The 71,855-nt window shown below is 32.8% G+C and overlaps 4 protein-coding genes across 5 annotated transcripts; 1 reads left to right on the plus strand and 3 right to left on the minus strand.

Moving 5' to 3' along the window:
• Nucleotides 1-795: 795 nt before the first annotated feature.
• Nucleotides 796-3,433, minus strand: LOC134245478 (uncharacterized). Its single transcript, XM_062727753.1, has 3 exons — nt 3,165-3,433; nt 2,609-2,689; nt 796-1,199 (listed from the first exon to the last, which is right to left on the minus strand). The coding sequence occupies exons 1-3, from the start codon at nt 3,403-3,405 to the stop codon at nt 1,192-1,194; spliced, it is 330 nt and encodes a 109-aa protein (XP_062583737.1). The 5' UTR covers nt 3,406-3,433; the 3' UTR covers nt 796-1,191.
• Nucleotides 3,434-8,583: 5,150 nt separating this feature from the next.
• LOC134245496 (neuroligin-4, X-linked-like) lies at nt 8,584-15,040 on the minus strand. The gene is made up of 11 exons (XM_062727772.1): nt 14,433-15,040; nt 13,224-13,391; nt 12,343-12,493; nt 12,064-12,249; nt 10,774-10,955; nt 10,462-10,612; nt 10,255-10,332; nt 9,997-10,052; nt 9,582-9,717; nt 9,105-9,240; nt 8,584-8,854 (listed from the first exon to the last, which is right to left on the minus strand). Exons 1-11 carry the CDS (start codon nt 14,637-14,639, stop codon nt 8,584-8,586), a joined length of 1,722 nt encoding a protein of 573 aa, XP_062583756.1. The 5' UTR covers nt 14,640-15,040.
• LOC134245495 (NACHT and WD repeat domain-containing protein 2-like) lies at nt 12,728-25,857 on the plus strand. Of its 2 annotated transcripts, none has more exons than XM_062727770.1 (8): nt 12,728-12,747; nt 17,724-17,994; nt 18,496-18,584; nt 18,848-18,967; nt 19,814-20,026; nt 20,150-20,294; nt 20,616-21,190; nt 21,394-25,857. In XM_062727770.1, exons 2-8 carry the CDS (start codon nt 17,889-17,891, stop codon nt 25,366-25,368), a joined length of 5,223 nt encoding a protein of 1,740 aa, XP_062583754.1. In that variant the 5' UTR covers nt 12,728-12,747; nt 17,724-17,888; the 3' UTR covers nt 25,369-25,857. The 2 variants fall into 2 exon arrangements, with proteins under 2 accessions (XP_062583754.1, XP_062583755.1); XM_062727771.1 differs by lacking the exon at nt 12,728-12,747 and adding an exon at nt 15,818-15,886.
• Nucleotides 25,858-29,054: 3,197 nt separating this feature from the next.
• Nucleotides 29,055-52,218, minus strand: LOC134245479 (uncharacterized). Its single transcript, XM_062727754.1, has 2 exons — nt 52,087-52,218; nt 29,055-30,753 (listed from the first exon to the last, which is right to left on the minus strand). The coding sequence occupies exon 2, from the start codon at nt 30,259-30,261 to the stop codon at nt 29,737-29,739; it is 525 nt and encodes a 174-aa protein (XP_062583738.1). The 5' UTR covers nt 30,262-30,753; nt 52,087-52,218; the 3' UTR covers nt 29,055-29,736.
• Between the last annotated feature and the right edge of the window lie 19,637 nt (nt 52,219-71,855).

Consider the following 71,855-nt stretch of genomic DNA (forward strand, 5'->3'; position numbering starts at 1 on the left):
TGTTCAAGTGTTTTTTTTCTACAGATTAAAACATAATTGACAAATCTACCTGCAATCACACAACGATTGATATACCTGTGGTCTATTTTATATCCTGGTATTCATAGTTGCTATGTGTTGTCAGTAACGACTGGCCAATATATAACTAGATCCAGTCTTACTTCAAAAATATATTTGACTGCAGAAAGTTATATCTTCTTGATCAATACACAGGACTTACGGCAGATGTGAGCGTCAACAGGGAATGCTTACTCCTCTAAGCCAACGTATCCTACCTTTGGAATTTCCAGAATTTCTTTAACATGCCCTGTTCACATATTTGTATTCATTTGTATGATTTTTATGAGATTTGTCAGTGTTTGTTATCTTTTTTTTTCAATAAATAATTTTACTTTCGACAAGACTCAGTGTATGTGATGAAAAGGTAAATTATTGTGTATGTGAATTAAAGGTGTATTTTACAATATACAGCATAAACAAAATATTTTACAATTGTTCTCTTCAAAGCATTATTTTTAATCACCAACGTGAAGAATTTTATTCAATATGCAGTATTTTACAATATTTATGCAGGATCCGTTGTAGATAAGAATAAAAAAGAGAAATGTTAACATTGGATTTTTTATTTCAATCATACTAAATAAACAGGTAAACGAGTAAAGTCATAGGAGAATAACAACTACAGCAATAACAATAACAAAATAAACAATAACAATAAAATAACATATAAACATTTTTGAATTTTTGTCTTGAAAACTTCAGTTCAAGACTAAATGCATGAAAGAATACAAAAGATAAATCACTTTTTATGAATTAATTGTAACAATTTGTTACTGAAAGAAAGGAAAATCATCTCATAGTAGTAAAAGTATGTCGTTATGATAAAACGATATAAAGATAACATTAAAATGATATTTGAATTCTTTCAGAAGGAAGCGAAAGAGATATGGTTTTCCAAGAGATTCTCTCGCGTTTTTAAAGACTCTTGTCTTCACGTAGGTTACTTATTGATTGATTGTTTAACGCCGAGTCGGCAATATGTCAGCCATGTTTCGGTAGCATTTGGATGCAAGAAGGATTTTTCTAGAAGTATGGATCATTCTCGAGGAAGTATTTCAAGAGTATTTTAAGATCACCACAATGTGCTCCAGTCTCATAGGTTACTATTATTATCGTCTGTTGGTTGTGCAATCACGGGCCTATATAAAGAAGCAAAACAATAATCAAAAGAAAAACAAGATAATCGAACGATTATTAAAACTAAGACCCTAGAACACTGCAGTACAAAGTGATACACCATGGTAGTTCAAATAAAGTGTTTATTTAAGATCTGTTTAATTGAACAATAGTGAAAGTTTAAATTGTTTAATCTAGCACATTGTTATCTGAGCTTAACATTTTGTGATAACCACATCTTGAACGACCTGGTACAGTATTTCAGATGACTGACAACCTTCACAACAAAAAATCAAAGTTTTACATAGGAATATATATGAAAAATCTTTAAAAATTTTCTTCTCAGGAACCTCTGGACCAGGACAGATAAAACTTATGTGGAAGCATCCTCAGATAGTGTAGAATCAAGTTTCTTCAAATCAGGACCCCTGGGGATAGGACGGGTCCACAACAAAAAAATTTAACTTTTACATAAGAATATATAGAAATGTTTTTAAAAATCTTTTTTTGGAGCACAGCAAAGCCATGACTGGAAGTTTCCTCAGTGAGTTTAGAATCAAGTTTGTTCAAATCATGCCGTAGGGGGGTGGACCACAATAAACGATCAAAGTTTTTTTTTATAGCAATCCATAGAAAAAAACCTCTTCTATAGAATGGATAGCCCATAGTTTAGTTTTGATATGGAAGCATTTTTAGATTATATAGATTCACATTTGTTCAAATCATGACTCCAAGGGTAGGGAGGTACCACAATGGGGATGAAATTTTTACAAAGGTGTACATTGGAAATAATCTATTCAAGAACAGTAAAGCCATTGTTATTGATATGGAAGTATTCATAGAAAGTTTAAAATTCAAGTCCCACTTTTCACTACTTAACTGATTTGTGCCTTTTTCTAGCCAATATGCTCTTGTGAGCGATGTGGCCCATGGGCCTCTTGTATTTACAAGTTAAAGCCAAAATTGCAAAATGTAAACCATTTTTGGTTAAATAAGCCAAATAAAGAAACCCCAATAACCAGAGATATCAATAACGAACATTCTGACTCAACAAGAGGTTCTCCATGTTTTGGGGAAATAAGATGTCAAGTCGTTCAAGATGTGGTTATATCAGTTTTAAGTTTAAAAACAAGTATTTTTTAAAGTATTATATTTTAAATTTAATCATGCTGCATCAATTCTAATCTCTTAGATTGCGTTTGTTTGTTAATTATCAGATTCCGGAAGCACGAGCATCAACTCACGTTGCGTTGTTTTTCTTTGAAAATCGCTGGTGGCATATATACAGAAGGCAAAGAATTGTCGTCGCGAAGAAGATCGACGCAACAATAATGGCCACTGAAATAAATAAAAACTTAACCTAGTGAATGTTCAGGCATATACACGTTTAATGTTTAAAGAAAAAAAGAGAAAATTTTATCGTTTTCCTTACCGTATAAGGACGTTTGATTTAAAGATACATGTTTGTGAGATTCCGTTTCCGCGTGTTTTCCATTTTCTTCTGTTTTGAAATCTACGAAAGAAATTGTTATATATACTAATTGTCCATTAAAAAGTTACCAAAAATAATTCTGGACTAAGTGAAAAGTCGTAGAAACATTAAAGAGTAGCAGAGACATTGTTTTTCAAAGGATGCTTAATAATAATGTAAGCATGTAGTACATTCTAATAAATTTCCCTTCTTTTTAATTACTCAAGGCTTAAATAATGTGCATTTTTTTGGAATACAGTCTAAAACAAGGAGTAACCTCCCTAGCGGCCCCTCTTATCTATACAAAGAATTTCAGAACACGGGTAAAATTTAAAATTAACCATTTTAATGGAAAAATCAGCAATATTCAATTCAGTATTTTTTTCTATTATATATTGTCACAAATAAAGGGTGGTGGTTAAAGGTGAGAAATTAATTTTTTTAGGAAAGCAACTGTGTTCACTATGTTTTTCCCTAATAGAGAAAACAAATTGTGCTGGAAACAGATTTTACCAACCGGAACAAAATATGTTGCAGCTCTGCTGGGATTCTTCTTTGCAGATGTCCTCGTTACATGCCAGACAAGATTCCAAGATGACGTCACAGTATTCAAACGGGATTCTGCACTTCTGCTCAGCACTCAATTTTCCACAAGGAAACGTAGCGTTCAGATATTCAATTTGTTGCACGGGACTACGTGCAGCAACTGACATACAGAAAAACATGCAACAAAATTTCAACAGCATCATCTTCGACATTGTGTCACTAAAATGTTGAAAGATGAATAATTCTCGGTTATATACCCAGCATGAGTAATCTAAGCCCACGTGTTACAATGAAAATACCCACCGGCTATTTTTAGATATTAGTACATGTAATAGATGCAAGTGCAACAATTTTAAATAAATGAGATTTGAAAAAGACGAGGAAACACTTGTTCAAAATCTAGTGATCCTGAGACTTCAGCATACGTACTTTTTTCCTATATAATAGTGATTTTAATGGATTCCAAACTACTTTTGTCTAGGTAACGACAAGAACAAAGTTTATCGGTTTAACACGTGTTCTTGTCGTGTGCTAATCAGTTGGCAAATGAAATGATCATCATTTTCATATTAGTCATTTTAATGACTATCATTGTATAGTATCCTCAGAATAAACAAAGGTCATTTTATGTATGTGTGTGTGTGTGTTTTTTTTTTTTATATATATCTTGTATTTTAAAATAGATCACAGGAACAAAATGTCAGCAAGTAATTGTCTGACGTTGCTGGGAAAGTTAAAACACACTATGCCTTTTCACCGACTTAAGATAATCTTGATGCGGTATAATATTTTTGTCCATAAATACCGAGAGTCCATTTAGTCAATACATTTAGCGGCGTAGGCAATACATAATGTATAATTTATTTTACTTGTATAAGATGAAACAAAGCTCCTGTGGTAGAAAAACTTGTTTTAAATCTTAAAAATAAAAAGGAAATGTAAACACAGCAGTTAAAAATAAAGCTATAGTAATTGATGGACTTTGAATAAACTAATCACACGTTTGTATCTCATTTCAAACATTAATCATACTTAAATAAAAAGAGATATGTGTATTTGTAAATCTTAAACAGAGATATCATTATCACAATAAGAAAACACTTTGTATCTTAAACTATAGAAATCGATTTATATTTAAACTTAAAATAAATCAAGTTAATTTTTTTTTTAGCTTGATTTATTTTAATAATTTTTTTTAAAAGAGGTGTTTATTTGGTCATCTATACACACCTGAACATATTTCGATAGAGAATATAAAAGAAGACCTACATGAAAAAGTACTTTTAAAATTTCTCTATCTTCTGTGGTTTCTATTTTAGATTACTCTACTTTGAACGAAGTTCAGTTGGATATAATAATTATTTTTTAGATTTTGTTTACTTGAGCTTTTTATGGATTGAACTGAAATTACAGAACGTATAAGCAAAATGATAACTTATACATGTACATGTTGCATTTAAAATTTTGAAATGATGACTGTTGTCAAGGAAACAAAAGAACATCTTTAATAAAATCAATTTTATTAAGTTTTCTCATTTACTGCTAATATTCTTTTCAGTTTTAAACAAAGTTTCTTTTTAAGTCAAACTGAATTCCGCAAATAAGTCAATATAGAAATATAAAATGTATTCTATACTACATGTATTGATTTGTAACTGTATAAAAGATCACTTTCAAAACTACATTAATGCAAGTTGATTTAAGTTTGGAAATTGTCCGAATGGTTTTTGCAAAGATTAAATGTAAATTACCAGTTGAATGAATACTGTTTATTGGATAAAATATATGGAGACAACGAACAGTATTCAAGCTCAAAAGTCAATTAAACAGTACACAATTTGAGCAGAGTAAACATGGACCTCCAAGACATCAGAGGTGGGTCAGGCGCCATAGAAGAGTTTGAATCCAGTGCCAAACTGTCACACTCGCCGTGTGCTCCTTGTTATGATCGGGAAATAAAGGAAAAATCTGTCGACAATTCAGTGTGTAAATAATGGACTAACAATTGGTATGAAGAAAGTCAGTCAGCATTTGACTCCATGTTAAATTTTATTTGCTGACATCGTCCATGCATCGACCATAGAACTTACGAAAGTTTGACTTTAAACGACACAGCTGATATTCTTGTTTCATCAACTTGTTTGTCAATAATTTACTCGTTTTAGAAATTGCACATACGCACAGCATGCTCTTGCGTATCGAATCAACTGAGAAATACAAACACCTTGTGCAGGTGATGAAGGTATATTGCTGCATAAATAAGGGAAATTGACGATAGAAAAGTTAAAGTCATCACGTGTATCATAAAGTGAAAGAATTTCACAGAGCCTTACACATCTATTTCATTATTGAAAACTATTTTGAAAAAGACATTACCGTAACCTAACAACAAAATTGAAATAAATTATGTAGTCACTTATCCTCATAACCTAAATATGGGGTTTATGTCTATATTATATATGCTTTAAGGATAAATAACACAAACTTTTTCTCAGAAATCAGCAATATTTCTCATAGATTTACATTTAAATTCGTAACCTGAATAATGTTCACCAAGTATAGTGGGATAGTTTTTTTTTTATAGATTTTGTCATAAGGTTAAATAATTGTGCAAAATTTTGTATGGAATTATATAGAAAGCAAAACAGTCTCATCTCTAAGCACCAAGGAAAACCTACGATTTCATTATATTTAAGGAATTTTTTATGTATGTCTTTTCAAATCAAACTCAAATAAAAAACATATATCAATCCATGCATCAAAGTTTTGTTTGTGTTAATGTAAGTAACCTTAATTTCTAATAATTTCTAAGATAAGACAAGGTATTACAATGGACTTTGGAAGTCAGCAAATACAGTTTTTTGTTAAGTCAAATGCTGACTGACGTTTTTCATACTAACTATTAGGCCATTATAGACATATTCTGTATTGTCAACGGATTTTCCGTTATTTCCAAAGCAAAAAGTACTTAAGTCTACAATAGCTAACTATAGTAAATAAAAGTTTTCACTTTAGTAAATAAAAGTTTTCTTTACTATGAATTTCAGATCGATATATTTTAATTTTTTTTTACAAGTTATTTCCTGATCTTAATAAACATTATTTTTTGTATGTTTACATATACCTTTTTTCACATAACATCATTGCTATGTGATCTAAGAAATGTAAAAGCTCTAAATCTTAAAAAAAGAATGAAGTTTCATTGTAAATCAAATTATTTAGTTTAGGTAAATATAGTAAACTTAAGTAAGATTTTGTTTAGGATTACAAGGAGCACACGGCGGGCTCTGATATTTTGGAAGTACGTGTTTGCTCTGTTCCAATTTTGCAGTATGTTATAGATTTTCGAGCTTGAACATTATTCGTTATCTCCATACACTTAAATACATACTGTTGCCCGATCATGACAAGAAGCACACGGCATGTATGACTGGACATCGAGGGATGTTTACTCCTTTATAGCACCTGATCCCACCTCTGTTATTTGACTTTTGAACTTGACTACCTTTTTTATCGTCATACTTCAAGAATTAGCAAGGGAACCTCATCTTGGCCGAACTTAATTGGTACATTAATAAAAGAAATTAAATAAACACATAAATCGGACAATCTTAGCCCAATTTCGAGATTTTTTAATCAGGAAGACATGAATTTTGTTTTTCATTACTTTTTGATAGAATTGCTAGCTGTTTCACTATGATCATGCAAACATACCCATTCTAAATAGTAAATACAGATTTTTACGAATGTACATGTAATTTATTTTAATTAGTACTAGCCCGCCCGGTTTGGTATAGTTTCCAGCTCTTCTACACCATGCATTCATAAAAATGATTTTCTAAATGTAAGATTTTCACTTTATGACCATCACTTCCTGACCTTAGTGACAGAAATGCTGTCAAAGTCATTATAAAGTTTAGTAGATTACTTTCTTACATAAAATCAGTTTTTCTGTAAAATGTGTGGGAGTCGAGGAAGATTTGAAAAAGTTAATTTTTAGTAGATTTTTTTCAGTTCCTCACTCCTCCATGGCACCTGATCCAACGGCATGTTTCAGAGGTCCGTGTTTGCTCTGCTCCTGTTCTGATTGTTTATTGAACTTATGAGCCTACTGCACGTTATCTCCATATATTTCATCATTCCTAGCGCCCCGAGAGTGCATTAATCAATATCAAACGCATTCATATAAGCCATGACATGCTTTATATTTCTTAATCAGTGGCCTTCCATCAATGAAACGTGTAAAGACGTTCGCATCATTTATACAATAATTAAACTTTTTAATCCTTCTTTAAATGATTATTTAAACAGATATAAATATAAACAATACATGTACCATTTCTCCGCAATCACGCACTTTCACAATTACATTTAATCTTCAATTTAATGCCAATTCCCTTTCATTTTATACGTGTTTAAATCTCATAAAATAAGAAAAGTTATAATGTTGTTAAAATGTTACGTAATATTATTTACGCTAAACTTTAGAGAAACTTGTACCGCGCTATAAAGTGCTAGCGGGGAAAAGGTAACGTCAAATTTCTAGAACGAGAACATTAAGTCTATGCGCAGGGGCGGATCCAGCAATTTTTGAAAGAGGGGGTTCCAGGTCGGTGCCCCAGCTCTCATGCATAGAATCACACCACGGCCACTTCAAGTCCATATAGCTACATTTATGTCAAAAACAGTGATTGTAACGCATATACACACTCTTCCTTTTCTTTTTAATTACTTACAAATGCTTGAATCTGCGTATTTTCCGGCAATGCAAAAATAAAATGTGAAGGGAGCTTCCATATCAAAATATTAATTAAAACTACCGCAAAAGATTATTCTCAGAAAAAGTGAGCCCCCCTTCATATGCATACTACGGGAACAAAAACTTTCTCTTCTTTGAATAAAAATATTTTATGCATACTTCGAAAAGTTAGTTACTTCTGAAGATGGTCCAAAAATGGTATAAATCTCATAAAATACATGTCACAGTTATAATGTTGTTAAAATGTTAAGGAAATTAAATACGCGAAAAACTTAGCAAGCAGAAAACAGAGATTTTTATTCTTTCAAATTATTAAAGTAAAAATATCGGGGAAAAGAAAAAATCTCTCCCTTTTTTTTTTCTCTCTCTCTCTCTCTGTACAAAAATAAAGGGGGGGTTCCAACCCCCGGAACCCCCCCTCTGGATCCGCCAATGATGCGGCATACATGTAACAGTTCAGTAACTTGTAAGGAGTTAATAACAGTTTGCCAAATAGTTTTCAAGAAGAAGTTTAAATATTCAGTTGTAATTGGAACAAAAATGATGTTCAATCCATGACTACGAACAATGACCAATCCTAGTAGGTCGCCTTAATGACTAGGAAGACATAATATATTTATCTTTTTCTTTTTTATTGAACAATATACTTCAGAAACAAAACGGTAATATACAATGAATATAAAAAATATATATCAAAATAATTTTTATTTGCTTTTGAAGCTTTATCACAGGAAGTTTGTTTCTTTTCCTCCACTTCGTTCCAAAATTCCATCTTTGATTTTCGAAAATTTTGGAAATGCCCAAAGGTAACATTATTACCATCAAAATACATTCTGCAGTAAGACCGATGCTGTTCGTTGTATAACCTGCCCAATCTTGTTAAACCATCCATTGAAAATAATCTAAAATTGATTTAAACTTAAGATATATTTTTAAAATAATATTTTTCATCAATATGCGCGTTTACATTTTACATTACCATAGAAACAAATATTTAAAATAAGACAAGATAACTAGTTTGAGTCATTTTTGCTACCTTTACTGCCTTATTTAATGTTCATACATTTTAAAATATCAACTATGCTTTATCCTCACCCAATAAATGGAACTATTCGATAGTAATTATAGTAAATTCCAGAAAAGTGTGCTTACTCTGTTTTGACGAAATTGCTATATAAGGTCATTTCCAATTCGCTTGCTTCGATGTCTTTCTCGGTAAAATTTTGAAGTGTGCTGCCTATCAGAGGTATTCCGAACAGATAAAATATGTCCTCTCCATGGTCCACAGCTGTTACACCATAGAACACAATCAGTTTTGTAAATTTAACAAAAATGGCTTCAATTACTTCAGTTCAACTTCGTTATCTGGAACTCTGATATCTCGAATATTATGGATATATCGAAATGATTTGAAAATCCAAACAACGTTTTCTTAATGTAATTTAATCTCAATATTTTGGACCTTTGGATTTCTTAGTCCCATTGGGTTCGAGATAACGAGGGTTGACTTATTAGCACAGTTTGGCACCCTAACATTTGTCCTTACTTTTCTCATGCAGCTTGTTTAGAGTCGTAATCGTATCTAACTATAATAAATTCCCTATATTGATGCTTCAAATTTGAACAAACCTTCCCAGTTAGCTTGATTGGGTTTTGGCATTTTGATATCGTACTCAAAAACATTGACTTCCGGTTTGACATCGGAGTCCGAGAGGAGATCGGACAGTTCTATGATACTGGCATAAAATAACATGTCTGCTTCAGCCTGCCAATACAGGTTATAATTTGAATAAATCTCCTAAACTTATGGTTTGATTTTAATTTAAATAAGTATGTTTTTTTTTCGAGCGAAAAGGCCTTTTCTCTACATGATTGTTTTAATTATGATTCAAGCAATAGCAGTAAAATTATTTTTATATGAGATATCATCAATAGAATGTTAGAATTATAGTCTCATATGTGGACCCCTTTAAATGATAAAGTTACAATTACATATTTTGAGCTCTGAAGAAATATATAAATCTGAGTATATTTCTAGAGGTACCTCAACCAACCTCCTCCCTGGATCTTCGATGTCACTGTACACAGATATGAGGGTGTCTACAGATAAAAATATGTTGATCACTGGTTTTTCCTTTATTTTTTCAAACAAAAAGCAGATACATGTATCATATACGGAATCCGGTAGGTCCACGCAGCCGCCCATACAATTGTTCTTTTACTCGACAACTACCAGATTCCGTAAAAAATGACCTCAAACAAAGAAAAATATAATGATCAAGACCTTTATCTGTTTTCTTACCTTTAAAATTACAAATTGTGGGATAAAATGGTTCATATCGAACTAGGTAACCCGGAAAATCTATTTTAAAGTCTGGACCTAAAAATATAATAGAGAACTGAAATCATATTAGCATGGGGGTATCCTTATTGTGTTAGCACAAAGGAAAATATTAGTATAATTCTCAATTTAAGATATTTTAAAATTACATCTGCTATGACGGCTCACCCAGAAGCGGTCCAAAACTTTCGTCTGCAGTAAAGGATACAAGAAATTTGTTTCCATGGAAATCGCCATTTTGAAAAGAGGATCTCGGGTATTTTGTTAGAAAATAATTGTCTACAACAGCAGGATATGGAACAACACTGAATGGTAATAACTGCAATAAAAAAGAGGTAATCGACTGCATATTACAATTTTACAACAGATTAGTGAAAACATGTTTACAAAAGTTGACTGAAATACAAAAAAATAAATGTTTGCGGATGGGTAGTTTGCAAGTTAAAATTAAACTAACAGAGCAATGTAACTACAAATTACCGTAGAAAATATGATCTCAATAGCTTTGATATCTTTGATATCTATTGTTCTGATGTCTGCTACATCTAGTGCATACTGCAGAATTGTGGCATTGATATTGGATCCGGGGAATTGGTCTGGTGACGCCATTGCCCAGTGTGCTAATGGTGATCCGCTCATTAAGATTGCATTTCTAAACAAACCTGAAGTAACCAATAAAAAAATAATTCATTCTTATCAACATCAGGGCTTCATATACTTTTTGAAGCTCATTACGTATTTATTACGTATTATAAATATATATATTTTTGTAGCAATATATGTAGCAAAACTTCCACAGTAATAGCGTCACCAACACATTAAAAAAGCATAACTAGAGAGACTTAAAAATGATTCTATGAACATGAAATGCATTTTTTTAAACATGTGAATATTATACATTTATTGCATGATAGTGAGGGAAATATGAAGACTTATTCAGCCAAGAAAAAAATCATGTATATGTATAAATCATGAATATGATATTTCTTGGCTGAATAAGTCTTCATGTTTCCCGAACATTCATGCAATTAATTGTTTATTATACCGAAAAAAGCAAAACCTTTGAAATAAACATAAACTTTCAAATTTGGCACCCCTCTCAAATTCACTTTCATTTTTTACGTAAAGTTACTATAAAACCCTATGGTCAACACATTTTTAAAAAATCATCAATGACAATTTTGTGACGTAAATTAGGCTATTGTGACGTTAATCTGGTACCGCAGCTGAATGTAAACAAACAGGCCAGTTTTCTCCTGCTTTACCTCGTATGTGTAGAGAAACGAACAAGATTATCAAAAAACTATATTGCTTATAAAGTTTGAAAATACTACTAATGGGATAAAACTTATTTTATTTTTGTTGCTTTATTTAGCGTTTGTATTATCTCAAAAAGAGGAACTATATTTTTGGAACTTTATGATAAAAAGCGTGCTCGACGGCCGTGCTAAAAAATCAAATTTGTGACGTAAATTAGGCTATTTTTTCGGCCCGATCACGTGATAACCTAGAACCAATCAGATAACACGTTGTGTAGAATATTTATAAAGAGGTATAATAATACATTTTCAGTTTTACCGTTTTCAGTGCTCAAGAATGACTTATCATAGATGTCTTTTAAAAAGAAAAAAGGAAAAAGGATTTATCACAATGCTTATACATTAATTATAAAGTATTGGCCAAATATAAATCCCTCAGAATGTGAAACAAATTTATAGAAATTTATTTTTTTCAAAGATATCGTAAATTTCCCTAGATTTTGAAACTAACCTTTGGTGAGTGGTGATACTAAGTGAAGACCAACGTCTCCTGCGCCTGCGCTGTGACCAGCAATAGTGATTCGATCCCGATCCCCATCAAAATAATGAATGTTAGAATGAACCCATCTCATGGCCGCAACTTGGTCTAAAAGTCCATTGTTTCCAGTAAAGTTGTGTTGGGGTGAAGACAGAAAACCTTCAAAATAAGCAAAACGTTGTTGTGTATAACTTTGACATCGGAAACTTATAAATTTTTAAATACTCGGATATTGACTGATATAAGCAATACCTAAAAGACCTAATCTGTAGTTGAAATTGATGACGATGATTTGTCCATGGGCAGCCAGTATGTCTCCCGGCAACATGGCACCCATCCCTGCTCTGTTGGATCCGCCATGAATGTAAAACATAACTGCATAGCTAACATTCTTTTCCAAAGACTGAAACAATTTTTAAGAAGGCTTCATCACGATTTCAAACTTAAGGTTATGGAGGAAAATCAGTTTTGAGGTATCTTTAAATGAAATATGAAAATATCACAATATTTGACAAAGATATAGATCTGTACGATTTTTTTCATGATTGACAGCTAGGCTCGATTCCAGAGTTGACGTCAATGACGATATATCAATTATGACGTCAGTTTTGTGACGTTATATTCTCAAAATATTACGGGAGGAATAAAATGGTGAAGGTAAGCAAATTTTAGATATTTAGATTTAATTTATCACTTAAAATTAATAACTGAAAACCTTGGAAAATATTTTTTAGCATGTTTATACTCTGATGTGAATTTAAACCGGCGTTCAAGGTTCTCCAAGTCTTGTTCTAGATTTAGCATTTCACCCTATGGAGAAGCCATATTTCTTCTCCAGAGCCACCCCCCCCCCCTCATTAAAAAAGTAAAGAGAAATTTAGTCTACCCAAAGGGGAAGCTTCACTTTAGAGCCTACATGCACTTGCAAAATTATACTAGACTCGAGTTTTGAACGACCCTGTCTCCATGCCCTCTTGCTGTCTATAAACTTTTTATTCGTTTTATAATTATAGACATATGAGTACAGTATACTTATCTTAATGAGATGAGGAAATAAAATCTTACTTTAAATACTTATAGAGATCGTGCAGGGTACATACTGATCAGACTGACAAAGACAATAATTACGATACCTTTGGTACATAAATATTTAGGAATAGGCAGTCCTCATTTTGATAGTTCATATCAAACTCCGGCATGTGTAGTTTTATATATCCTGCATTAATTTCTCCTTGATAACAAGCCGGGGGAAGTTTTGTCGCATTCAATGTATCTGTCCATGGGACGTGTTCCCTAGGTCTCTGTAAAATAAATGAAAATAAATAATTAAGGTAAAAAAATTAATTGTCAGTAAATAATTAAAGAACGAAAGAAGGAATGAAGGAAAGATCTAGAACTAAATAAATAAAAATATCTTATAATTTTAACTGTTCATTGATTTTCCTTAAAAAATGTTATTACATTATTTTAAATACACTGCACAAACAATTTACATAAAAACTCCATTGATCAGTTGTCTGTTAATAACTTATCAAAATGGTTTATTTGCATTTTCATTTTACTCTCTAAAATAGATCTTATATACCTAACCTGTATATATAATAATAATCGCTGCAAACTTAAACATATTTTTCAGTCATTGCAATAAAATTTAAAATAACTAAAAAACAAATTTTTAAAGTAAAATTAACAAGATATTCAGATTTCAGAAGATTTTACAAAAAAATAAATAAATAAGAAATAATAAAAATAAAAGTTAAATAAATACAAATTAAAAAGTATTGATGCACAATATCAAATACAATGCCCACAGAAGAGGCGGTAAGTCGTAACCAAAATTTTCAGGAATGCACTACCAATCAAAAAATTCCTTTAAAAAAGAGAAGCGTTTTCAGACATTATTATGGAACCTTCTCCATCCCTCACCCCTCATTCCTGCTGCCAAAAATACATCTATGAGGTCTAATATAAAACACGGGTTTCCGTGGTAAACTTAAAAAGCAAATTAACGTTTTGATAAATAATTAGAACTTTTGATTTAATTCTTTATTTTTGGTCGAATTCAATAGTAAAAAGATCTCTAGCTAACTACTTAACTTTTAGCATGAACCTGATCTTAATTCAAAGTTTAATCACTATATATACCCTTATCATGCATTAATTAAGTGGAAGGAAAAATAAGTAGGTAGGCACTTCTTGTTTCCACTCAAGGCGTTACGTTTCTGCCAAAAACAATTCCTTCTATCACATCGCTATTTCTATAAGCATGCAATCTTGAGTTAACGAGGCAATTACGAAACACAAAATAAATTAACACAAACAAACAAACAAACAGACAATACCTGAAATCGGTTTGCTCCTATTGGCGGGGCTGCATATGGAATTCCTAGGTATTCCTCTACGGGAAATCCGGCTACGCGCTCAGTTATTCGTCCGCGAATTTTCCCAGATTGCGATATTCTCACCGGAGATTCCATTGATGAAGAGAATGCATAGAGAAGGAAGCGTCCATAAATTATAAAAATAGATCCGATAAACTCAAGATTCATTTTTAATCTATACGATGTTATTTCCAAATGCTAAGTATCGGATAGAAATCTTAATGTGTTGCACTCGATCTCGGCGTTTTTTGTGTTTTATCCAAGTGGGACACTAAATATACTACAATACACAAAAAAGAAACATCGGCGTGTAAATGAAATGTTGGCCTCTTTATCAATATGCCTGTCTTTACTGGGTAAAATCATGGACATTCTTAGCCGAATCGTTTTTTTTCTGGGTTCACTGGCGGAAAAGAAAGAAAACGGCAATATAGGTATAGCACTTGATCTCTCTAAACTTTATGTATGTAGTTAAAAATTCGAGATTGGGCGTCCATTGTTCACCGTATGGCTAATGGTCTCTGGAAAAACCATAACAACCATTAAAACTATAGATAATCCTATAGCTACAAATTAAAAAGTAGTGAAAATGTACGGAACTATTCGTATTGAAAAACCTGTGTAATGAAAAAGATGTTATATGTACGGGACAATTGTTGGTTTTCTGTAACTTGAGTACAAGGCCCGAGAGCTAATCTTTGATCTGCCCTCTTCGATGCTTAAAATATGTGTGTATATACAAGGCACGAAGGGTTACGTACATATGTCAAACGAATCGCAAATAATTCTTGTATGTTTAAGTAAAATGAAAGTAAATATATCTATAATTTTGATGGATGAATTAATGCTCCATGATTCTGCAGATACCAGCGTTAAATATATATTTTGTCTAAGATTGTATGTTTACACTGATCAGAAGTTTATAGCTTCTTGATATGCAAACTCTATATCGCCCACGAAAATCTTTCCTTAATGATCAGATGAGAGAAAAGTTTTACATGATTCTTCAAAATTGATTGAAATTGTCATTTATCAAGAAACAAAATACCAAGCTGTTTTATATCCTATGAAATTCCGACAGGCATATCAAACCAAGAATTTACGAGGAAAAACTTTGTCAATGTATATTCATTTTTTCTTCATGAACTAACTAGCAGACAAAGGTCCCAAGCTAGTACATGTAGCCAACAAAAATTTAGGAAAAAATCCATTTCGAAGATTGTGAATCATTAACTGTCAAGCATTGACATTGCAATATTAATATTCTTGACATTATAATCTTTCAATTTAAAGGACGGTAACTCTAATAAACAAAAAAAATATTTAATTTTTTTTCAGAATCGTTCAAGAACAGGAGTAAACGAAATTCTTCTTGACGTAAAAAAAATTACTGATGTCATTTCTGGTGATTTTAAGTAAGTAAAAACTAAAGACAAATGTCCTGGCTGACATGTGTTTCGTATTTCTTCCTTAATTTTCCCGTCCCTGCAATTTTTTTCAATCGAATTCTACAGATTTTTTTTTCAAATTGTAGTTTTATTTGTTATGAAATACGTCAGAAATGAGTTTTATCCTGAATTTGGCAGACTGAAGAAAATTAAAAGGGGTGAAATCGATTCCTCATATGTGTGGGCGGGAAAAAAATAATATTTGGACTGGTGGACCCATCATAAGATAGCTCCAGTATAAAGATCATATTTACCGTGCAAGTGAATTACTTTATTTGAGTGTTGACAAGAGGTAAAACAGAATTGATGTAGTAATAAGCGAAGAGAAGGACGGGCCCATGGAAAGAAATGGAAGTTTTTAGGGGTGGGGTGGGGTGTGATGGGGGTGGTGGTTGAGGTGGAACTACCAAGCAGAAATTTCCTATAAAATCATCAGACTATTTTAGTAGTGTTCAGTAGGTACATGTACAATCAGAAAGTAGTCATATTTTCTTAACATATCGGCAAAATTGTTTGGGTTGCAACGTTTACCCCATCCCCGCACCCCCGGCCGGTTTGTTAGACCCTGTTAGACGTTGTGTGAATAGGGGTTTAATTGAACAAAACTACTTAAAGTTTATCTTCCATTAACACAATTGTTTAATTATGAAAAGTTCTCATACCAGGTCCTGCTGTCCCCAAAACTGTCTATTCACACATCAGTATAAGCAACTTAACAAATACTTATCCTAGCTAAAACTTTAGCCCCCCTCCCCCCGATTATGAAGTTCCGGAAATTAAAACATAAATACAATGAAGTGCATTGAAGTGGTAAAATTTTCCATTTGGATGAAACGTTCTGAGTCATGTTTTGACCGTCAATTATAACATAACGACACGCCCATTTCTTTAGAATCGAGAAAGAAATATTCATCATAATGTTTTAGGAAACCCCACTTTCCGCGACAAGCAACATGAGTTTCACTAAATTAAAGATTTTTAAATAGGAAAAAACTTATAGAGTGTCCCCGCTTTTGTAAAACACGCATTGCAACGAATTTGTACATAATTATGATTTTATCATGTTTATTGGAGTTAGCATAAACACATGTATCGGTCGAACACGTGCTTATTCGGTGTTTATGTAGACCGTCAATTTGATTGGCTATTATATTTATAGAATACCTGTTCTACAGGTATTCGATTGAATCTCCTTTCTAAAGAAATGGGCGTGTCTTAAGATATCTCAAAACGTTCCAATCAAACGGAAAATTTTACCACTTCAATGCGCTTCATTGTATCTTTTCAATATTTATGTTATCTTTAAATAGAAAAAAGTTGTTTGGTCGTGTGTGTGAAGGGTGTGTGTGGAATTTTATACTTTAGAATTTGTTTGCATAGATTGAAGAAATATAAATGAATTTCAAAAATTTCAAAAACTCCATAAACGTTAATTTACCTCGCATATTTTTTTTAAATAGACTTTTGTATGATGCTCGTCCCTGATAATGAAAGGTTTTATTCATACAAAGCAAAAAGTTAAAAATCATCTGGTGATTTAAAAATGTTCCTTAACTTTAAGGTCTTATAATACTTTGGCTTCTAAATGAGATAACCCTTGTGGAATGGGAGAAAAAAGAATTTGCGCACGTTTTATTTTTTTATTCAATAGCTTTTAAAGGGACAAGTGTTTCATTGGATATCTCATCCATTTAGATTTTTTTTATCGACCACTACAAGTTAAAGTTTCCTCTTGAGCAGTTGTGATAGTTTGTGCCATTTAAATATGGCTGATTGGCTATAAAACTATTTTTAAAATACTCAGGCCTAGCGTCCTTGGTTACCGATGATCCATGTACAGAAACTTGTCAATAATCGTGAGAATGTCAACACTGTGACCACAGCATGGAGAAATATCGCACCGGCATTGAGGAACGGTGAAGATGAAACCTAGAAGCCGTGAAAGAGACAGTGTTTTAAAGGAATAAAGATGGATGACGCGACGAAAAATTTATTAACAGGACACACACGGATTGAGCAGATACCAGAAATTCCGGCGAGAACAGTTCGAATTTTTCTAAACTCTGCGGCTGAAGGTAAAGAAAGTTTGATTAATTAATTAATTACATGAACATGGTTTTTGCAATTGGAAAGAGGCAGATAATTTTAAAATGAGGTTATCATCATTGGATAGATGATACATTGTACTAGCTTGTGTATGGAAACTTATGATTGACATAACATGTTTGCTACATTATTAATCTTTTACTGAAATGGCTTAATAGATTTAAAGCTTGAGAAAAGCTTTCGTGTTTTGATAACTTTTGATCTCTGTCCATTATTTTACGCAAAAACTTCGATCTTAATACAGTATATTTAAACGTTCCACAAAGCATTGAAGTGCCCATGTATAATCTTTGTGAAATTTCGCTTTCTTTAACGGAACAAAAGACCCTTGTCATTGTTGCATTCATGTATAAGTGCGGTTTAATTTTTAAATCAATCTTCGTATATTTGAGTTTTTACATTTGTTATTGTTGGTAGGATGTTTTATGATAAATATTGACACAGGAATAAATGGAGTGTTTGTCTTATAGACAGCGTGACCGAAAGAAATGCTATTGCTGAGAAAGTTTATCCAGAGCTGCGAGATTATTGCCGACAGAAATATGGGGTGGAGTTTCAGGTAACACTACTCTTAGACTAAATAACTCCCCTACAACCCCCAACCCCCATACATTTATGATAAACATATATAAAAATATGTATGAATCGTAGCAATGTTAAAGAATAATTAAGATATTTTAAGAAAATAACTTAAAATAATTCATAAAGAAAAATACCAATTTGTCTATTACTGTTATTTATTTATTATTGAACATTTCTATGCAATTGTTGCACTGTAATAACATAACGAACCGTCTAAAAATTACTGTTTTTATAATTTAGCTGGTGGACCTAGACTGGGGATCTGACCCAAATACTGTCAATTTGGACCAGACGTTTTACGACTTTAGGCTGCGTGAACTTCGAAGATGTCAAATTCTCTCAGCAGGACCAAGCTTTTTGGTAAGTAAAAAAATTCACATAGTGTTTACTGATTTATTAAATATGCGAACTCAACTTATGAGTGCATTATGTATTATGTTTGTTTTATCGTCTTGATCTCCCATTGACTAATTAGGGGTATTTAAAAAACACATTACAGCTGTTATAATTGATTAATCTCTAAAAGATTAATTAGCGTATTATGTGAAAGCAATTCATTAACGGGTTGAATGTGTAAATAACACATGATTAATGAAATAATATTCTGCAAGATTTTTAGAGTGAACATGCACGGCAAATTTATATACATAAACGCCAGCATCAATAAGTGACTTGTGATTTAACCAAGCTCGAGAAAAGATCTGTTTTGATGTGTATCGTTTCTACATACGTATATTAAATTCTTAGACAATGTAGAAACGCAAGTTTTGGCTGATTTGCCTTCCTTTCCAATTATCTTTACCAATGACACTGGCTATACAAATAGCTTGGTGTACTCTGCTCTAATCTTATGCCAAAAACAATGCCGCTATCACACATACTCGATGTATAATTAGAGCACGGGTATCGTTAACTTTCTGAACTTGGCTTCCAGACGTCATATCATGGTGGTCAAAGGCCTGATAAAAATCCTTCTCCAAATATCATAGAAATTCGTCAAAATATTATAACTTGGAAAAATCATACGATTCGTTTATGAATGGGTGTTTTACACCATGTAGCCATATACCTGAACAGGAATTTCTTCCCTTTTGTAAATTCATTTTTTTGGCATGTCGATATGTGACAATCGCTGAATAACACCCCACCCCCCAAAACGAGAAGAAAAAATTATGATTAAAAAAAAAATTATTCCATTTTATGAAGGCATTCGTTGGTCAAAAGTACGGCAAGGCTTGTCTTCAGTCCTCAATACCAGCCGAGGAGTTCGAACTTTTAAGGATGTGGCTTCATAACCAAAAGAGTCGAGACACGAGGACAGCGCCCCTACTGGATGATTGGTACACTAAGGACTACAACTCTTTGCCACCAGTCTATTTCCTAAAAGATGCCGGAAAAGGAATTCCATCTCTTTACTCGGTAATTCTGCATTGAGAGACAAAAGTTTCATTACTATTACTATTATTCTCATTTAGTACATAAATTAAAAAGACAAGTGTTTCTATAAGTCTTGTTAATATTGATGTTTTTAAATTGTTGTAGAAAGATCACTCTGAATTCAACGAAGGGCTTACAAAATGGAGAGAAACTGAAGAAGAAATGATGAGATTGCTACACAAAGCAGCAGATGCCTGCTACCTTCAAGGCCTTATCGATGAGGGAATTAAACAAAAATACGTGTTGTCAGGTATAAACCGATCAAATTCTGCTTTTAATCAATATTTCAATGAAACATGATGCAACAAATGCACCTTTCTTGGGCGGAAATCGATTTATTTGCCTTGCCATATATTTCTGTCACATACACAATAAATAAATAAATAAATGATAACATTCGTCCTATGAGATGTTAAGTAATACAATTTTCGAAATTTGATACGAATTGACTTCTAACCTATTACCATCATTTATTATTGTTTTTTTTATTGGCGGAAATCAAATGTTTGTACTCATGTAGCACATGTTCCTCAGGATCCATTAATCTATTATGTTTTAATCTGTTTTATAGCGACTGATAACCTAATGGTCATGGGAATCGATGAATTATCATCACCACAAAATAGTTGTTTGATTGCTTTTCGGGAGATTGCTGATCTGAAAAATTATGTGGACGACCCTTTAGCCAAAAAATATGCGGATATATACTATAACGAGAGAACAGAACAGTTCGAAATAGACCCAGTTTCTACTCATCTGATTAAAATGATGTCAGAGCGATGTTCAAAATTAGTCACTGCCAAGAACACAACATCTTATAGCGTTTTATGGCGCTATGATGACGTCATCAGTCCAAATCACCATAAAGAATATTTGACCAATCTGTGTTCTGACTTGTCGTCAGCTTTGAAAGAAATGATTGACAAAGAAGTACCAAAAGTTGTGGTTGATGAAAAAGATGAACTTTACGACGAGTGCCACCAACACTGGTTGAGGTGCAAGCACATATCTGCAGATTTTTTTGGCCGCGATGTGGAATATGGAAAACTTGTTGAATACCTTCGTGGGGTGACGAACCAACCTATGGTAATTCATGGCCCTGCCGGTGTTGGAAAAACTTCTCTAATGAGTAAAGTCGCTTCACAGGTCTGTGTTTGTCAACATCTAGGTGTCATATTTTAATTTAAACATTCTATTTACATCAAATACTATCCTCTTAACGAACGATTCGAATATAAATTCAATGAACATTTTTCTATTCCATTTAAAATTTAAATGTACATGTATTTCAAATTCCAACGTCCAATGATTTGGAATTTAAATTGATGTTTTGGTTTTCATTTTTCCAGGTACACGACATAATGGCAAACGACAACATCTGCATAGTTAAGTACGTGGGATACACCCCAAAAAGCACAGACATCCGGAATCTATTAACTACGGTCTGTACGCAAATTCTGGTGGGATTAAATCGAGACCATGCTTCTGTAACTCGGGACTTTAAAGAACTGCAGAAATTTTTCCTATCTCTGTTACAATCAATCCCAGAAAACAAAACATTAGTGCTTTTCTTTGACGCCATTGAGCGAATTCTCCCCGACCATAATGCACATTTGTTGACCTGGCTTCCACAATCTTTGAAGTCAAATGTGAAAATCATTCTCAGCGTCAACACTGGGGACAATGCAATCGCACAAAAATTATGCAATGATGGCATCAAAAGTTCTCAATACTACGTAGACTTAAAACCACTGTCAGTTCCTGAGGCTGACGGCTTGCTATGTTACTACCTCAGCCGTTATGGACGCACACTGACAAAACAACAAAGAAGTGCATTTACCAATATATTCCAGAAGTGTTCGCAACCTCTGTTTGTGTCCTTGTGTGCCGAAAAGTGTAAATGTATTCATTCTAGCGATTCTATTGACACTGCCGACTTCTGCACAAATTTCGATGACGCCATCAGTGCAATGTTTACCGCGTTGGAGAAGATGCACGGCTATGAGCTGGTTTCTAGATCCATGTCTTATTTAGTAGGATCCGTAACTGGGCTCAGTGATTGTGAAATGGAAGACTTGTTGTCATTGGACGATTCGGTGACCAGCACTGTGTACACCAATCACAAACCGTCTCTCTGGAGAATACCCCAAAGCAAGTGGCTGCGGTTAAAAGACGACATCGACCGCTTTCTAGTACAAAGAGAAGTGGACGGAGTGACTGTAAATCGATGGAAAGACGAACAATTCGATCAAAATGTTAGAGCAAGATACCTAAGTGACGAGTCTAAGTCAAAGGAAATATACTCTTTGATCGCAGATTACTACTTGGGTATTTGGCACGGGAAGCCTAAACCTCTCTCGAATAATGAGAATCAAACAAAAAGCCAGTTATTTGATCGGCAAGTACCATCACAACCCCTTACTTTTGACAGCGATGGGCAGGTTCGGTTTAACAGGAGAAAATACGACCAAGTTCCCCGCCATTTATACAATGCCGAACGTTTAGAGGAACTCAATCGTCTTGTTTTGTTCAATTACGAATGGATCTACAACAAAATTAAAGCTCTGTCCCTGCAACACATCATAGCGGACTTTGCATTAAATCCCAGCAATGAAGCATCTCTTGTTGAAGAAGCTTTAAGAGTCGCCGAGCAGGTTATTGAGAAAGACATCGACAACATGGCGTCTGAAATATCAGGTCACCTGTTACCTTACTACCAATCTCATCCGAACATTCGTGCGTTAGTGCACCAGTGTGATACAGCAGGATTGAAACAATGTGCCTTGATACCAAACTTCCCCTATCTTCAGATACCTGGAAGTTCTCTACAGTTTGCTCTACAGTGTAGCGCCCCCATGGAATATTTTAGTCTTATTGGCGATGAGCGTTTACTTCTTACTAAGGAACGCGAAAGTTCCTTCGTGCACATTTTCGACATTGTTCTTGGAGAGAAAAAGTCCAGTGTTTTTGCTTCTAATGGTGCTCTATACGTGACTCCAAACGGCAGATACTTTATCATTGTTGACCATGTCACAGAAAAGGCCGTTAAAGTTCACAACGCAGATAGTGGAGCTTACATTGGCCAGCTGATCGTGCTGAATCACATAGAACTGAAACCAAAAGAGAAATATAAATTGGGATCAATTTGTCTCACAAACGACCGAGTTTGTGCCATTGTAAGCACCGACGTAAGCTACCTCTGCATTGCAAATATCGAAACATGTCAGTTTCTACAAATTATTGGTCTTGATGGGAAATGTGATGTTTGTACGATATCACATGATGGAAAATACGTGTTCTGCAACTCCAACGAATTTCTGTTCACTTACAATTTGTACACCTTAGAACTTCTGTCAACGTTTTCCATTGGATTTCGGCCAAGTTGCATTACTGTCAGCAAAGACGGCTTGAGAGCCCATTTGACAAATAACATTGAAACAAAGCTAATGATTCTCCATTTGAATCATGGCAAAGTAGAAATGGCGTACAAGAGTGTTTTAGACAAATGCATGCCAGACGACACCATCATGGATCTGCGGGTTTCTCCTAAAGATGACATGGTTCTTGTTCGGGGACTGAACAACATCGTTGTCTACAACAGATCTAAAGAAAAAGTTTTGGCAACATTTAAAAGGCCAGTAGATGTTCCAAAAGAATTCAAGCTTCCCAGAAGCCACTACATCGATTTGTTCTTCACAAACGCAGAGTTTACGCATGGCGGTAAATTTGTTATTGCAACAATCTTCAGAAATATCTATCTTTGGGATGTTGCTACAAGCGAACTTGTTACCACTATCCAAGCTCCTGTAGGAATAGTAAAGGAAATGCTATATTCTCCCAAACGCAGTCTTCTAATTACTCACATTGAACATTGTCATGAAATTCAGGTATGGAACCTGGACGACGCTGTGAAACCTGTTAATTTGTTGGATAAGTTAACGGGACCAATCTCAGACATTCAGTTCACTCAAGATGGAGAAACTGCGTACGTGATGTGCAAAGGTAGTGATGAGATAGGTGTCATCGAGATGAGAAGTGGTATAATGGTGGATCTTCTTACACACGAAAGTCCTGTAGTCAACTTTTCTATCACACCAAGTGGTGATTATGCTCTGGTTTCTCTTGAACCGAAGAAAAAGGATATTTGTACCAAACTTTGGAATCTGCAAGAGAGACAGGTCATCAAAGAATTTGGTAATGCATCAGGTTACTGCATTACACCACACAAGAGCAACTTCATTTTGTTTGTGTCTCAGCAAGAAGTTGCTTTTAAGGCGCCTTACTTCATAACCATGTTCCAGATGAGCGATGGTGAAGTCGAAGAGTTTACTCATCCTCTGGCCTTGCGGTTTGTTTTGGAGAAACCTTTCCTGACTAGCAATGATAAATATCTGATTGTTCTGACCGCACATGAATATCACGAATCTCGAGATGAATATGAAACACCAACCATATGTACATTTTCAATGGACGAAGAGATGAAAGTCTCGTACTTTACACCAGACAGTTTTCGAGATTCTATCCTGATTGACTCCATAGTGGACATGCAGCCCTGCTTTGATAACCCGTACACGATTGCTGTAATGTATAGGTCTAAAGAGATCCTCGACTTCAATGACAACAGTCCGTTCGGCGGACTTGGTGGCGGAGCCAGATATGGATTTATGATCCTTGACATCTGCAGTGGTTCTGTTGTCACGATCTGTGATCCATTCTTAGTACCAAGCTTCATACTCAAAAGAAAACTTCTATTTGATGAAAACTACTCCTTCTGTCTGGACGACCAATCAAATGTCTTCGACCTCCGTGAAGGCTGTTATATTGGACAATTACCAAAACAAAATTCTCCACCCCGAGTCATTGCTCTGAATGGAACTGTAGTTATTTATTACGACGAAAGTGTACTCTCCGCGTACCGTCTTACTTCCGGTGAAATAATAGCACATTGCGACGTCCATTCAAATATTTGTTGCCTGAAACTCAGCAGAGACCAAAGAACTTTGGTCGTTGGATGCGAAGACGGTTCTATCGCCTCTTACGTTTTGATAGATCCAAAAGTAGAAGATCCGGACACGGTTCTTGAACATCTCGGTAGCAGACAGTTGACGGAACCAAAAATAGTCTCGGGGCGTCGCAGTTCCATTCCTTGGGACAAAGTTGAGGAGGGTGGCAGTGCACCCCAATCCAGACCAGTGTCTGCCGTCGCGACTGAAAAGACGGATAAAATAATACTTAAAGAAATAGAACCCGCTCCTGCTTTCAGACCGAGTTCCGATACACTGATGTACCTGAGTACAAAGTCCAAGGCATGCTCTATTATGTAAAAAAAGATTCAAAGAGGACTTTTGCTTGAAAATGATTTTTTTTAAAATCAATTATAGTATATTGTAGCATTTACTATTAGTCAAACATAGTTAGTCTTAATTATAATTATATATATGTACAATTTATTTGTTGTATCCAAATGGCCAAACAAGCGTCTGTGATCTATTTAGTAAGTGCAGCATATTTGTTTCTTTTATATGTATGCTTCTATGTTTATTGTGAATGTATTTGTAATGTATTTTTAGGTACACAATTAAATAAATTTTTCAAACAAAAAACTGTTTCCGATTTAAGAAATATCGATAACAATAAAGCAATACAAAAGGCAATGGAATTAGCGCTGATTATCGTCTTTCTGAGCATATCTGAAAATATGTTCGTTGTTTAGCAGAAGCTTTTCGACTTCTCGATAAAATCAACACAACCGGGCGAAAAACCAACGAAGTAATGCATGAAAAATACCCTTTTATCTGATAAGATTTTGTTTTATTGATCGAAGTATGGAAAAAGGCAAATATCAGCAAATAACCTGTTATTGGATGGACTTGTTGACACGAATTGGAAACACCATATTCGATGTATGACTTTCATCAACTAATGGAGTAATCGGACCAAAAGGAAATATTTGCCTTTTCAAGGAAAATGGAAATTATACTGAAACGGTTCATAGCATGTTGTAGTAAATTTGAAGAAAATTTTCTGTCAAGGGAGGAAATATTTCATTTGTTTTGCTGAATAGTAACTTAAGTGTAGTTTTATGCAAACAACAGGTTAATTTTAAGAAGAAAATTCATAGGATCTTTTTAATACAGTCATGCTTGAGAAGCTGTTTTGAAACATGTTTAGTCATCATCTACCTTTAAATTTTCAAAATCTAGAACACAGTTCATCTTTTATGGTTACTTTCATAATTGGTTCATATTAACAAAGAATTGATCTGATCCTATATTTTTTTGCATGATAAGTTATTGATATAAATTAATTGAAATTACAAATTATTGATAAAATTTGTGCAGAATATGACAAATTATAGTCATTTTTAACGCTCATTCTGTTTTCTATAACCAGGAAAATTTGGGAACCTTTCGAAAGAGAATTCAGAGTATAATAGTCCACAAAATAACACTGTAATGCAAAGAATATGCCTAGTTGAAATTGAGGGCTTCCTGTTTGTAGTTCATGCACGTTTCAAGCTGCGAAATTGTGCAAGGAAGGAATTTTATTCATGTTGCTCATGTACGTTTCAAACTGCGAAATTGTATGAGAAAAATCTGCTAACATCGTGCTATTTTAATAAATCAAAAACGGTATATTTGTTCAAAGTTTGACAACTCCTACCAGTCCATTGTCTTTTTCTCTAGCAGCCACTTATTAAACATAAAATCTGCTGAGAATATTGCCTAAGTATGTCTATGTCCTTGCATCCATCGATGAATTGTGTCATTTTCATCTTAGTTGGACAAATTGTACTTCTTGAGAGAAAGTTATTTTTCATTATCGATGAAACACCCCTACTAATGTGTTCGGAACCTTTTCTTTTTCGGTGTTCTGCAAATTATAAAATCCGATGAGTTCAGAGTAGCTCTGACAGTGGCTCTGGCGAGAGTTAGCGAGACTTCAGCGAGATAGGGTAAATTATTCACGGAAATGTGGCTAGGAAGTGACTAGCACGTGGAGACATGGTAAACAGCAAAGTTATGTTGCGTTTTAGTTTTCACCACCCTATAATATCATTCTGTTAAAATGTACTTCAATCGATCTTTCTTGAATTCATTCAAGTTTAAATTATTTTTAAGTATTCTCTCTGATACAATTTTCTGCTGTCATGAATTAAAATTTCTTTTTGGACAAATATTTTGCATGGGAACCGGGACTATATTTTTTGGCGTCAGATTAGCAAATGAGGCACCAATGTGGCTTTAACTGACAAATCAGCTGAATGAGAATTGCATTATGGGTTACTACGAATACTACAGGAATTTTACGCTTGATAAATTCCTTTATTGTACTATCGGTGAATACAATTGTCAGGTGGATTCCCTGGCCAATACACGTGATCACGGGTATAGTTCTGTAAAAAAAAATGTTTGTCCATTTAAATGCATACGAGAAGCTGCTCACTTTCCTTACCCTTGAAGTTCTGGTGTTCTGAACTTGACACTAACTACGTATACATTTTATTAAACATATTTTTCTCTAGTAAACAACAAATTAAAAACGCCCGTGATATTTTTCTTAGTTTCTAATGTTTGCATTTTGTTCATAAGAACATTTTTTTTTAATTCTGCACTCCATTGACATGATCATAGGTTGACCTGAACCACGTGTTCGAAGTAACCTGTAAACATGTATTTGGCCTTAACGCATTCAATCAATAATTGGTCAGTTACTCGTGATAAGCTGTGCGCATTAATAGCAATAGCCATATAAGGCAAACAAAGGTTTGTCAGTGAAGATGATATTACACTTTTTTTTTACCAGAGTACCGGGTATCGGTCGCTAGTGAGCTGCAATTTTTGCAATTAACTATAAGATGTATTAATTAGTATTTACCCCCCCCCCCCTCAAGCCAACCATTTCTGTTGAAAATCATGAAAGTCTTTCAGAAAGGTGTGGAAACACATTTTTCACAGGACATGTTTTCAGAAGAAACAGACTATAGCAATTTCCTGTTTACTGCCAATTTTATTTATAAAACCGGATCTTCCCTATAACCTTTGAATAGGTAAACCTAAACCACGTGTCATGAATTTAAATCACAATAACATTAGTAGGGGTGTGAAAGCCGCCCCAATAATTATACATGTATACTCCTCACATCAAATACAAGTATGCTCCCTTTCCCGGCGTTCATAAATAAAATGCCAATGCCACAGAAAGATCTCTTGCAGCGCCAAAACAACACGATGGCAAGTGACACGTTAAAATTTGAGACGCCAAAGAATGCTTTGTCGGAATGCACAAAGTACACGCCGTTGCTCTGCGTTCCAATATACATGCAGCAGAAACCCCGAACAGTCACTGTAACAGTGCTGAAACTAACGTCTTTAACATGAGCTTTGGCGTTCAGATGACGCACTTGCTCACAGTTGGACGCATTGGTAGCACAGGACTTGCACATTGACGTCTCGCGGTTTTGAAATGAAACTAAGGCTTGTGCACGCAGTCAGCATATTGTGCACGCCAAGAACGCAAAGTGACTCCTAGTACATCATTAGCACTCGGCTGGGGCATCAATTAGTCAATCTTCAATTAGAACTCCGCAGCAACGCAGTTGCACGCCACGTAATCTCTGCAGAAATTCAGTGTTACATTGTCTTATTTTCTTTTTCTAAATTCTCGTTGACATCCCAGAATTTATTAATGCTGTGTCAGCTCTTTAAGAACGCAGTTAGAATGTAAAAGGATGTGATTTTTATTCAATTTTATCACTGGAGTAATCAAATTCATCCACTTATGCCAAAATTTATCATTTGTGAGGTTTTAATCCGTTATACTTTCTTAAAAGCTTCAAACATAGGGTTGGCTGAATACATACCACAAGAATTTTTTTCACTTTGTTTTAGTATTAAAAGGAAAAAATACCATTAAAGGTATTTGAAACTTTTGTTCTCGAAGTTTTACTGAAGTCGATGTATAATTTACAGTTGTAAATATTGGCCAGAAAATAAATCAAAAAAGAAAGAAAAATAGATAACTACATTTATTACATATAAAAATAGTTTGGTTTACCATCGTACAATGATAATTTGATGACGTGGTTTCAGATAAAAGAAACATTTGCATATGAAAGGATGAACGTACAATCCTAGAATTTGAGCTTCACGATTCACGATTTTCAGGGTTCGAGGGTCACCCCAAAAAATCAATAAGGGACAACAACAACAAGTAAAAATACCTAGGAACTGAATTCCAAAAAATACACCTGTCTGCATCTGGAATTTTACATCAATTTATACAAAATCTATTCACAATAATCACGTCAAAAGTGAACAAATTTTACTTAAAGATAATTGATTTTCACAATGTTATACGTTGCTTTTCAACAAGCAACAGAACTTCCGCACTGACGTACTGTTTCAACTGTCCAGACTTTTTTTTATTCCATACATAAAATTTTAAGTAAAATTATACAAAACCTTCACAAAAACTACATGATATACAATAATAGGGTAAGTAAGGTTAAAAAATTCGATGGACTTGTAATAATGTGGTTTAAATACTTCACGACGCAAAATTTACCCTTCAATTCCAAACAATCCGAGCCTCCTTCAAAACAGTGCGCTGAACACATGTGTGTTTTTGAAATCATGTTCAAGTCTTTAGACATGATCACACATTTACGAATATGGAATGTATGCTTCGGGTCACAAAGGTACATTTTCATCAATGACTTGAAATTGGGCACTACTCTGTCTGCTAGACTTTCTGCTCTGCGTTTCGGCAGAAGTGACAACTTCAGGTGTGTCCTCACACGACATTTGAAACACTGAGTCACTTGTCTCATCGCCGTTTGTCATCCTCATATCATTGAATTCATCATCTGTCTCTTGCACGGTTCCATTTTTTGGATCACTTCGAGTTTTACCCAACAATGGTTTAGCACTTGACGGAACGTTGGCTACACGATTATAAACTCGTTCTCGTCTGTCGTTCTTGCGAAGAATAGACATTTCTTTGAGATAGCTCCTTAGCTGACTGTCTTGTTTGTTTTTGCGTATATGTGAAGCAATCATCATAACAATAGAAAGTCCGTAAATCATGACGACAGCCACGACATAATATAAGGCCCCGATATCATCCTCGTCCGTGTGGTAGCTATCCACCATGGCTTCAAATGTCTCGTTGGCCGTTTTTATCCGAAAGCGAAGTTTACTGGCTATGTCCATCATTTTCTACGAGCCAGAAAATAAAATGAGAAATCATTTGCGACGAAAGGTCCAGAGAGACGCACTCGAGAATACACTGTTACTGTCAACCATAAATTCAATTTCTACTTTATTTAAGCTGAACAATAATTTTACATCATCCTTATATCCATTATAGCACTGACGGAAAGAGCATAAACATGTCATTGTACTCAGAAATCACAGTCCCCATTCTTGTATAGAAATATTGGATGCGAAGTCAAGCGGCTTCTTGCCTTAATTAAGGTTATTTATTTGTTATCATTACAATTTTTCTACTCACTGTCAGCTGCTATATCCATTATTATTACTAACTCTAGAACTGTGAGACAATAAAAAACATTTGACATTTACCGTATTACGATATTCCTACGCGGTCTTATATTTCCTATGTGACGGTATCCGGGTTACCAAATCTGACGGTTCTTCTGATCCAATATTCTTGTAATGGCCATCAGGAGAGCTTTCATAACATATCTGAAATACAGCACAATTAACTCATTTATCCAAGTTATTGTAAACACAGCCCTTTAATTATATACAGCAGTAAAATTTCCATGTTCAAGATTTCCCTAATGAGAGACACCATCAAATGAAATGAACTTGTTTGCAAACTCAGTAATTTTTCATTACAATTTCATGCCTCGTTTTGCACAATTTAGTAGATGGGTCTTAATCTTTATAAAAATGTGGTTGCAATGGATATAATAACCGATTCCCAGTTTCTCTCCGAGGACAACAGAAAGCACACGCCTTTTCTGCAAACATTATAGGAAGAACTCGGTATACAGACTATATAGTTAAAATAACCACTACTTATGTGGTGTAATTCGATTCTAATCGTATTTAATTAAACCATGATATGTAAAACGATATTGTTTTTTTCCACTGCAAAGTGACAAACAGCAAAGTATCGATCGAAGAGGTTTAAAGAAGCGATTCTTCCATACATGCAACGAACCTCATGTTGTATTACTAGAAAAAAAAGCAATATTTCTCTGTTTCAAAGAGACATTGAGAGCAGGTGTTCTTTGATTTTAAGACATACTTGCATGCAAGAATGCGACTTACATTTGCAAATAACTTAAGGTCTCATATAAATCCTTTTCTTTTAAAATTAACATTCTAAATATCTTTTTACTACTTGATGATATGGTGCTCAAAATGATATTTTAAATTTTTTTTCTTATTGCATACATTAAACCCTATTGTTAACAGTTTTCTTTTATAGAATTTTGCTCTTTTTACGTCAACATTGTGCAAAAATGAAATTTGAAGAAACTTAGCAATCTTTGTTGGTCCATCAAAAGCTGTAAGGTTTATTAAACTTTTTCGTCTTCAAATCCACGTTAAGGACATTGATAAAAATTGGACACAATCAAATGTTTCTTTTACTGATGTGTTATAGCGAAAATTTTACAGAGTGCAATTTCCAGTTGTGATATTTTCTAGATCCATTGCTATATTATTTTTTTAATTCCAATATGAATTTGATCTGTTTGCAGGCTCTTTCTATGCGTAGGCTGTAAATAAATGCTTCTAGGTGAGTAAAGATACCCGTCCTTCCCATGTCGTCTGCTAAGCTATATCATACAACACTTCCCCTTAACAAAACGTGTGAGAAATTCTCACCTGTATCCTATTCTTTACAAGGTGTGTACAAAAAAATCATGAAGATTAATATGTCTAAACACCTAGATGTTAACAATCACACGAGGCACAAGAGCTTAAAATCTGTGTTGAAAGTTAAGTAAGGATTTTCCCCTTATTTCTTGCCAATTACCGTATATATTTCCTACTTTTATTTCAAAATTTTAAAAATTCGTCGTCAATTCAGTGTTTAATTAATAGCCTAACAATTACTATGAAAAACGTCAGTCAGCATTTGACTCAATGACAAAGTGCATTTTGTTGACAAGGTCATTGCATCGATCATATAATTTACGAAATGATGACTTTAAACGAGACTGCTGATGTTCTTGTTGCATCAACTTGTTTGTCAGTAATTTACTTTGTTTTAGAAATTGTTCATACATAGAGCATGCTTTTGCGTATCGAATCAACTGAGAGATATATAGCCCATATGTAGCTGATGAAGGTATGCTTTTTCAATAAAAATGGAGCTCTAAAATTTACAATCCTTATCAATAGTCATTTGTATTTGCAAATTTGTTTTTGTTAAAAACATCCCCCTTGTATACACAAGTACTCTGAAATTGATCTTCAAAAGATGCTTGGGTTTCTGATTGACAATATCTATGTGGTTTTGGAGACCATCTACCATCTGTTAGAATTCCCATGAGTATCAATAGTACCTCATTATATGCAGACCTATTTTTGTATTCATATAAAGCAGATTTTAATTTAGAATCCTATATGTGAAAAGAAAACTTTTGTCGCTGCCTTCAACCATTTATTTTGATATATCGACAACGTATTGTCCATCAATTATAGTTATTTCCATTCATTTGTCGAATCTATATATCCCAGTGAGCTTGAAATAGAAGATGCCATCTAGAATCTGACAAATCTGTTTCATATTAGGATATTTTACTAGAAAAGACGTTAATGGTGATCTAATACATGTGGCAAAATTTATGCTGAACGTGATGACTTTTCAATGTCAACTTCCCTTACTTATGCAGCATAAAAACAAAATCAGCTGCTTTTAATTTATTTCTCTCAGCTGATTCGATATCAAGATTATGTTTCTACATGTGAACAATGTCTAAAATGAGGTAAGGTATAAACAAATAAGTTGATGAAATAAGAATATCAAAACTCTCGTTAAAATTAACCATTTGGTAAGTATTATGGTCAATGCAATGACCTTGTCAGCAAATACAATCTATCATTCAGTCTAATGCTGACTGACTATTTTCATTCTAATAGTTGGAACATTATTTACACACTTAATTGTCGGCAGGGGATGTGCACTTCTGTGGATAAGATGTAAGCTAGACATTTTATTCGGTTTGCATAAATCAAAAAAGCGACCCGAAATTACAGCTCTTGTTGGAGGCGGCAAATTTCCATTTTTCATAATGGCGTCGGTTGTGACGTTTTCCTGACACTGGCAGTCATATATCAAAATCGTTAAAAAAATCTGGAAAGTATTAGATTTTTCAAACTATTTAAGTGTATATTATCACAAAAGGAAATGTTATAAATTGTAAATAAAGATGTAAGGTGATTTTTCTTTATTGACTTTAATTTCCATCATTTGAATAAAAGAAAAATTGAACTTTTCCAAACCCATTTCGCCATATCTCGTTAGCTTTCATTTAGTCATGCCTAGAGTATCATCAATACCATGTACAGTTTTTAGTAATAATAGCAATACTATTCAATTTCTTTTTTTATTTGATAAGTGTTCGATTTCATTTCTGGAAAGAAAATCAAGAGAAACACGTTATTAAGAGAAAAAAATCATCGATGAAATTACAGGAACGAACACACATCGATCGAAGTTAAACTGTTGTTAATACTCTCTAAATCATATGGCTTCTATACTGAACTATCAATAAAAAGAAGTTGGCTATCTTGTTTACTGTGCCATTTTACGACAACCGGAGATTGTCGATATGACAAGATTTTACGTTTCCTCTACGCGTTTTGTATCAGCTTCTACGATAAAGAATCGTGATAATGACTTACAAATATGATCTATTTTTAGAACTTATAAAGACTTGTTTACGTTGTCTTAATGCTTTTTGGTCTTATTGCTTCTACTCACTATATAAAATAGAATTGTCAAGATAATATAAAATCATAGTTCATTCCATCCGTACATGTATTCTTTTAAAGGATATGCTCAGTACATTGTACTGCAACGGATTAGAAAAAATATAGATAAGAAGTAAGGCGTCATATGATAAAGAAGATGGACGAACACGGCCAATAATATTCGTACAATGCGTCAACTATAAAGGTAAAAAATAATATCTCATTTATAAACAAGAGATATTTGTGAAACACTGATACCCCTGTATGGCAGCTTATAGTGAGGCTTAAATTTTCTCAAATGCAAGTCAAACTTTAGGGTCAAGGTCAAAAGATCAAAATGTTGATATCCAAAGGAAGTACTTGTCACAAGAAATATACCTCTGAAATGTGAAAGCTCTCATTCTTTTCAAAAATTATGTTCAGTTTTTCAAAACTGGATCAAACTCTAAGGTCAAGGTCAAAAAATAAAAATAAATATTTATACCCATTGAAGTTCTTATCACAGTTAATACATATATTAAGTATGAAAACCCTAGTACTAACTAATAATTAGTAATGGATAAGGTTAAAACTTAACTTTTTTTGTAAAAGTGGATTAAACTCCAAGATCATGGTCATGAGGTCAAATTTAGTGGTACAAGGAACACACCAGTGAAATATGAAAGCCACTTGCTCAAAAATATGGTCAAGGTTATTTTGGAAAAACAGACAAACAAACAAACAAACAGACGGACGGACAAGGCAAAAAATATAAACCCTCGAATCTTCGATTACGGGGGCATTAATATATTCTTAGATATTTAAAAATGCAATTTATAATACAAGAAATAGTTTAAGTTTATTTAGACACAAAAATCATAGCACAATATTTATTTTAGTTGTAAAACTTCGGTGGTTAAAACGTTTTATATGCAAATTACACTCAGAATGTTTATTGCTAGAGGTTAAATCCCAAGAATACGACATTTTTTTAAATTATAGAATACTGTATACAAAGAAATTTTCGCCCCGTTTTATTTTCGCCCTTGTCACAAATGGGCGAATTTAAAAAGGGGCAAATTCAAAGAACACAGTATAAATTCTTAAACAGAACTGGGACTGGGCGAATTAAAAACGGGGCAAATTTGTAAGCAAGTGTAAGAGGGCGAAAATAACACCGGGCGAAAATAACCCTGTATACAGTATATTATGGTAACAAAATTTTCATCAGAATTTTTTTGGGTCAGAATATCATAAATTTAACAATAACTTTACTCGAATTCTAAATATCTCAAAATGTTTAAACAAACAGTTTAAAAAGAAGATATGAAAATTTATCAAAGATGAAGAAAGTTGTCCTGCCAATCCTAACTTTAAGTTGCTTTGGTGCAACGTACTTTGTTCAAGGTTCAAGATTCAGTTTAGTTTCTTATTGAAAACTATTACATCTTCTAATCTTTTCAAAATATGATCAAAGAATTTTGATGTAATTTCCATTTCTTTAATATAAAGATACTAATAATGATCTTTCATCATTAGACACATCAAAGAAAAGTTTCCATGTAAACCTTTTGAGTGTGAATCTTTCTGGCATTTAAGAGACATTCTGGATGAAAATTAAAAGCTTTGTTTAGTCTTCTTTTTCTTTTTCTTTTTTTTACATTGAATTCATCTAATGTTTTAGACGTAAGAAATAAAAAAAAATGTTTTTGTAAATGATTGGCAATACCATTTTAATTTTAAATGAAATACTTACATCCCTTATTTCCCATTGTTTAAAAAAACGTAACTTCTTTTGAATTTTTTATATTGACCTCTTTTTGGTACAAACAAAAAAATACGTTTCTATATCCTCTGCAATGCGATGGAATACTAATATTCAAGACTTTCTTCAGTATTTAATTTTTATATGTTTTTACTTTTATGAAAAAATTCCAAAAGAATAGAAATTAACAATGTTTATTTCTGCGACAGCTGCCAATGGATCTTTTTTGTGACCTTTAAATCGATACAGCAAGTGTGCTTTGTCATAAAGATTCTGATGACAAGCAACGGAAAATTAGGAATAATGATGGATCTCTTTCTGAAGTGCTGCCATTTCCTGAAATGTTGATGACCCACATACTTTGAATCTGATACACTTGATGATGGTGTGTGATCGTTTTAAAGGAGAAAAATTGTGAAAAAAAACTTCATTGATTAAACCTACTTTGAAGGACATTGTATAAACTATTGCACATGATCACAGTGTAATGAAAATTAATTTCTTCTGAAAGTTTCCCCACGTAAATTATTTGCTTTACTCGTACTAGTAAATACAAGCCTTTACATTTATTATCGGACAAGAAGTGTAGATGGCGGGAAAATTTAAATGTAAAGAAAGTAAAGTTTACAGTTTGTTGAATATATTCTTCTTATCAGCCTCATATCGTTCATTAAAAATCACAATACTAAGTTCAAATTAATAATTAAACAGATAAACATGAACTTCAAGGAAGATAATAATACAGAAAGGGGTAATGTGCGTTGAGGACGAGACTATCCTTAGATTGGTTTTTGATTTAACCGACAATTTAGGAATATAAAGAAGTAAAATAATACCAGACTTTTATATTTTTACGACTTGATAGGTTTTTCAATAAATCTGTCTCGATAACGAACAGTATTTAAGACCAAATGTCCATAAAACATTGCAAAGTAAGAGCAGAGCAAACACGGACTTCCAAAAATCAGAGATGGAATCAGGTGCCATGGAGGAGTGAGCATTACCTGCCGACCGGTCACACCCACCGTGTGCTCTTTGTCATGATCGAGAAAATAACGGGAAAATCCATCCTCAATTTTGTGTGTAAATAATGGTCTAACAATTAGTATGAAAAACATTAGTTAGCATTTGACATATACAGGGCATGCGCTTAGGTATCGAGTCAACTGAGAGATATAAACCCCGAATGCAGGTGGTGAAGGTATATTGCTGCATAAGAAAGAGATGTTGACGATTGAAAAGTTAGTCATCACGTTTATCATCAAGCTTGGTCGTAAGATTACCATTATGGTCTTTTTTGCAATTAAATATCAAAATATGAAACAAATTTGTCAGACTCTTGAATTGAAGGATACAGTAAGTGTTTTCTTTTTTTTCACCTTTCAGATTTTGGACAAATTCTGCGACATATGAATACAAAAATACGTCTCCTTATAAAGGGGGCGCAACCGGTACCCATGGAAATACCAATAGATTGATGGAAGACCTGGTATCCAAAAACACATAGATATTGATTCTGAGAAACTCAAGCATCTTTTGATTTCAAGTACTTGTGTGTACAGAATATCTTTACACAAAATAATTTTGAAAATTCTCCAAATTTATCGTGGAGAATGAAAGGAAAACATGCTTTACTTTCTTATACAGCGTTGGAAAATATCTTTTAGCTGTTCGAAATTCCTAAAAAATATGTCACCTATCTAGACACGTGATCGGCATACATGTAAGAATTAAGGAGGCTAGGGGGTCAACAACTTGTTTTTTTTTTATTAACCACCAGATATAACTTAAATTTTTGGATATATCCTAAGCTGTCAACTATCATTTGGCAAAAAAAATCATAAGTTTTAGCTTTAAAATTTGATCATTTTATTATATCTTTATATGGAGCTCTTCTTCTAAAGGAGATCAAAATAGTCTAAAAATAGCCACAACCACCCAGCCTCTTTAAATTGAAACTTGGTGTCAGGATACCAGACCTAAGACATCGACCAATATATAATTAAACATTCGTAATCCAATTTAACTGTTCTTAAGAGACTAATGAATACCAGGTTTCAGGGAAACAGATATCCAGAAATCAATAGGAAAATGAACCTCTCCATATCTGAATGTGCATGTATGCAGAACTCTTTGGAATCATTTCAATTATATCAAAATGTTCATGTATATATGTCTAACAAGTAAAAATTAGACGTTGATTAATATCTTTAAATTAAATTACATTCAGGAAAAAATACATGTTGGTTGGACACTGTTTCAGGGTAATTTATCAGTCATCATAAGATTAAATTAAGGGACATTTAATAAACGATTTTGACTCTAAATTAATTTGAAAAAATCTTTAACAGACATTTTTTATTCATTACTTTAAACAATGAAACGTTTATGAAGATGCACATTTTGAATGATGTATGTAGATAACAAAAAAGTAATCATGTTTCAAAGTCCAAATGAATATGAATAAAGATAAGATCAAGAAAAGACAACCTGAAAACAGCTAACCTCAGAGGTGGAATTCGGTGCTATGGAGAAATAAGCTTCTTATAATCCATTTGTCCGATTTGATTGAAAATTATCGCTTACAATTTGCATTGAAAACCTCCAGACAACATTTATCTATCAACAGGCTGCATTTGCAAAGATTGGTATTGTATCGACATAGAATTTTTGAAATAATGATGCAAAATAGTTGATACCCTTGTATCATCAACGTATATGTTAGTAACCGGGAGAAATAAATGCCACATGTAAATAAATTGGTTTATTTGTGTAAACTTCAAGATAAAATACACTCCTGAAGTTCGCCGGTAAGCGTATGTTAAATAAATATTTTAAACCAATCCTTTCCTTGATCCTTAAATACTTTACTTATTAACAGAAACAGGAAACTATATACATTTAATTAGAACTCATCTTTCGAGTACGACATTCACTGAGTTTAAGAATGTGAGAAGTTGTTCTTTTATTAATATGGCATTGGTAAAAGAACTAAAATTAAATAAACAAAAGTATGTGCAGAAAAAGAAATGTATTTCAAACCACTGATTCTTACTGATATCAATATAAATTTATATTATAGGTTTTGGAAACATTTTTCAATTAAAAGTTTCTATTATAGTTTCTATTCACTGATAAAACACATCACTCATACAAACAACCACAAAGAATCAAGTCTTGATTTTTCTGGCTGATCTTCATTCATAAGGTTGTCAGTTGTCACTGTTTTATCAGGTTGTCACTGTTTTATAAGGTTGTCACTGTTCTATCTGGTTGTCATTGATTTCTCATGTTTTGACACTGTTCTATCACGTTTTTATTGTTCTTTCAGGTTGTCACTGATCTCTCATGTTGACACTGTTCTATCAGTTTGTCACCATTCTCTCAGGTTGTCACTGATCTCTCTTGTTGTCACTGATCTCTCTTGTTGACACTTTTCAATTAGGTTGTCACCGTTCTCTAAGGTTGTCACTGATGTCTCCTGTTGACACTGTTCTATCACGTTTTTACTGTTCTTTCAGGTTGTCACTGATCTATCAGGTTGTCATTGATTTCTCATGTTGACACTGTTCTATGAAGTTGTCACTGATCTATCTGGTTGTCAATGATTTTTCATGTTGACGCTGTTCTATGAGGTTGTCACTGCTTAAATCATGTTGACACTGTTCTATGAGCTCGAGGTTGTCACTGTTCTATCTGGTTGTCACGTTCTATGGGGTTGACACTGTTCTATGAGGTTGTCACTGTTCTATCTGGCTGTCACGTGTATATCAGGTTGTCACTGTTCTACCAGGTTGTCATTGATCTTTCTTGTTGACGCTGTTCTATCAGCTTGTCAGCATTCTCTCAGGTTGTCACTGATGTCTCATGTTGACACTGTTCTATCACGTTTTTACTGTTCTTTCAGGTTGTCACTGATTTATCAGGTTGTAATTGATTTCTCATGTTGACACTGTTCTATGAGGTTGTCACTGTTTTAATCATGTTGACACTGTTATATGAGCTCTTGGTTGTCACTGTTCTATCTGGTTGTTACGTTTAGATCACGTTGACACTTTTCTATGAGGTTGTCACTGTTCTATCGGTTTGTCACGTTTTTATCATGTTGACACTGTTCTATGAGGTTGTCACTGTTTTATCTTGCTGTCATTGATTTCTCATGTTGACACTGTTCTATGAGGTTGTCTCTGTTTTATTCATATTGACACTTTCTATGAGGTTGTTACTGTTTTAACCATGTTGACACTGTTATATGAGCTCTAGGTTGTCACTGTTCTATCTAGTTGTTACGTTTATATCATGTTGACACTTTTAAATGAGGTTGTCACTGCTCTATCGGGTTGTCACGTTTTTATCAAGTTTACACTGTTCTATCAGGTTGTCACTGTTCTATCTTGTTGTCACGTTTATATCATGTTGATACTGTTCTATGAGGTTGTCACTGTTCTATCTGGTTGTCATTGATTTCTCATGTTGACACTGTTCTATGAGGTTGTCACTGTTCTATCGATTGTCACTGTTTATATCATGTTGACACTGTTCTATCAGGTTGTTACTGTTTATATCGTGTTGACATTGATTTCTCATAATTTCTCATATGTTGACACTGTTCTATCATGTTTTCATTTTTGATCAGGTTGTTACTGTTCCATTAATGCTTCACTATTCAACCAGTTTCTCGTTGGTCCATCAAGTTGTCAAAGTTCTGCAAGTTTTTCACTTTTCCATCGGGTTATCGATGTTCCTTGAATTACTGTTCCATCATATTGTCTTGTTTAAAATATTGAAACCCAGGGTTCAAATGTACGTAAACCCTGTTGTTATTTCCAATATATTTATTTTGTTATTTCCACATTGATACCTTAGATAACATTTAAAATATAAAAAAAAAACCAACTTGACTAGCAAATTACACCTATTCCTTAAGTAATCAAAAATGGCTTATGTGAAATGCATATTGCAATTCTTTACAATAATAATTGTTGATTACAATCAGTGCATTTCTTTGTATTACTTAGGTTTATCTTCAACAGCGTTTTGTTCAATGCATCATTTGTCCATTATTCCATTTGTCAAGAATTATAAAGTCATATCATGCGATATCTTTTCTAAAAGTATGCTAATAAATGGGTTTGAGCTTGTCAAATAATGGAAGAGGTATCACAATCAGTGCTTAGTAATTACAGGAAATACCCTTGGTACTGATATGAAAAACACCAGATCCTTAATTAATGCTTTATTATATTTCGATGACTTTGTTATCAAAGTTAATTAGCATCTTTTTCTTCAGTCTTTAGATATTTTATTATTTTCTCAAAGTACATCATATCAAAACAACCACCATTTTTGGAATTGATTTTTTTAATAACGACTTTATGACATCATGTAAAGGAATTTTATTCCTAAGATACCATGAATGATATTTTGTTGACGAATGTGTTGAATCAAGTTATTTAGACTTCAATCGAATTTCAAAGGTTGCATGCTTTTAAAGAGGATTTTCCCTAAAATTAAAGATTGCAGTGGAGTTATAATCATCCTTTGAAAAAGTCTAAAATTACAGTTAATTACTGTACAGGAAGTTAAAGACAGAGTTGAAGCAGTGAACAAAAGCACGCTAATAGTATTGAATTCTCCCAAGTTTTTTTTTCTGTGACGTATATTTAAGTGTTAAATTATTACTTTTTGAATGTTCTTTAAAAATTGAGCGACGCGAGTTAATCAAAATCATTGTCATTTCCTTGTCTTTTTGGCTTGTTTAAATGTTAACACTTAGGTTAAAATAAATGTTAACACTTAAAGCAATATGAACTGCATTTTTAAAAATTTTATTTTGATGTTAAAATGTGTTACCAGGGTATTATGATAAATTTGTATGTAACTTAAACCTTTATGATCAATTAGACTAAAATAAAGCAGAAGAAAGTCTTTTATATGCAATCCAATATGCAGTTTTATATAAGAAATCATATTGTACAGGACGACAATAATGTTATTTCGATTCTATCGAACCTTATAAATAGTTCTTCCATCGCAAATATGAGCAACAGAAGTTTATTAACGTTATTTTTTTCTGTCATTGAAATAGTTATTTAAAATTTTGCAACAAAAAATTCCGACATCGAAGTTGTAGCTCATATTGCTTTAAGTTAAAATAAAATAAGGATTCTTTATTTGTTTACCATTAATGCAATGCGCCTAGCATAATCTCTGATTAAGTCGTCAATAAATTTATAACTGTGCTTATTGGATACTACAGTTATGAGACACTACCACGGAATTCTTAACAAGTCATTTGTAATTATTGAATGAGTCTTTTCAACTTTCAACATCAGTAATTAATAATAAGGAAAAAAAACAAGTGTTCTATTAATACTGAAATACAACTTGAAAGGGACATGGACACAATTTCAGCAAAAATTTCAAAATTTATTTTTCCATTTTTACAAATATTTAACTAGGGTCTTCTTAATGATCATCAAAATTTTGAACGCTAGTTGTCCAGATACAAGACAGATTTAGAGCTCCAAACCTTTGTTATGTAAACAGGGCTAGTGTCATGTTTCTGTTTACACTGGTTAATATACTAATATATGTTCATTCAAAGTAGATAATTTCAAATAAAAGTTAATTTTAAATACGATTCGACAGTTACTATTGATTTCCTGAACTTCATTTTGTTATAAATATGATATTTTCTATATGTAACAAAAAAAAAGGCACGAGCCTTGTTTACATTATGAAGAACTATAAGTTCTGTATCTTGTTTGTTAATCAACAAATGATGTTCAAATTTTTGAAAATCAATAGATGATGCCTTAGGTAGGATTTGTAAACATTAAAATTGGTTTTAAAAAATCAGTTGAAACTGTGTCCAGGCCCCTTTTAACCAAAGAAACACAAACACTCTTCCATGGCAACTGATCCCATCTCTAATGTTTTAAAGGTCCGTGTTTGCTCTGCTCCAAAATGTGTATTGTTTAATGGACGTTGACCTTGAATACTGTTCATTATTTCCATATATTTCATGCAAGCAAATACAACTAAATCAGATGTACTTCTTTCTCAGCAATTGTATTTGTCATCTGAGTATTAGTGGGTTTTGATGAAGACCTCTGTAAATTTTTGTAGGATGCTCCAAATATTGACGCTGACATGACCATTTGTCTCAATAATAATGGAGTAATTCTTGGCCTATTATCACGAGGTCGTATAAAGCTTGGCAACATCTGACCAATTCAGTCATGTATTGTCAATTATTTGGATAGTTTAATAAATGTGTACCTTCAAATCCGCCTTAATTTTATTTTTTCCGTGTAAATTACAATAAGACACGAAGTCTCAACACCTGGTTGAGTCTTCGTGGCTTATTGTTATTTACCTATCAATTTACAGAAAGAAGATTTCGTTTAGAAGTGTTTTGCATTGGGACACCTGAACATGGAAAGAATTCAACAAATAATAAATGGACAAGATTCTGGTATCTTTTTCAAATAAACAAATCATTTTAAAGATTAATTTGCCTAGACAGTGAAACATTCTTTCAGTGCAGATTATGACATACAATCAGCCTTTAAACAAGTATTGAGTATTAATTATAAACTTAATTTAAATTTCTATTTTATTATTTTTTTCAAAATTACCTTTAAAACCAGACTTCTGGTAGCTCTATTAAAACCTCTAAGAAAGACTCTGCGTTATCTCTCTCTTAAGCCAGATCACACCATTCAATGGTAGATACATACTTCTCGTCTTTTTAAATCACAAACTTTTCTCTTTATAGTCCTCTATATGATAAAGCAAACCAAATTAAATTTCCTTGTCACTTCACAGAATATAAACATTATTTTATAGAAATAATAATAATGCTCTACTTACTTGTATTAAATAATGATAAATGCTCTCACGATCCCCTTTCATTCCACTTTGAATTGAAATACATAAACCCTCGAAATCGATGGTGTAATTATAGGACAACGTTTAAAAATTGAATACAAGCTGCTTTCTCAGGACCGAGTAAATGAGATTTGATTGTCATGAAAGAGGCTTACTAGAAGCTTGATGGGGATTACGTGGGCAAAACGTCCAGCAATCACCCCCAAACAGATTTACCCATAGGAGATTTGTATCCTTAAGAGGAAAAGGTTTCCATTTTTTAATGGATAGAAAAACGATGCAATCATAGGTCACTTTCCAGTCACATTTTAATCAGGATTAAGAATGGCAAGTCATACATCAGATACTCGTTTAACAACCATTTACTGAGGATGTAGGGATTTGTTTTTGAAATTATATTTGAAAATCTGAAAATTGAAAATTGACTGAAAAGCAAAAAAGTTGAAAATGTCAAACCTTTAGAAAGTCATGCATATATTTTTTTAAAAAAAACTTTTGGCAAGTAATCGTAAAACTATATTTTATGTTTGTTGATTTGTTTGTCACAGAGTGATACGTCAAGCTAACATGCAGAAAATTTTCTTCCTCTTCCAGAAACAAAAAGGTGTAGTTTAAATGCAACAAAGGAATTCTTGAGAAAAATGAAAAGCAATAAAGTATCTCCAACTGAGAGAAACCCCCTTTTTTTTTTTTGCAAAATGCAGCAATATTGTTTTATCGCCAGTTATCGTGGGATATTTCCGGTAATTCACTTTACCGACAATGAACTTTTCATGTCGACATGCGAAAATATTATCTACATTGTTTTCGTTTTACTTTTCTTGTAGTCCATTTTATTTAGTATGATATCTACGGTAACTATACCCGCTCCAAATTTTTTTTTTCATCTAGTACGCAATTTCAACATGTCAAAACAACCAAATTTAAATTTTCTATTTCTTATGTGTATGTTTCTTTCATACTCTTAAAAACAATGCAAGACAAGATGTGTTTGTGAAACACTGATGCCCCCGTATGGCAACATACTAGTAGCGAAGATAAACTTTTCTTAAATGCAAATTAGATATGTTGATACCCAAAGAAGGGTCTTCTCAGAAGAAATACAATTTTGAAATATAATAAAAGCCTAGCTCAACCTGATCAAAACTTATGGCCAAGAATTAGTGTTTAAAAAGTAGGTCAAATCCCAGTGTCAAGGTCAAATTGTCAAAGATGTTGATTCCTTGTTGTCAAAAAGATTACATATATGAAGTAAGAAAGCCCTAGAACTAACCGTTAAAAAGCTATGGCCAATGTTAAAGTTTTTAAAAACGAGGTTAAACTCCAAGTTCAAGGTCAAAGGAACTTGGTATCCAATAAAAGGTCTTGTCACAAGAATTACATACATGAAACATGAAAGCCCTAGTTCTTACCGTTTAAAAGTTATGGCCAAGGTTAACATTTTTTCATAAGCACGAACATTTCCAAGGTCAAGGTGAAGAAGTTAAAGTTGTTGATATCCAATTAAAGGTCTTGTTACAAAAAATACATATACATATATGAAGTATGAAAGCCCTAGTATTCCAAAATTATGGACTAAGTAAAAGTTTGGAATTTTTGTGTAAAAGTGGGTCAAACTCCAACGTCAAGGTCAAAAGATCAAATTTGGTGGTACCCAAAGAAAGCTCTTGTACTTAAATATGAAAGCTACAGCTCCACTAAAAAGTTATGGGAAAAATTAAAGACTTTGTGGACAAACAGACAGAAAGGCAGATAGACAGACGGACGGACACGACAAAAAAACTATATACCCCCGCATCTTCGATTACGGGGGAATACAAACGTTTCTTTTGAGGAACTGATTAGTACTTACTTTGACGGAATTTACATTTAATGCTATATACGTTTCACAAATAAACTCTAAAAGATGATTGATGCGACAATAAAGAAAATTAATTCAACTAGGAAATAAATTTCTGTTGAATAAATTGCCAATATTCAATAATAAATTTGGTCAAAGGCTCTTTTCCAGACATGTTTTCACTTTAAATGACCTCATGCAGCTATCATTTTTGGAAATACTAGCATAATTAATACGTTGCAGTTTATCTGTTTATACTGTATACTTTAGAAATTTTTCAAATTACATATCACATGGTACCAATTGCGCCCCGTTATTAGCAGACTTATTTTTGTAGTTTGTATGAAGCAAAATTTATACGTGAAAAGAGGAAAACACTTATTGTGGCCTTCAACTCGACATTTAGATATATCGACAACGTATTGTAAATTAACACTGGTTATTTCCATTCTAATTCGTCAAGATATATCCCGGTGACCTTGAAATAATAGAAACCACAGAATCTGACACATCTGTTTCACGTTTGGATCTTTTACGTGAAAAGGCGTCAATGGTTATCAAACAACAAAGCTTTATGATAAACTTGATGACTTAATTTTTCAATCTTTAACTTTCTTTACTTATGTAGCAATAAACCTTTGTCACCTGCATACGAAGTTTATATCTCTCAGTTGTTTCGATACGGAAGAGCATGCTCTACGTATGAACAATTTCTAAAAGAAGCAAGTTATTGAAAACAAGTTAACGAAGAAAGAATACCAACAGTTTCATGTAAAGTCATCATTTTATAAGTTCTGTGGTCGATACAATGACACTGTCAGCAAATACAATTTATCATTAAGTCAAATGTTGACAGAATTTTTTTCATACTGATTGTTAGGCCATTATTTATACAATGGGTTGTCCACGGATTTTTTCTATAATTTCTCGATCATGACAAGGTGCACAAGAGGCGGATGTGACCGGTCGGCAGGGGAAGCTCACTCCTCCATGGCACCTGATTCCACTTTTGATGTTTTGGAAGTTGTTTGTTCCGCTCCTAGTTTGTAATGTTTCATGGACTTTTGAGTTCGAATACGATTCACTTTCTTCACAAATTTCACGTACAAATATTAATGAATTTATATTTATGGAAAGTATTGATTCTTTTTTATTTCATATCACATTTCATTTTCTGATAAATTACTGTAAATTACTAACTTTTCACATCTTATTCTCGCAAGATAGTCGTTAAGTCTTTATTAGCGAGACAACATTTTTCACGAATTGTGGTTATTGCTCTATAAAATCTCAAGGAAAACTATTATGCATGCACAAAAATGAAATTTTCGCGAGCAAACTGCCTCCTGTTATTACACAATAATAAGATCTCTAGTGCCTAGATACTTTTAAGTTTGTTCAATATCTTATATGAACGTATAACATAACTTAAAATTTTTCTTTCATTTAGAAATTTATTTTTAAAATTACACTGATTTTAAATTTTGACTTAAGCCTATATATTGATTTTATAATATAAAATCTTATTTTTTGAATACTATTTACAGGATTATTTTCGTCCCGTGCAACTTTCGCCTTTTCACATTTCCAAACAATTTTTGTCTCGTTTTAAATTAGCCCAGTCATTTTTCTGTTTTAAGATATGTTTATTTATACTGGCTGTTTGGATTCACACCGTTTTAATTAAATTCGCCCACTTCTGAGTAGGACAAAAGGGACGAAAATAAAACAGTTGCGAAAATTTCCCTGTTTCAATATATGTGTCTTTGCTCAAGATGAATATAATTAATCATCTTTGTAGTGAATGTATTTGACCTGTTGTGAAGATTTTCTGAATGCTTTGGATACCTTTCATGAGCTATCGGATATTGGTGATGAGTTACGGACATGAGAACAATCCATTTTATATTGCCAGACACAAGAGATAAAAAGGACATTTAGAAGCCTTTCAAAGTGGAGAAATTATGTTTGGTTAATACTTAATAATCACGACAAATTTACATGAAATTTGTTTTCACATTCTTAAGGGATGAAGTTTATTTGCTCCTTCACAAGTGATATAGGGTTAACATTATATTAGAGTAACTGCAAGTACTATAACTGTATTTTTTTTAAATGTGCCAAATACTAATTACTGGAAGAAAATGGAAAAAATACAGCTACAGTAGAAAAAAGGATGAGATCGATGAGCTCTTTGAAATTCATTCTTTGAAGAAAATTCATTGCTTTTTTTATATGGTAGCCAATGCTAATAACCGTGCGTGTACAACACGAAATGTAAGAAAAAAATATCAGTAATCACGCTCAGATGTAAAGTTATAAGATAACCATGCAAATTTAGAGAAGAGCAAACAAGGACCTCTAAAAACACGGGGTGGGATCAGATATCATGGACAAGTAAGCACCCCCTGTCGATTGGTGACACCGTCTTGTGCCCCTTGGTATGAAAAGGTAAACGGATAAATGGGTATATAAGACAAATCAGTACAAAAAATGGCTTAACAATTTGTATAAAAAGCGTCAAACAAAACTCATATGACATCAGATTTATTTAGCATTTGCATAATATTTGCAAAATGTTGACTCTAAAAAAGACAGCTGATACCCTTGGCAACCGATTTGGCAATAATCGGCTCTGTTCAGAGATTGTTCGATGATGAACATGTTCTTGTTTAGCGATTAAACTGAAAGATAGAAACAACTTATACAGACAATAAGTGTATTTTGCTACAAAGATATGGAAAATTGAAAATAGAAAAGTTAAAGGCGTCAATTAAAGTATAAAGATTGATTGTTAATTCCGATCATTTTTTTTCTAGAAAAGCAAAATATGAAAGAGATGTTTCAGACTCTGATTTATCTTTTATTTCGAGTTCAGAAGCATATATGAAACCAAGATACCTGATATATCTCTCGAACAATTTCTGGTAGAAATGTATTTAATCAAATGAAAAATAGTGCAGATGAAAGATAACATGTTTTGAAGACCTTATTTATAAAAAATAATTCTACATATAAAACTCTTGTTATGATTTGTATCATTTATCAGTCACTTTATAACACTCATAAGCACGACTATCTAAGCTAGGGTTTAGCAACCTTACAATTGAGCCAATATTGGATACAAAATTTAAAAAAGTGGACAAGAATATCAAAAGTAAGTATTTTATAGAAATAATCTAGTAAAATTTGTTTTCAGACTATGAAATATGAAAAATGAAAAACTAAGATTACGAAAAATAATTAAGGTTAAAAGCCATTAAAAATGAAAATCCGTAGCAGAGCAAAGACGGATCTCTAAAACAATCAGAGGTGGGATCAAGTTAACAAAAAGTTTTTGCTTTTATCATGAGAGTTAGGAAAGAATTAACAAATTTCTATATATCCATTTTCTATACTGAAATGTGTTCTACCGTCGAAAATGGCTAAAAGTAAAACAAATCTATCTGCATCTGCAAACAAGGAATGCATTGAAAGTATAGAAGCCATTTTTCTGTCTAACAAGTGTTAGAATATCTGATATCTTTTTTTCGTTAAGCTTACTAATAAAACTAGAACTATACAGTAGTTTGAGTTTGGAAAACTAACTGAGAATAACTACACAATTTTTATAGAATTGTTCATTGCCTTTTACTCTCAGTTCTTAATAATTTTCTCTTTTCGTATCATTTACCTCCACTCTAGGAAATTAATTCTCCTTCCACAAAGAGTTTTTGACATTGAAATTAAGATAATTTTATCGTGCCCAGTACAGGATTAGCAAGTCTGATCAGATTATAGCGACAAATTACAGAGCAATCAGAGAGGTGGTTAGTCTTTTATGAGCTCAGACATAAGGCATTTGATTTATTATTGCATTGATTAGATATTTGAAGCAAAATTGACTACATATTGCTTCAGTTCAAACGGTGGAGAAACCTAACGACTAACATGGGTAGAAACATATCTGGGAAAAAATCATTGCAGTTTGACAAGTACATATGTAATAGCATCATATAAAAATCCGCAAAATATGTTGACAATGAGACTTTTTTAAAATGCCCTGACTGATGCGTTCGAGTTTGCACATAATGCTTGGCTCAATTTAGTTAATGAGTTCATTTTAAAAAAAACATCATTAGTAGAAATGCACAATTATTACGTAATTAAAAGAATTTTGCAATGCCACCAGACATATCTATCAGGGAGGATAAAGAAAGAAAAAGATCAAGGCAAAGGTCAAACTTGACACTCTTTTCCAAACACAATTCAATTACATGTTAAAGTTCCTGATTAAACACTTTGGAAAATCGATTAAATTTTGAAAGTATTTCGCACCGGTAACCCCGAAGAAATGAAATACTGTTACTTCTTCTTATTTTAATAGCTGTCAATTTCAAGGATATCTTTTTGTTGCAGGTAACATAAATTGCTACCTAACCTTCTACAATGTACAGCAAAACAGATATGAACAATTTGATAAGAAACATTACATGTATGAAAAAACAAGTAAGCAATCTGTTTCTGTTTTCCAATGAAAAAGTATGTAAAATTGCGGAAAATGAAATATGCCAGAAAATGTGGTGAACCTTCACGCGAACTTTGTAGACTATGTTGTATGAAAAATCAATATCTAAAATGAAACAAGCATCAGATGTTGAGTACTCCATTTCAAAGCATTACATCTGAATCGAATATCGCGCTGCTGACAAGGGACTAAATGTGGGCAATGATTTATTATCAATGAAATCCTTTATATCTTTATATAATCTGTTGAAAAAAGGCTTGATGTGGGTTTTTTTTTCTTCCAATGAATAAAAATTTCAAATTATTTAATCTGTGAAACTAATATACAGATGATCACATCGCAAAAATGTGTGTGCATATTTCTTTTCATTGTAAGAAATTACCCAGTATGATTTTTTTCTATACAAGGTTTAAAAGAGAAAATACGGATTTTAATTGTCTGTAGATTTGAACATGTTCATAATAAAACTATAGTCTAAGGAAAACACAAGTATATTCACCCTTAGAAATATGTGTATGTTCTTATCTATCTAGAAAAAAAAATATGAAAAAGTCAGGAGAACCTTGTATAAAATGATTGCCAAATACATACATAAGAAAAAATAATTATTAAAAAAAAATAGAGAGAGAAGAAAAGAATAAGGACAGGGTTATTTTTTCTTTATTTCGACATTGTAATCTACTTCTTTTGTACAAATGTTTCATCATTCTGTTCTGATTGTACATGCTATTTGTTCTCTTTTGCTTTGCACTTTCTTAACTTTTCATATCATTTCATGAAATGAAAAAAAATTACCTTTTTTTCTAACGTTCAGTCTTATTTTAAACAAAAAAGTTGGTGATAATGATGATGATTATAATTATTTTTGTGATGTTCTACAAATTTAATTAAGGCTTCTGTTTTTGATTTAACACATATAGACCATTAGATCGATCCTACATGAGGCACCTACTGTATATTTGTCTTTTGTAATATTAGGATTGCAATTACATTCCATTCGGAAATCATTACAAGGAAATGTGTATTTCAGAGAGAGAGAGAGAGAATAGGACAGAAAGAGATAAAGGGGAAAGACAATTATTTAATTAGTTTATGAACATAAGGAAAAGGAAGCTAGAACGTACATAAGATTTTATTAATTGAATACACATATGCTATTAGTCTGTACTCAACATGTCATGAATGAAACGGCTTATGATAAATATAAGGGATATCTACCAGATAAAATTCAATAAGATGTCATTCATTTCCAGGTTTATTTCAATATATGTGCTGCAAAAGTCAATAAAACGAATTGCATTTAAAATTGTTATTAAACAAAAAAGGAACGTGAGAAAGAAAAACATTGTCTGTAGATTATGACCGCACAACCATAATATATCTAGAGCTTGGCTTCTAATTCGAACTGAATATGAATGATGATTTTGTTGAGAAAAAAAAGGACCGTTTTCACATCTGATATGGTAAAAAAGTCCACATAAATGCCCAACGCCTTGCTTAGCTAATGTATTGTATTCAGACATAACTGGTAAAATGGAAAATTTCTCAATTATTCCCATTATGTCTGTAATTAACGCATATATAGATAATCTCACAAGACAATATTGGCTAAAATACTGAATGGAAAGTTGTTCCACAGAGTAATATATTCCCATGTTTCCTATATTACTTATGTAATATGATTAAAGAAATTCACTTTATGAACATTTTACCAAAAACAGGGAGGATTTATGGCGAAAGGCATTGTTCCTCAGGGTACAATATAACTTGAGACATCATTTCTATACCAAGCAGAAATGATTTTAAGAGTCGGTAAGTCTGAGTTGACTTAGTCCAAAGTCTCAAAATTTTACAAAAAAAGTTAATGATAACCTACTTAAATGCATATTTTCCCATAAACCCTTTTTCATTAGTACCTATTACTTTTTTAAAAATATATTTCAAAACAGCAATCATTACAGGTATAAACATTGAGTTTTTAAAAACCGTTGCCTGCTAAATTAGAAATTTCCTGATAAATCCAAGAACAGGGATTATAGTGTAATGCATACATGTATATCTTATGCCATATTGATAAAATTAATACAGGATACGTACCTTGTCAAAAGCGATGATGATGCGAGAAGAGTGGTCTCTATCTACACCATAAACCGATAGCCATCTCATCCAACGACACATGCCTCGCTGAGCAGACGGCGGATGTCGTTGTAAACTCGACGCAGACATACTATTAAACATGGCGGACTTAATTCTACTCACGGGAAGAGAACGAAGTCCATTAAATATTAAATATGGTCGTGAAATATCATTTATGAATTTGACATCCACACAGTTGGCGGTGGCTGCCTACTGCGTCTGGAAAAGGTTTAATGTGGCCATTTTCCGTGTATAATTTGATAATGACACTTGTTTGAGCCATTTGTTATTTTGATATAAAATCGAGTGACACTAGGGCTGTTTTAGTCTGGAAGATTCAGAAATTGATTTCAAATTATATCAATTTTTTTTCTTTATCAGTTGTACCGACGCATTTATGGATAATCGAAAAAGCAGTAGTTATTTTGTATGATATTGTTTATAATTATAAATGAAAAAGGAAAAGATTTTGTTGCACGTCAAATTTGGAAGCAATTTTCTTCAATATCAAACAAAACAATTTAAATCTTTTAGTTGATATTTGACGTAATATACCAGTACATTCGAGGTGGGTATAATTTTGAACTCTAGTGAGTAACCATCGTGCAAATGAACTTACGCATGATTTGCAATGTCATAAATAATTGTCATTTTGACCATTAAATCGATTAGCTACTAAAAGACCATAACTTATTAAGGGAAGTAAAAGTCCCCTTTTCTGGATATCAGTAGTGTTGATAAACTTAAGTACTTAGTAAAGTCGTAATATACTGAACACACGCAAAATCAAGGTAGAGAACAGATAAATTGTGTTATCTTTCTTACTTTATTTTATTTGTCCAGTGTATAGAGAGTAAAGAAGTTGTTGAAATTTCGGAATTAACGAATTGATTTTATAATATAAGACCATGATAAATTATTGCTCTTTTTCAACATAATTCTTCTTATCAGATCAGGGTATGGGTAGTTTTGAAAGTTAACAGGTAAAATATGTGGATATTATGAACAGTATTGGAGCCCAAATTGCCATTAAATATTTCAAAGTAGGAGCAGAGCAAACACGGACCTCCAAAATATCAGGGGTGGGATCAGGTGTCATGCAGGAGTTAGCTTCCCCTGTCGACCGGTCAAACCCGCCCCATGTGCTCCTTGTCATGATCGGGAAATAACAGAAAAAAAATCCGTGGATAATTCGTGTAAAGATAATGGCTTTACAATCATTGTGAAAAAAGTCAGTCAGCATTTGATTTAATGATAAATTGTATTTGCTAACAAGGTCATTGTATCGACCATTGAACTTAAGGAATAATGACTTTATACGGGGCTGCTGGTATTCTTGGTTAATCAACTTGTTTGTCAATAATTTACCTCGTTTTAGAAATGGTCCATGCGATGAGATATAAAGTATATAAGATAGATACTCCGTATGCAAAGGTATTTTCCCTAACAAAAGTTAAATATTGTTAATTATAGTTAAATATTAGTAAAATCTTTGATACTTTGATTTACATTTTACTATGAAACTTTACTTTGAAATCTCTTAAATACGATAAGACTGATGTAAAATTTGGAAATAATATCTGAATACAGATGATAGTTCCATTTAATACAGAAAATGTGCATGTATGAATTGAAGAAGCAAAAATATAACAATCCGAAATCCAAGGTAAAATTACTAGTACTTTGAATTACTTTAGTAAAAAACTGATACTATAGTAAACTATTGTTAACTAAAGTAAACTATAGTTAAGTGTAGTAAACTATATTTAACTATTATATAGTTCTTTTTTGTTCAGGTTGTTGCATAAGGGAAGTTGAGGAAGTAAGGGAAGTTGACGATTGAAAAGTTAAAGTCATCATGTTAATCATAAAGCATGTTTCTTAGATAACCATTAATATCTTTTCTAGTAAAAGATCCAAATATGAATCAGATGTGTCAGACTCTGTGGTATTTTTTATTTCAAGCTCACCGAATATCGTGTCGACATAACAATGGAACTTATTATTGTTAATTCACAATACGTCTTCGATATATCTAAACGTCAAATTAAAGGCCACAACAAATGTTTTCTTCTTTTCACGTAAAAGATTTTGAACAAAGTCTGCTTCATATGAATACAAGTACAGGTCTGCTAATAACGTGGCACATTTAGAAGAAACAACTACTTACATGTACATTGTCGATATTCTGTGGATTAAGTTGTTATTAAAGCTATATACATATAGCTATAGGATAAGGTGGTAACAAAGCGAGTTTTGAGGAAAATCCATCTAAGTGTCCATCACGCTTTCTTTTTTCCCTAGAAATAAAATTGAGATGAATTTTAAGAATACAATAGAGTAATACTGATGATTTTTTTTCAATTTTTTTGTAAATCAATATTCGCAAAAACCCTAGATTATCCTCCTTATCGCAAATCATTAAAACAAGCAAGAAGAATTTCTATAAATAGTAAAAATATTCTTATTCAAATTATAAGATTCATCTGTAATCACCCCAAACTTCTTGATCAAAATACTTATGTACTGAGATTTAAAAAAATATGATTGAATGATCAAATTAATACTAAATATAGTGTATTCATAATTCCATAAAAATGCACTTTTTTAAAATAAACAAATAAAAATCAAATGCATTACCAACAACCATAGAAGGATCTTTAATCATTAGTTTACACAAAAACAAAAGCTTTCAGATACATTTTTGTGATTGTGGTAAAAAGGAAACAAGAAGCCACTAAAAGACGAGTTCAGCTACCGGTTATTTACATTTACTGTTGTTGCGTTTGTCTATCTTTGATTGGAAAAACTTGTTCAGAACGTATTCACTAAAGCTTAACACCGTTATAAAAATCTAAGGAGCAAAGTTAAATCTAATTTGAATCTTAAAGGTTTTTTTTTTAATTTGTGTGCTAGATAAATTAATGGTTTACAGGCGTATGTGTTATTTTACGTTTCTTAATTGGTGTACATCATTAGATCAAGGAAACACCCATATTTTCTTCTGCAGTAAATTTACTTTTTTAACCATTTTTATTTTAATTCAACAACCTTTTCATTATGGTTAAATTAGGATTTAATAAAATAATGAAATGTGGAGATAATAAAGAGTATTCAAGCTCAAAAGTCATTTTCCAACAATACAAAATCGTGAGCAGAGCAAACATGGACCTCTAAAACACAGTGGTACATGTATGATCAGGTGCAATGGATAAATAAGTATCCCCTATAGACTAGTCTCAGCTGACGTGTGCATCCTTGTATGATCGGGAAAAACGAGGAAAAATCAGTTTGTAAATAATGGTCTAAAAATTGATTTGAAAGAACATCAGTAAGCATTGCCTAATTTGTATTTGATGAGAAGGTCATTGTATAGACCAAAGAAACTTCTGAAATGCTGACTTGTCAATAGCTTGTCTTGTGTGAGAAATTATTTGTGTGTATTGCATGCTCTGCATTGAATCAACTGGTAGACATAAACCCAATATGCGTGTGTTAGGGTTTTATAGCTACACACGTAAGGGATTTTAGAGATAGAAAAATTGAAGTCAATAACATTTTCCATAAAAATTTGTGTTGCTCTGAGATTACAAATATGAAACAAATGTGTCAGACTCCGTAGTATCTTTTCATTTTAAGCTCACTATAATATGTCGAATTGACATATGAATGGAAGTCACTATTTTTTATTGATAATTTGACTAGTCGTCGAAATATCTTAATGTGGAATTGATTAATTGATTGATCAATTGGTGCTGAATACCGGGTCTGCAATATTTCCACCATATTAAAATTGAAGGCCTATGCAAGTGTTTTCTTTCTTTCATGCATAAGATTTTCAACAAATCTCATTCCATATGAAAACAATGCTAATTACAATTGATATCCATGGCATTCCGACAGATACCTCGAAGACCTGATCGCCAAAGACCACATAGATTTTTTACAACAAAAACACGAGAAGCACTATTAAATTCAAACTTCAGATATTTTTGTGTCTAGATTTAAGAGTTCCATTTTTATTGAAAAAGCAGATGTCTATAATTTACTAGAGCACAGACTTTTAAAGTTTAATTAGAACTAAAATGGATAGCTTGCCATTGCTTAACAGAAATCTTGAATTGTAAAAAAAAATCTAATTCTAAACAAAACGTCTTCGTGGTTGACATAAAAAAGTTTGAGGATCTTATGACAAATTCTATATGCTTTTCGGAGAGCTGTTCTTCACAGTATCTTTTGAAATTCAATGAGTACATTTTGCTGCACAAGAACGCATAATGGATGTAACCTATCGACAATGAAATCCTTTATAACAAAATAAATAAAAAATCATCAAATACAATACAATGAAGGATAGGGAGATAACGAGCAGTATTCAATATCAAAGTCCATAAAACAATCGAAATAACAAAAAATAAGGAACAGAGCAAACATGGACCTCCAAAACATCAGAGCTGTAATCAGGTGCCATGGAGGAGTGAGCATCCCCTGCCGACCGGTCACACTCGCCATGTGCTCCTTGTCATGATCGGGAAATACCGGAAAAATCTGTCGTCAATTCAGAGTTTACATAATGGACTAACAATTAGTATGCTGACAAGGTCATTGTATCGACCATAGAACTTACGAAATTATGACTTTAAACGAGACTGCTGATACTCTTGTTTCATCAACTTGATTGTCAATAATTTACCTCGTTTTAAAAATTGTTCATACGTAGAGCATGCTCATGCGTATGGAATCAATTGGGATATATAAACTCCCTATGCAGGTAATGAAGGTATATTGCTGCATAAATAAGGGAAGTTGACGATAGAAAAGTAAAAGTTATCACGTTTATCATAAAGCGGTTGTTAGATTACCATTGTCTTTTTCAAGTAAAATATCCAAGTAGAAAACAGATGTGTCAGACTCTGTGGTATCTTTTATCTCAAACTCAACAGTATATCTCGTATGGACATTTATATGGAAATTATCATTGTTAATTAACGCTACGTCATCGATATATCTAAATGTCGAGTTGAAGGCCACAGCAAGTGTTTTCTTCTTTTCACGCATAAGATTTTGCACAAATTCTGCTTCATATGAATACAAAAATGGGTCTGCTAATAACGGAGCGCAATTGGTACCCATTGAAATTCCAATAGATTGTTGGAAGACCTGGTCTCCAAAAACTACATAGATATTGTCAATCAGAAACTCAAGCATCTTTTTGGTGTCAACTTCAGAGTACTTGTGTGTGCAATCAGAATGGGTTTTAACAAACTAATTTTGCAAATGACCAATGAAGTACATTTACGAGTTCCATTTCTATCGAAAAAGCAGCTGTCTGTGATAAAAAAGCCTGGACTTTAATTTATCGTGTGGAATGGTTGTGTGTAAAGTTGAAAAGTCGTAAGTTTTTAAGCTGTTGATTTTGGTAAAAAAGAAATTCAAATGAAAAATTATACAATTCAAATAATTTTTTTTACGACACAAATCGAAAATATAGAATACAAATAAAAATTATATAATTTAAATAAAAAATTATAGAATTCAAATAAAAAATTATAGAATTCAAATAAAAAATTATAGAATTCAAATAAAAAATTATAGAATTCAAAAAAAAAAATCATAGAATATAAATGGACAATTATAGAATATAAATAAAGTTTTGGAAAATAAGGAATGGAAAATTTTACATTGCAATACAAATTATTTATAGGAATAAGCCTCTGACTCTCTAAGAATGGACATTAAAGCTTTCTTACTTTGTTTTAAATTTACCTATAATGCGATTTTGACGTGCCATGCTCTTTCTTCTTCATGGTTATCGCACTAGTAGAGAATTTTAACCTTAAGGTATGAAAAATTTATTGATTCCCTAGCTTATTTACTCAACATTACCGGTATACACCGAAAACAAAAAAAATCGTTATCTAAAAAGAAGAACATTCTGAAGTTATAAAGTAATAATGGTTTACTTCTTGAGAGACTTAAAGCGTAATCACAAAATCAACAAAATGGGTTGATCCGTTGTTCGTATGTCTTCCTACAATTTTCAATAGTTACAGTCGCCTGATTTTAACAAAACATTGTACACGAAATTTAAAGTCTTGCTTAGACCATAATTTAATTTTAATTTTACAGTATTGTTAATATGACCGAAGTCTGATTAAGTATAATTTATCAAACATATTACATTTTTTACTGGAAAGAGAAAACATTAGATTTATTTGAATTAGATAAAACGAACATTTAATTCTTTTTTATGATATATACTTTTTTCTGCAACAGCTGCAACATTAATTCTCGTACTAACAACCAAAGAAAGACATTTTATTATTTAAATAATTCCACTTAGGTCTCAGCTTTTAATTATACCCACTTTCATGCTTAGGTAACAAGGGAAAACAATAATTGATGAATTACAAAATGTTTGTTTTTGACTCTAAGTCGCCCTTTAGGTGAAAATAAAATTTCCTAAACCTCAACTATAGAAACACCAAGAGACAGTTTTGTTAAGTTTAAAATGTCAGATTATTTTGATCGGGGAAGAAGAAAGCGTGAAAGAGGGGACATCTCAGCCGAATTTTCTTTAAGAAGTGGAGACATAATAAAAGAATTTGTCCACTGGCTTATATGGACAACCCTCGTTTACATGTATGATATGTTTCTATAAAGTTGTGATGTAGAACAGCTTCAAGTGAGGGGATTCTAACAGATATATTTGAAGAAATGTCGACATTGCAGCTACATTATAAGCCATCATCCCCATCCGTCAATGTGTTGGACGCTAAGAGGCTTGTTTTTGCGCTTGAAGCGAAGGAATTTTCCATTAGACCTTTCTTTGGCGCCATTAAGGAAGGTAATGATGTTGCTATTACAATGTAGAAGAAATATCCAAATCCTAACTCTGCTCACAGCAGAATATGCCAAGACGTATTGACAGATGTTTTAACATTGTTATATTTTATAAGGATTTTGGCATTTAGAATTAAGGATGATCTCTTAATAACAGACCTAGAAAACATGAGATAAGTCCCATTCCTTCCTTCTTGTTTCAAATACTTCTGAAGAATATTGATATCTTATCACCAGACAGGGACAATCTATTTGTGCATTTGATTAAATATTTTAGTCAATCAATCCTACAGGTTTCGAGACGTCTTTATCACCATGACAATACTCATCTTATTTCTCTTTTCTGCTTTATTTTCAGACAAATAACACTACGATGATAATGAGATTAATGAGTTATTTGGATCGGTGCGTCATCCTAGCCATATATATTAATGATATTATAGAGGGAAAACTTGGCTCTAATGAAACCGAACATTGCATTTTGAAAAATGGCTTTCTTGCGTGTTAAATATTGAGTGGTATCTACGGAATACCGTTTAAACACCCCACTTTGTCTATCGTTATGTTAAAACGCAGAAATCCGAAGACAATTACGTGTGAAAATAACATTCAAATTGAAGATAAACTGTAACCTTGCATCGATCAAAAAATCTTCAAAATATTGATTCAAATAAAATTGTTGAAATACATTAATCGTCGTCAACGTTTTTGCCAGTAGATTGTGTCATTTTAACAACTGCTTCTTCGTAAAACATATCTTTTGCATCAAATTGACCGGGAAGATATATGTTTACCAGAGTTAGATTAGATGGCATGTTGCTACAAAAAAAATAGGGAAAGTATACGATATAATAATTTAAGTCATTACGTTTACGAAAAAGTTAAGAAGTAAGTTTGGCATCAACGACATCGCTGTATCGCAAGCACATTGTATTCTTATTAAAACATGCTATTATAAGTGAAAAAAAACTTGCTGTAGTCATCACTTCGACATTCTGATATATCGACGACGTATTGTCAATTAACAATGGTTATTTCTATTCTTAGGTCGATGCATTATATCCCAGTGAGCTTGAAATAAAAGATACTACAGAGTCTAGATCATTTGTGTTTCATTTATATGGATACTTTTTTAGAAGAAGGTATTAATGGTAATGTAACAACCAAGCTTTATGAGAAACGCGATGACTTTAACTATTCAATCATCAGCTTCCCTTAACTACGCAGCAATATACTTTCATCACCAGCATATGGGGTTTATATCTCTCAGTTGATTCGATACACGAACATGATCTATGTATAAACAAGTTATAAAACGAATAAAGTTATTGACAAACAAGTTGATGTAACAGGAATATCCACAGTCTCATTTAAAGTCATAAGTTCTATGGTCGATACAAAGACTTTGTCGGCAAATACATTTTATCATAAAAGCTGAACACGATTAGTAAATAGGTAAACGCCATTTTCGATTATAGTATTTACGATATCAGGACTGGGGTATACCCTTTGCATTCGTTACAACTGACTTCTTTATTATCACTGGTATAGGCGTGGAATGGCGACTTGTGTTTGTGCTGGTTATCTTGCATTACCTTTTTAACATTTTCTTGCAGTTACGTGTATTTGATTTTTTTGTATACTGCACTGACCAATGCAACTTTTGTAAGTTACTTTTGTATCTTACTCTCCTGCATTAGAAGTACACAGTTATTTTTGTTGATACCGAGTGCTATGTAGCATATGTTCGTCTACACCGGTGACGACTGATCATACTGAACAGTAATTGACCGACTCTATATAGCTCCTGACATATACTGAGTGAACAATCGAAAACGGCGGACAAATTCCTTTCACGAATCGTGTTCAGCTTTAAGTAAAATGATGCGGTTAACGTTTCTCATACTAATTGTCTGGCATTATTTACATATTGAATTGTTAACTGATTTTTTTCCCGTTATTTCCCTATCATGACAAGGAGCACAGGGCGTGGGTGTAACCAGTCCGCGGTGATGCTCACTCTCCATGGCACCTTTTTTTGTCCCCCGCTTGAAAAGTGGGGGATATTAATTTGGGTTTGTCCGTCCGTCCGTCTGTCCGTCCGTCCGTCCGTCCGTCCGTCCGTCCGTCTTTCTGTCTGTCTGTAACGCTTTCGTTTCCACACGATATCTCGAGAACCCTTTGAGCTTTTGCAATGAAATTTAGCATAGCAACTCCCTATGGACTAAAGAAGACCCCTATTGATTTTGAGGTCAAAAGGTCAAAGGTCAAGGTCATAAATAAGCAAATTCTGTCTGTTAAAACACTTTCGTTTCCACACGATATCTCGAGAACCATTTGAGCTATTGCAATGAAATTTTATATAACAACTCCCTGTGGCCTAATGAAGACCCCTATTGATTTTGAGGTCAAAAGGTCAAAGTTCAAGGTCGTAAATTTATACATTCTGTCTGTATGTAATACTATCATTTCCAGGCGATATTTCAAGAAGATTTTGAGCTTATGCAATGTAATTTTATACCAAAACTCCCTAGGACGTCTCTCGCCCCTCTCAAAGTGCCCCGCCCCGTTTGTTTTATTAGTATTTATAGTATTACATGGCGCTATTTTTAGCGCAGGGGCATGAGGAGAGTTATTGCGTATAAAACAGGTTCTCGGCGGACTTTATGTTCTTATTACATCTATTAGAACTGTTTAATAAAGGCTAAATAAATCAAACACCATGGATTGTGTAAAATTTTGAGAAAACCGAACATGAAAACATGAATATATACGTGTATGTGACTTCAGTTCTGCATATACTTCTGTCTGTTGAAAGCGACTCCGTGGTCTAGTGGCTATGTCTCTCGCTTCAAATGTGAGAGGTCCCGGGATCGAATCTTTGTCGCACCTTTCATTTTTTTTTTTTTTTTTTTTTTGTAAATACTTTTTTTTTTACTAAATGATATTATTGAGCATGTGAAATGAAAAATTTATGAGGTTATAAAATCATCATTACAGTGTGATAAATATTCCATATAAAAAAATCTTCTATACACATAATAAAGAATAAGCAATCAAATCTTTGTATGAATATTGACATACATGTATTTTATTTCCTTCAGTATACATGTATACATTTAATAATTCTACAAATTCAGTCAGGGGGAGCCGACTTTTTCCCTAAGCGGGGGACACGAATTCTCTGAATTAGCTTGTTTGTTTAGAGGTCTGTGTTTGACTGCTTCTGAGTTGTATTCGTTGAATGGAATTTCGAGCTTGAATACCGTTCGTCATTTAAGCATTGGGATGTCTTTGGTCCTATAACAGACCTGGCCGTGCTGACAAATTGAATACCGCGCGTTAGCGCGGTATGATAATTTGTCGGCACGACCAGGTGTGTTATAGGACCGAAGACATCCCAAAATATGAATTCAATGCTTATATTTACATTCTTCAATTTTTCCCTATCTGTAAATGTTATTTTTTAATTCCGTATTTAAATTCCGCGCCATTCAGAATCGGTGTGTGTCGTAAAGAGCCGATCAGCTGCTGACATACGTCACCAATGAAAAGTATAGTTCTTGTAAATAACAATAAAAAAAGCATATTTTTGGCAAAACTAATTTATTTTAAACAGCAATTAACAGTAATAATGTTTATAACAACTATCAATGTTGTGTTTTTTGTTTTAAGCTTAAAAAGATAAAATGTTCAAACTTCAATGCGTAATAACAAACTATACATGAGTGATACGGTCCTCAGTCGTCATTTTGAATTTAACGAAAGTTAAATGTGCAGCCGCTGAAATTTGCATTTGTGAAGAAACCAGTCGATGGCTGAATGTTTTGCATGTAGTCGATGTAGCGAGGTTCAGCTCAGATGTAGGTGACAAGGACGGGAGAGCCATGGTTTCTCGTGGTGAGTTTTCAAGTTGTGGCGATTTCAAAACACGAGGGGGAGGTAGAGCTACTGTTGTAGATGGAGATGGGAGTGAGACAGAAGCCATGGAAGAGAGGGAATGGCTGAGAGTTTTCTTCTGGTGGGAAGAGAGGGATCTGTTATAAGATCTGAGGGAACTTTCATTCCTGTGGTTTGACATAAACATTATATGCCGTGCCTCGTACCCTTGATCGTTGAGGTATGTAATGGTTGTGGCCCTTAAACAATGTGGGGTGTATTTACGATCCACGCCAGCAGCTACGCAAATTTCTGCTAAAATCTTACTGAATGTGCGCTTTTGAAGGGGTTTAGCTGCAAACCAAACATTAGGATCTAATATTCGATCCTTTAGGTACTGGTTAAATAGACTTGTGGCATTTTTATCAGTTTTTGATATGAGCATCTTTAGTAATTTAACTGGGCAGCAATTGTTTTCATCATCAGTTGCGTACATCCGCTTCTCATTGTGGGTACCATGTGCTTCAACCCCTCCTTGATTATTCTTTTGCATGGTTTCGTGTTTTAGTGCAGCATACTCTCCAGTCTCATCAGAGGAAAATTCAAAGCTGTCGATTTTCAACTGAAGGTGAAATTTTAGCCCTCTTGTCACGAAATGGATGGCCAAAAAGTACCATACAGCATGACGTAATATTACTGGTGATGATGACGCACCTTTGAGTAATCCGAGATTCCTCTGACTATAACCCCCGCTTTTATATTATGACTTGTGCGGGGGAGAGTCAGAGCGGACTCCATATTGAAAACTGGGAATCTGGCGAAACCGGCTAGTGTCGCGACTCTGCCTACCTTTTACAACTTTATTTCGCGGAGCTAACTCCCTAGATGCGAGAAATCAGTAAAATAATTATTTTACTACTTGTTAATCATCATTAAAAGGATGCTACCGCCGTTTAAACGGTCCTATCACCGACAAATGAAGCATCACTTGAATTAGGTCGGCTCCTTGCCATTCGACTTCTTTGCGTATGACGTCACACACAAATACACAACCAAAACTATCACGTGAAAATATCATGTTTGGTGTTAATGCTGTTTTTAACCGAATTTTAGCATAGAAGTCGTTTTTGACAGTTGCTTTCCTTAGAAATAAATAAATGAAACATCATTATATTGTTTTATGTATTTTTTCACGACACTTTCATATTTTTCCGAAAGGTCCACACGTGTTTTGAGCACATGTTACTTTGGAATTTTGTGTATTTGTGTGCTGACGTCATGCGCAAAGAAGTCGAATGGCGAGGAGGCGACCTAATTCAAGTGATGCTTCATTTGTCGGTGATAGGACCGTTTAAACGGCGGTAGCATCCTTTTAATGATGATTAACAAGTAGTAAAATAATTATTTTACTGATTTCTCGCCTCGCGAGTTATCTCCGCGAAATAAAGTTGTAAAAGGTAGGCAGAGTCGCGACACTAGCCGGTTTCACCAGATTCCCAGTTTTCAATATGGAGTCCGCTCTGACTCTTCCCCGCACAAGTCATAATATAAAAGCGGGGGTTAGAGTCAGAGGAATCTCGGATTAACCTTTGAGGTACTGATATATCTTTTGTAGATCATGTATTTCAATAATCTCTTTGTGTTTCGTAGGCCTAGACAGGCCAAGCTGTGTCTGCTCTTTGAAAAGGCCATCCAAGATTCCATTTGCTGTGCGAAATTCTTTGTCCTTTACTACATTGACGTCTCTGCGAAGATCAGCTAAATGGCGATTAATGGCTGCTCTGATGTTGATGAGACTATTTTTGTGGTACAAGGATTTGTCATCGTCATGTTTGCCTTTTGGCCTGGCCTCGCAATAGAACTTTGACAGACGATTTGAAAGTGTTGGGATCTACTGTCAGCATGTCCAGAGAGGTACCAAATACTTCTATGTTCCAGTCTATAAATTTTAAAATGAACCTATTTAGTTGTGTGTGAGATGGCATTGTGTAACTTTTGGAGTCATGTATTTGTTTGAGCTATTAATACAACAAATTTTGACTCGTGAAAGATTTATACAAATGTCAATTTGCAGCCTAGATACCTTGAAAAATTCTTATCCCCCATGCTGTGTTTCATTTGGTTGTTTTTGCGTGTCTAGATTCAAACAGTTTATCCATTTCTTCAGTTGTTACAGTTTTAAATCTCTGTGAAAATGCAGGTTGTTTTATTTAGAATCATATTCAACTTGGCCCATGTTGCATAAATTGTTTAGGCCCTACATAAAGTTATAATTGTTTTACTTTATTTTGGAATTTCATAAATAATTAAGTAAGAAACATTTCTTATAATTACTAATTAAGAAACTTAATTCTTGCCAATAATTGCTACCTTTGCTTTTGGTTCATCAGAGGAACTGGTTGTTTCAAGCAATGGCACCCCAGGTTTTACTTTTAGATCTACCTTTAAATTACTGATTCCTGAAAAATCAGCAAGAGAGGAATTAAAACCTGTGTCGGAAAACAGTTCAAGAATGTCCATATCCTCAAAATTTAAATTAAAATTTGGTTGAAGTTCATCCATTTTGACTTTATGTATATTTCTATTTGTTTACATTTAGCAAACTACATCTACATATGTAGATCTAGTTGTGTATTCATACGCCGTGATTAAGTTTTGAGTGTGTTATAGGAATTTGAATGTTTTGGATTTCCAATGCATTTCTTTGGTGAGAATTACACTGAATGTAAATATTTCCATATATTTCATTCTTTAAAAGAAATAAAAATTATCAAAACAGCAATAAGCATATTACCTCTACATATTTCTTGACCAAGGCTGTTCTATCCATGAAAAATACAATCACGTACATACCATAACTACAATATTTCATTTACCAAATCCTACTTTAAATGGTTATAATGTACATAAGTATAAACATTAGAATATCTTTGTTTGTTAGTAGGGTAATTAACGTTAACGTTACATGTATTGCTGGAAAAAATTACAAAACCCGCATACGCAGGTTATGCCTTTTTTCTGCATCAGCGGCAAAATTAATTACCGTACTAACAACCCAAAGAAGGTATTTTATTGTTTAATAATACGACCTTTCAAAATTAAGGTAATAGTCGTAGTCAATGAATGGATCGAAGGAGCAATGATTGCAGAATTGATGGACATGATACTCGAACGACAAACTATGTGTTATTTGAATCTTTACGTTGTTATGCTTACGTTTTACTGCTTAGTTATTTTTGAAATAAAATGCTAAAATCAGATTAAAGTGTGAAGATTATTATCAATCAAATATACTAAGCTGTGTTCGCAAAATAAGGCGAACATTTCAAACCTTTTTTTTTAAAAGAGACCAATTTTGAAGATTTAAATTATCTCTCCAGAAAATCATTTTTAGAGTATAAAAGCATTTTGGTAAAATTATTTTTGTCAATATCTCTATTTCACTGGTCATTAGATGCATTCGTGATTAGAACCTAATCAACTTGGGATTTCATTTGATCTCTGAATATAACCACGAGGCTCTAATACACAAGATTAACTATTAATTCCTGCCTTCAATCCGTTTTACTATAAGAATCCTTGTATAAGATACAGGAGTGGTTTTTAGTCGATACGGATTTGAATGCGCCGATACAGTCAGCAGCTCCTCCATTTACTGACTGCTCGATTTATATGCCAAGATTTGCTTCAAATTTCTGCGGATATTTTTAATTGTTTTCACATATGTGTTTATATCAAGATGTTTTAATTCATTAATAATGTTTTTATGTCACTTATTCCTACACTGTAAATTCAATAACACTTCAAACGTTTTTTTTTCCTTTTATGATTACGAACAGAAACCGAAACAATGCAAATTTGGAGCACAGGAAAGACGGGCTTCCAATCAGTTAAGAGGCATAAAAATGTGCATGTTACATAGAGCGGACTCTTTCGTATCGAATCAACTGGAAGATATAAACCCCATATGCAGGTGTTAAGGGTATATTGCTAAATAGGTATTGGCATAGTTTGTTGACCATATATATATAGCCACATAAACACCAACAAGAAACAAACAACGTTTTATTTTGCATGTATGTTTCCTCTTATTATTTAAGAGACTCGTACATGTACCCGTTTGTGCATATCTTCGGCTTTCTTTAAACTTTATATCAATCTCTCTTATATTCCTCCCATACTTATATGTGTTAACCGCCAACTATATAACCTGCACCTTCATCATCACTTCTCTTACAGCCTATTGTGACTATCTTCATCAGTCACGTATTAAATTGATTAACAAAGCTTTTATACGTCTTCCTGGTTTTTAAAAAAAATGTACATGTTAACAATCCGTAAATCTCTTATGCTCTCATACAGTAAAAATAAGATCAGTAGCCAAATGTGTATAAATGAATTGCAAAACAACTGTAAGAAGCACGTAGCACAATTGCTACGGTAACAAAGTTTAGCTATTATTTCCCCCAAGAGAACAATGCTCAGAAGATATCAAAATTGGTCCCTTGTTAACAAAGGAAATAAAACATAATCTTAAGTTTCTAAAGAAGGCTAGTTTCAAATTCAGTATTGATTTTGGTTTACAGCATTCACAGAAAAAGTTTGAAGGATTAGAGAAATTTTGTAAAATCTCCTTACTTTGATTAATTTTTTTAATCAATCTTAACCTTTAAAAAGTCGGTTTGTTACATACATTTCCTTGTGCTTATGCATAAAATAATGAACGATAGATAAAATTATACTCATTCGCTGATTTTTCTCCACAAGGAAAAAAACCCTTCAGTTTAGTGCAAAAGAAACTATAGAGAAATCAAAGTTCTTTTTCTGCTACCTTTGTTTTTAACTTAATCCGAACTCTGAGACAAACATAATTGCAGGTGTTTGATAAATGATGAAATTGTTCCAAGTGTCACCCAAAAATAGATATTTAAAAGAGCCATAACCTACATCGTTGATTATGAAGAAATAAAATTTATGATAAAATTTCCAAAATTTTGAAGTATGTGGTTCCAGGGTCACTGGTTCCTTTGGGGTTGGGTTCACAACTGGTTATAAAAGGGAAGTGCATTTTCTCTTTGTTACTCTGATCTACGTCTGGGTATTAAGAAAATAGCGTAAGCATGACAAGTTTATAATTAGGATAAGCAATTGTGCCTCTTTCAAAATTGTGAATTTCATGGTCTCTGGTTTAAAACACGAACCAAATTCAATTGTTGGAAAGTTGTTGCATGATACTCAGGTGACCTATAAGGCCCGTGGGTCTCTTGTTTATTAATGAAACGAATTTGCAACTTTAGAATTTTAACAATATGTCATTTTTCCTCTTCTAGTTTCATAAGATTTTCATGGCTTCGTTAATTCCCCTGGGAAAAGGAAAGTAATTAATTTTGGTAATGATATTTAAGAGCTTAGGAGAAAAAAGATTAGAAATTTAATCTTGGTCTGCTGTTTCCTGTTTTCCTTGAGAAGTATTACAACTTAAGAGGATTAATTATGACATCAATATAACTTCTTTTTTAACATTTTTGAGATGCGTGAAGATATCTTTTTATTTGACTTATTCTTGAAAAAAATGGGAACCAAAATGATATTGTGCATTTGCAAATTGAAGAAATAAGACATAAAGTAAAAAGAAAATTATTAATTGACTAATGTGAGACATATAGCAAGATGCAAGTGAACAAGAAAATATCAGTAACCCATTTACTTAAGATTGTTTCAAGCAACATGTGAATTTACAAAAGCCTTTTCAAAGTTTGAGATACATGTTATAAATAATAAACACAGAAATCACATATTATAATACAGGTTCATTTTCTACACAAATAAATGAATGAACAAGAATGATTTCCACTCAATCGTTCATAGATTTTGTAGGAACTTTTTTTTTCTTTGTAAATTTTGTTTGGCGAGATTAAAAATATCCAAGTTAAGTAAACCTTTTTCTAATATGATTCAGAATATTATTACTGGTTTTCAATTAGAAAAGTACTAATCAGTGATCGAATAAAAAATCTACATTCAATACAAAAAATACTAGTATGTGAACAGGGCTTAAAGAATGGACCATAAAAAATTCTAGAGGTGGTTTCAGGTGCCATAGAGGAGTAAGCATCCCTCACTTACTGGTCACACCCGCAGAGAGTCCTATTTATTTATTTATTCGGCAGACGGAACATTTCCGTACTTAAATTCGGAATTAAAACAAACATTTAAAAGTTGGTATAAACGTCAGCCAAATACGACCCAATAGTGTCATATATTTGTTAACAAGGTTATTTTAACCACCATACAACTGACATATGCTGGTTTTACAAGAGGGTGTTGAAATATCTTTACCATCAATTATGACGGTATTAATAGTGCCTATATAAAAACCTTTTTTGGAAAATCAACGTTTTCAAACGTGTAATTCGTTAATAGTTCATTAACATAAAACATAAAGGAAAACAACGCTTTTTTGTAGTTTTAATTTGACATATTTACATTATTCAAAACTATCAGATTATAATACGCATATATACAAATATGTTCGTTTTTATTTGTGTATGAAATTATCTTTTAGCCTTTCAATCATTGCAATATACATACAAAGAATTCACCCAAAATATGTCCCACCTTAACTTAAACCATTTTTTTCTGTAAAATTATGAAAACGTTCTTACAAATCTTATATATATATATATATATATATATATATATATATATATATATATATATATATATATATATATATATATATATATATAAAGCACATTTTACAACAACTCTTAAACTAACATAACTGCCCTAAGTGAAGAAATATTAATACAGAAAGCACAAAGAAATTCACTTTTACATGGATACCCACTTCCGCCCCAGCCCGGGGTTGAACTCTCGACCTTCGGAATCTGTCTCCTAGCAGTGCAGGAACAGCGCGCTCAACCGCTCGGCTATCTAGGCAAGTAAAAACTTGCTTTCGATGCCGATGGAAATTAAACACCTATTGGCGGCGCTGCCCTACACTACACGGTCATTGAGAATAGAAGTAGGATACAGTTATTTGGACATTAGTTTTAACAGAGGATTGTTACCAATACATGTTGTAATGAAATTAATTATTATTTATAAAGCACATTTTACAACAACTCTTAAACTAACATAACTGCCCTAAGTGAAGAAATATTAATACAGAAAGCACAAAGAAATTCACTTTTTTCATGGATACCCACTTCCGCCCCAGCCCGGGGTTGAACTCTCGACCTTCGGAATCTGTCTCCTAGCAATCCATATATATATATATATATATATATATATATATATATATATATATATATATATATATATATATATATATATATATCTTTTTTAATTTTTTGGGAAAAAAATTCGCGTTTAAACGTTAAACTAAAAGAGAAAGCCACATTCCGTGTGATTATAATTTTAACAACTGGTTTAAAATTAGCATATATGATCAACCACTATTTAGAAAAAAAATCTAGATATCACAAACTGCTTACTCCTTTTAAGCTATAAAAAAAACTCATATGCAATAAAACACGTAATCGAACAAAATATGATAGATTTAACTGAGTTACCGGTACTTTAAACATTTAAAAAAACATATTTATATAACTAAAGGTAAAAGATTACAATTAGCTTTTGGTACATGTTACTTTGTAAGAAATTCAAGTCATGTTTCTTTAACATTGAAAAAATAGATTTGGCATGTTTGTAATTTTTGAAAAACACAAATGACTAAACTTGTCTTTTTAAAAAAAGGCAAAATAAGTAATTTTCATTTATAGATGCATAGAAATAATATGAACTTCATATTATCAAGTTTATTTCATGTTCAAACATGAAATATTTATGCTCACATATTTTTTTCACAGTTTTATAAAGTATAAATGATGTATTCATTGATTTTTGGCTGAAGTTGAAATTCTACCAGTTTCTGAAAATGGAATTACAAGATAAATTGACATATTTCCTGAAAAATGTGTTCCCCAAGGTGACGCAATGGTCGTCGTTTATTTTCTGTTCAATGATATTTCCCTTCCTGAGTGTGTCAACGTTTTATCGAAATTCCATCATACTAAACCCTTGGGGGATCAGAGATGATATAGTGTATAATTAAATATTATATTAATCGCAAAAGACATGCAAGATGCCAATCTACCGTAAATGGTATCGCAAAAAGAAAATGTAAATGTTCCCCATTTTGTAGAGTTTATGTAGAATGATAAGCTTCGGGTTAATTAAAGTAATATATTTAAAGCATATTTGTTTTCTTTTTCAAACACTTTTAAATTATTCAGATCTTTTAATTAAAGTTTTCTAAATTTTGATTATTCAAAATTCACATTGCGATTAAGTGTAAGCATTTATCAAACTATAACAATTGCAAAAAAAAAATTAAAATTAAGATGAATAAAATGTATAATATTCTATGTACTTTAATGTAGATGCACCTATGATTAATTAACAATGTATTTTAAAATCATGAATATTATAAATATATCTAAATAATCAAAAATGTTCATAGTATGTTTCCAACATAAATCAATTTAAATATATAAACACTGGTGCATTGTTGCATACAAACATAAATTAACCCTGTTTTATGAAACTGTACTAAATTTTCAGGGGTTTTACTGAAGGACTTTTATTTTCTGCCTTAATTTCATCCGCTTCCAAAGGAATATTAACCTTAAGGTCTATTTTTGGTAACAGTGTCTTCTTGCTGTCTTCATTGTTTCTCTCCAGGTATTCATCATAATAATCCACTTCCTGTCCTTCTCTGCGCTGCTTCCGGATCTGGGTTGCTATGAGAACCATTAACGCTGTGCCATAGAACATGATCACCACGACTACGTAAAGTAGCTCATTAAGATTGCTGTCCTTGAACGTCACAGTTTCTCCTTTAATCTCAATAATCAAGGAGTTATTTAATTTTCGAAGTAAATCTGGATCTGACGAATTGAGATGAACATGAACGGTTGCCATTGTGCTTCTGAAAGGCATAT

Source organism: Saccostrea cucullata, unplaced genomic scaffold, assembly GCF_032062105.1.
Source record: "Saccostrea cucullata isolate Sc308-1 unplaced genomic scaffold, CSIRO_AGI_Scuc_v1 ctg923, whole genome shotgun sequence".
In the NCBI taxonomy this organism is placed as follows: Eukaryota; Metazoa; Mollusca; class Bivalvia; order Ostreida; family Ostreidae; genus Saccostrea; species Saccostrea cuccullata.

Excerpts from the sequence above, each read along its gene's own strand:
- LOC134245478 (XM_062727753.1), bottom strand. The coding sequence starts at position 3,405 with ATGTCGAAGATGATGCTGTTGAAATTTTGTTGCATGTTTTTCTGTATG. Across the intron at positions 2,690-3,164 it reads CTGCAACATATTTTGTTCCG|ATTTCAAAACAGAAGAAAAT; the intron begins GTTGGTAAAATC and ends TTTCTTTCGTAG.
- LOC134245496 (XM_062727772.1), bottom strand. The coding sequence starts at position 14,639 with ATGAATCTTGAGTTTATCGGATCTATTTTTATAATTTATGGACGCTTC. Across the intron at positions 13,392-14,432 it reads TAGGAGCAAACCGATTTCAG|AGACCTAGGGAACACGTCCC; the intron begins GTATTGTCTGTT and ends TTTATTTTACAG. Across the intron at positions 12,494-13,223 it reads TAAATATTTATGTACCAAAG|TCTTTGGAAAAGAATGTTAG; the intron begins GTATCGTAATTA and ends AAATTGTTTCAG.
- LOC134245495 (XM_062727770.1), top strand. The coding sequence starts at position 17,889 with ATGGATGACGCGACGAAAAATTTATTAACAGGACACACACGGATTGAG. Across the intron at positions 17,995-18,495 it reads TCTAAACTCTGCGGCTGAAG|ACAGCGTGACCGAAAGAAAT; the intron begins GTAAAGAAAGTT and ends TTTGTCTTATAG. Across the intron at positions 21,191-21,393 it reads TGAGTAAAGTCGCTTCACAG|GTACACGACATAATGGCAAA; the intron begins GTCTGTGTTTGT and ends TCATTTTTCCAG.
- LOC134245479 (XM_062727754.1), bottom strand. The coding sequence starts at position 30,261 with ATGATGGACATAGCCAGTAAACTTCGCTTTCGGATAAAAACGGCCAAC.